Source organism: Oryctolagus cuniculus, chromosome 4 (assembly GCF_964237555.1).
Source record: "Oryctolagus cuniculus chromosome 4, mOryCun1.1, whole genome shotgun sequence".
Lineage (NCBI taxonomy): Eukaryota > Metazoa > Chordata > Mammalia > Lagomorpha > Leporidae > Oryctolagus > Oryctolagus cuniculus.
This window is the reverse complement of record NC_091435.1, coordinates 122,184,642-122,256,730: the sequence shown is the minus strand read 5'-3', so window position 1 is coordinate 122,256,730 and position 72,089 is coordinate 122,184,642. Positions and strand designations below refer to the sequence as shown.

General features: G+C 40.4%; 1 protein-coding gene and 1 non-coding gene across 11 annotated transcripts; both read left to right on the top strand.

Annotated features, from left to right (window-relative positions):
• The first annotated feature begins 16,097 nt into the window (after nucleotides 1-16,097).
• On the top strand, nucleotides 16,098-71,179 carry MLF1 (myeloid leukemia factor 1). 10 transcript variants are annotated; one of them, XR_007924586.2, is made up of 9 exons: nucleotides 16,098-16,331; nucleotides 38,779-38,926; nucleotides 57,547-57,591; nucleotides 61,738-61,821; nucleotides 64,931-65,059; nucleotides 67,147-67,306; nucleotides 69,253-69,394; nucleotides 70,148-70,209; nucleotides 70,869-71,179. XR_007924586.2 is itself a non-coding variant. In XM_008266393.4 (8 exons), exons 1-8 carry the CDS (start codon nucleotides 16,285-16,287, stop codon nucleotides 70,972-70,974), a joined length of 861 nt encoding a protein of 286 aa, XP_008264615.1. In that variant the 5' UTR covers nucleotides 16,098-16,284; the 3' UTR covers nucleotides 70,975-71,179. The 10 variants fall into 10 exon arrangements, 7 of the variants coding, with proteins under 7 accessions (XP_008264615.1, XP_008264616.1, XP_069928705.1 ...); XR_011388083.1 differs by having other exon boundaries at nucleotides 16,127-16,331; nucleotides 61,762-61,821; XM_008266393.4 differs by lacking the exon at nucleotides 70,148-70,209.
• On the top strand, nucleotides 31,428-31,534 carry LOC127483044 (U6 spliceosomal RNA). Its single transcript, XR_007909018.1, has one exon. It is a non-coding gene; the product is annotated as a U6 spliceosomal RNA (small nuclear RNA).
• Nucleotides 71,180-72,089: the final 910 nt, after the last annotated feature.

The window sequence follows — 72,089 nt, the reverse complement described above, 5'->3', positions numbered from 1 at the left end:
CTAGCTTTGGATTGGCCCTCCTCCAGCCATTGCAGCTATTTAGGGAGTGAACCAACAGATGGAAGATATTGCTCTCTCCCCCACCTCTCTGTCTCTCTCTGTGTAACTCTGCCTTTCAAATAAATAAGTAAATCTTCAAAAAAAAGAAGAATGCCCTGTTTATGCCAAGGGAACATTTTTAGCACAGTAGACATCTTAATGAAATATGGAACAAATAGTTGCATTGTTTGAAAAGCTATACTCCAGCTTCAGCGTACTTAGTGTGTTCCTGATGTGTCTCCATGTCAAGGCTATAGAAACCCTACCAACTCAACAGGTAGGGATGCACTATCTACTAACTTGAGGAAACAGAGGTGTACTTATCCATTTATTCATTAACAGTATCTTGAGTGCCTGGATTATGCTGACCACAGAAAGGGGGGCTTGGATACACTGGTAAATCCAGTGGGAATCCTGCCCTCAAGATGCTTAGTTACAAAGCCCAGACCTGTAGATGATGTAAGAGGTATAGCATCTAGCAGCAGAGGAGAGGACTTCATTGTGAAGAATAGAGAAATAACTCAGAAAGCTTCATGAAAGAAATCAAAGATTAAGAAGGCTTGCCTACGGCCATGCCACCATGAACACACCGATCTCGTCTGATCTCGGAAGCTAAGCAGGGTTGGGTCTGGTTAGTACTTGGATAGGAGAAAGCTTAAGCTTCAGGCATTCACAGTCACCCACTTGTATCTTCTACAGTAAAAGACTGGTGGCCGGCGCCGCGGCTCACTAGGCTAATCCTCCGCCTTGTGGCGCCGGCACACCGGGTTCTAGTCCTGGTCGGGGCACTGGATTCTGTCCTGGTTGCCCCTCTTCCAGGCCAGCTCTCTGCTGTGGCCAGGGAGTGCAGTGGAGGATGGCCCAAGTGCTTGGGCCCTGCACCCCATGGGAGACCAGGAGAAGTACCTGGCTCCTGCCATCGGATCAGTGCGGTGCGCCAGCCGCAGCACGCTGGCCACGGCAGCCATTGGAGGGTGAGCCAACGGCAAAGGAAGACCTTTCTGTCTCTCTCTCTCACTGTCCACTCTGCCTGTCAAAAAAAAAAAAAAAAAAAAAAAAAAAAAAAAAAGACTGGCAACTGCTATAGTTCCAACCTAAGGACAGAGTCCCTGCATAGAAGACCCAAATAACCCTGTCCTCCCAATCTTATAAAAGGTGGGGGCAAAATTTTAGGTTCCTGGTCCCCCTCTTGACCCCTCCATTTCTTTCAGTAGAGAATCAGCTGGATGAGACAAGTCTTCATTTAGCTATGAGAGTCAATAGTCTCGCATTACTGCCACTTCTCAGCCAAGACAGCATGATGTTCTGCAGTGGTAGCTAAAGGGACTGTCATTGCCCCTAAGAAAAAATTCTGCCTGTAACGGCCCACATAGCCATGTGTACCAGTGTGTGCTCCTTGATTTTCTGTGTTTTTCTATTCCATACTGTTACAGAAAATACCATTTTGGACCTAAGAGAGCCAATTCATCTGCCTATGGTTAGGTTCTTCCCCAAATATTCCTTAGGTTTGAGCATCAAGTAAAAATCTCAGCAAGTAAGATAATGACAAAAGCTAGAAATGAAACATGTACATTTTTAGTTCCTATAGTATGGATGATTTGATTCTGGAGTGCTTACACCCATGTTTCTTTCCTTTACCTACCCCAAAATTCCTTTTGAGTGTTGAAAAAAAGACTTTAAACCAGCTCTTGGCCATTGCCCAATTGATAGTGCTTGGATTATTTAAACATTGTTTAAATGCCGTCCTGCAAGCTTTACTTCTTGGAACTCCTTTATGGAATAATGGAAAAGTAAGAAAGCTGACAAAGTTGTTTGGATATCATGGAGAAGTACAGAGTATGTGCTGCCTCCTCTATTGCATTAGGGACTCACAGAAGGGCTAGAGTTTCAGTTCGGATCTTATTAATGCTACACCTGCCTGGGCTTTCTTTTGGTCTAATTTTCTTCTTGTGTAAGTATTCCAAATGATGTGGACATAGCCATGGAGAGTCCACCTGCTGGCACCTATGATTGCTCTCCTTCCAAAGCAATAGGTGAATTTTCAAGAAATAAAGGCTGACAATCTAATAAGACAACACTTTAAACTCAACAAGGTACTGTTTTATTTTTAGGTCTCAGGAGGAATGGCAAAATGATCTCGCTGTGGTTCTCTAAGAGTGATGAACTGAATTGACCCTCTCTTAGCATCTTGTAACTCAGTACTCGGGCTTCAATCCCGTAGTATAAGAGAAACCCACTGTCATGCAGGCTCCTTCATAATATTTTTTAAATGAGCTGCTAAACTCTTATGTCTTGAGTCTATGTATGTTCTGAGAAAAATGTTATAAACTTAAAATGGAATTGAACAAGGTAAATAATTTAAAAATATTTTCCGCCTATCTGCACAATATTGAAAGCATTGAAGAATGGATAGGTGTTTAAAACAAATTCTGAAACGGTGGTAGCTCCTCTCCTTCCTTTTTCTGCTATAGTAAGCCTAGCTGAGCTGGAGAAAACAAGGTATACAATAAGTAATATACTAACAGTTTGAAAAAAGAAATTTTCTCCAAAATACTGTATATTTGAATCAGCTGCAATCTAATTATGTAAAATGAAATTGAATTATCTTCCAGACTAATCTCTGATAAATATACATCTCTCCATGTTTGAATTGTTTCATAAGAAAAATTTGTATTTCCCCACCAAGGGCCATAAGCAACAGTCCAAGCCCTGTTGAACTTTCAAGTTGAAACTCTTTTTCACATTAATACTGGTTGTCCTACACCCTTGTGTTTCAAAAGTCACGAATCTTTTTCACAAAAATGGAACTTCCCTTTATAATTCACATTAACAGTAAACGACAGGTAAATGGAAATCAAATATGCTTTTCTTGCTCTAATAACTGTGTGATATAATTTCAATTAATTTCTAACTCTTGCACAGATTTTTACACAGACCTTGGAGATCTTTGAAAGTAAGAGTTATATGAGTTTTGCAGTTTTTCTCTTACTTTTTGAACAATCTGTTTTGGGGACTGGCTGATTGGTGGAGCGGGTTGAACTGGCCTACAAAGCCAGCATCCTATATGAGCCCTGGTTCAAGTTCTGGCTGCTCTACTTCTGATCCAGCTCCCTGCTAATGTGTCTGAGAAAGCAGCAGAAGACAGCCCAAGTACCTGGGCCCCTGCTACGCACATGGGAGGCCCAGGTCAAGTTCCAGACTCCTGGCTTCGGCCTGAGCCAGTATGGCTGTTGGAGCCATTTGAGGAGTAAACCTGCAGATGAACAAGCTCTCTTTCCCTCTCTCTTTGTAACTGTTTTTCAAATAAGTAAATAAAAATCTATTTTGGAATTACCACTGTCTGTGACAGAAATCTGAAAGACAGCTTTGAAATACATTTGAAACTTTGATAGAATAAAAGTTTTAAAAACTCAACATTTAAATGTCAGTGGGGATTTAAATACTGGATTCCAATTCAGATATGTAATTTGTGAATTAAATAGGATCAGTCACCATTTTACTAAACTACTCTTTCTGCTAGGTACCTCAGATTTTTCTCAAGATTCATTTATGCATTTTTTTCTATACCTTGATAGTTTAAATATTCTAACTGGCCCCTGTAGTTTATTAAATCTACTCATTTGCTAGTCCTGTGTAGATAGAGGACACAGCCTGATAAAAGGAATTAAGTAGAAGTTATATGCCAGATTAAGCTTTCTCTGGTATCTTCCACATTTTTATGGTTTTTTTTTTCCATTGAAAAATACAAAAAAATCACAGAAGGAAAGGCTCACCCGTGAGCAGCCAGATTTTAAATGTGAAGAGTCCATCTGCCTCGCCTACCCAGAGGTGACGTTAGGAGCATGGGTGCCTCAATGATTGTGTCTGTGCAGAGATGTTGACACGCAGGCGTGCTTCTCTGACCACAGAGACATCGGGGTCTGAGGAAAACGGACTGGTCTGCGGGTCACTTTTCCCTGGGTAACTCTCCCAAGCAGTACCTCTCTATGCCTCATGGCTTTTAGTGGCTACATGAATTCCTAAAGGGGAATATGCTGACCCACAGGGTATGCATCTTTCACATTTAAATGTGTAAACAGTAAATGAACAGCAACAAACAATAAGCTTTCAGTAGTTGATTTCATACAAATTAAGATTTCATCAGTATCTTCAAAGCGCATAAAAGCTAAAGTCGTTTTGTAACTAGGATAACTAAGAAAGCAAATGCCCTCCACTGCTGTTTCACAATCTTTCTTCCCTCTTGTTTCCCTGCAGCTTCCCAGGAGGCTGACCTTTATAGACTGCATTCCCCAGTTTCCCTTGCTGCCTGGCTCTGATTGCATTCAGCCAACAGGAGGCTCTGGCAGGAAATCACAGGGAAGGAGGGACAACTTCCCAGGCCAAGTTTCAAGTATGCCTGGTTTCCTAAGGCACAGGTTTTTGTTGTTGTTGTTGTTGTTGTTGTTGTTGTTGTTTTAAGATTATTTGTTTGAGGCAAAGTTACAGAGAGAGAGTGAGAGAGAGAGAGAGAGATCTTCCAATGGCCGGAGCTGGGCCGATCCTGAGCTAGGAGCTGCTTTCTGGTATCCTGGGCACTTAGGTCAACTCTGCTGCTTTCCCAGGCCATTAGCAGAGAGCTAGATCGGAAGTGGAGCAGCCAGGATTCAAATTGGCGCCCATGTGGATGCTGGCACCACAGGTAGAGCCTCAACCCACTATACCGCACTGCCGGCTACAAAGCCACAGCTCTTGGAGGGTAGCCCTCTCCCTCCCCGTGTTATATCAACAGCACCCTCTTGACCTTCAGACCTAGGGACTCAACAGTTTCCTGTAGCAACTACTCCCTGATGCAGCTCCTAGCTAATGCACCTGGAAGGCAACAGATGATGGCCTACGTGCCTGGGTTGCCTGGTACCCATTTGGGAGACTAGCTGGATTTACTGGCTTTTGGCTTCAGCCTGACCCAGCCCTAGATGTTGTAGACATTTGGAGAGAATCAGTAGAAAAAGGTTCTCTCTCTCTCTCTCTCTCTCACTCTCTCTCTCCCTTTCAAATAAATAAGTGAATCTTTTTAAAAATAAGTTAATCTATTTTTTGAAAACCATGTCTGAAAATTCTTTGTGGCTTCTGACAATAGGGGTGGATGTCTGTGTCCTCTTAGTTGAATGTGGGTCAGTCTCTGACTTGCTTATAACCAACAGAAATGCAGTGAAACAGGTACAGTGGAACTTCTAAAGCTAGTTCTGGAAGGCTGGTGCCTGAATCTCTTGGCATGCTCGCCCACTGCACCTCTGCATGATCACGTGCTTTGGAGTTGCCACATTGTGAGAAAACCTGGGCACTACGTAGAGTCCCCACACTGGTGTTCTAGTTAAAAGCCCAACCACCAGCATGAACCACAGGCATGTGAGTGAAGCTTCCTCCAGCGGTAGAGTCTTCTAGGGATAAGTCGCTCTGCAAATATGTCGTCTTTATTGTCCTGCACAGATCCCTACCCACAGAATCCATGAAGATACTAGAATTGCTCTTTCACATCACATTTTGGTGTGGTTTAAACAAGGCAATAATAATCAAAACACCAACTGTACTGAGTCACAGAAAACCTGGCTGAACCACATACTGCTGAATCCTGATATGTAGATGAAGACCCGCTTGGAGCTGGGTGATTGCTCAGAGAGGCTGCCTAGCATGGCACTGTGGTCAGACCATGGAGTGGAGATTCCGTGCTGGCAAGCTGCCTCCTGAGCCTGTTTCATTTTCTAATAAACAGGAAGTGTCAGGTTTTCTCATCCGGAATTCCAGTGTGGATTAAAATTGACATGCAAAACTGCACAATTTGGGCCAGCATCATGGCACAGTGGGCTAAGCCACCACCTGCTATGCCAACATCCCATATGGGTTCTGGTTCAAGTCCTGGCTGTTCCATTTCCAAGCCAGCTCCTTGCTAATGCAAATGGGAAAGCAGTAGAAAATGGCCCATGTGCATGGGCCCCAGCACCTTCGTGGGAAACCCAGATGGAGTCTCTCCTGCAGTCATTTGGGAGTGAACCAGCAGATGGAAGATCTTCCTCTCTGTTTCTCCCTCTCTCTACCCTTCAGATAAGTGAAGCTTTATTCAAAATCGCAGTACTATAATTTTGTGAATCGATGTTCCCCGTCGTTTCACTTTCCAAATGAAGCTATATTGTCTTGTGAGTGACTTTCTTCCTTCCACAAAGCGGACTCACCGTATACAGCTATGGACAGACACACCTGTACGAGTAGGTTAAATTATTAAATATAATTATAAAATAGAATGCCATGTAAAAACAAATAAAGGATTATTTAGTAGTGCCTTTAGCTGGAAAGTGGCATGGCCTACACAGCTAACTGGCATGAGTAAGATTGAATGAGCCATAATCATCAAAATGACTGAGAATTAAGAAAGAAAATTAATTCCCAGAGGAAATCACTGTAGGTCTCATTATTTCAGGAATGCAATACCTTAGGACTTTAATTAAAACTAATATTTATTCAAAATAAATGAGTGCTGGCAGGTTTCTGCCGAATCCATAATCTTGGTTATGCTAAATCTTCTTATATTAAGGCAGACATCATTAATCTCATTTGAGATGCCCTCCAGTCTGACAGCCCGCACAGCACTGGGGCAGTTTCTTGCAGAATCCTTTTTATCTTCACAAAAGAGTTATAACTCATGCAGATACCTAATGTATAAAGGTCTGGGCAATTAGAGACATCACTGTGAGATCGACACTGGCACTTTATCATGTTAGCAAGCCTCTCATAATGAGCTTGTTCTCAAAAGGAGGCCAAGATCTCAACATTACCATCCAATTAACGGTGGGTTATTTTATTATTTTATTTACTTATTTCTAGCAGTCTTTGTTCCAGAAAAGCATCAAGTGTTTTATCAAAATTCATAGGCTATGGCCAGATAAAGCAAATTTCAGTAAGTCAGTGAGAAAATGGAACAAAGGCAAGAAAGAGGGTAGAAGAGGTAAGAAGTTAGATGAAATAAGGTTAATATTCAAAATGCGTACTACAAAGGTCGGTAAAGATACACACACATCAAGTTTGCCAACTGATTGTTGGGTCCCACTGCAAGCTCTAAATAGTGACTAACCCTGAGAGCTTTGTTCTGTGCCTGTCCGGATCATTGTTGTGTTAGTTATTAATAGATACATATGCTAAGTTAAATAGTAGTCCCCCCAAAAAAATGCATGTCTACCTGTAACTCATAAATGTGACCTCATTTGGAAATAGGTCACAGATGCCCTCAAATTAAGAGGAAGTCATACCGGGTCAGGGTGGGCACCAAATCCAGTGACCGAGGCTCTTATCAGGAGAGGGAGCTCTGGCTTGTGAGTGAGGCTGGGAGGAGGCCGTGTGATGACAGAGGCGGAGACTGGCGTGACAGAGGGGCGCGCCCGGGAACACCGAGATTATCAGCAACCTCAAGAAGCTGCAAGCTGCAAGGACGGATTCTTCCCTGGAGGCCAGAGCCCTGCCACATCTTGACTGCAGACCTAGCTCAGGACTGTGTAGACGAGCATTTTGTTGTTCTAAGATACCCAGGCTGTGACACTGTTGTGGCACTCCTAAGAAATTAATAAAGTGCTTACACATTTTTTTTTCTGAAGAACTAGGGTACAATATCCATGTAAATATAAAAGTATAAAGGGAAAATAAATCCTAAAAATATTATCTAGTAAGCTTTATGGCTAACACCTGTGACCGTGTAGCACTTTCTAACTGGTGACAAGTATCAAAACAAATGACTAATCTTACCAACTGTTTAGTTGAACAGATTCTTTTATGTGGACATACGGGTCTTCGATGTGTTATGTCAGGGATTACTATTATTAGAGGCTAGTTTTGCCCACACTGGACAGGGAGGTCAGCGCCGGTAAACAACTTGAACGGCAAGCTCTTAGAGCAGACGCCACGATGATTGCAATCCACCTTGAGGCTGCCTACCGAGAAAGAACCGTCATACCCGGAACCTGGAAGACTTGTGCCAGCTTCCCGCAACCCAGACACAATATTCACTCCTTATGAAAATATTCTGCAGAAATCAAAGTACAACCTCACGGCCCTGACATTTTCAAATATGCACCCCCCCACCCCGCCCCCGTGATGTGGTCCGTGGCTGGCGTCCACTCACAAAGCCTCACTGCTAGGAGTCGGCCCGTTTCTCGGGTCTCACGAGGCAGGGCTTGCTGTTACCAGAGTTCGGAGTTACATTCAGAAACCAATGTGTGGCTGCCACGGTGCTCCTGCGTCCCTTTCATGCCATGAGAACTCACACTCCCAGGAACCAGATCACAGGCTGGCAGCCTGCGGGCCACATTCAGCCCACAGGCTTGTTTTGTTTGGCCTGCTCAGGTATTTTGTTGTTAATTAATTGTTAATTTTTAAAAATTAGGAGATTTCATGTAAAATTGTGCATTACCAGTGGGCATGAATTTCTGCAGGGCAATCATCTGGAGCCCAGGGGTGACACTCCCTTTGCTGGAGGCAAGCTCCCTGTGGGGCCCCATGGCTGTGAGACACACTGCCGCCAGTGAGGGCGCTCTGGCTGGCTGCGTGACCTTGACCGCGGGCTTTCTCCTCTCCTCTTCCTTCTGGGCAAAAAGGGGCATAATAATAGTGCTTTTCTCATTAGGTTGTTTGGAGGATTAGGGGATTAAAACTTGTAAGGCTCTTAGAGCAGTGCCTGATGCACAGTAGAAACTAAATGTTATTTTTTTTTTTTTTTTTTGACAGGCAGAGTGGACAGTGAGAGAGAGAGAGAGAGAGACAGAGAGAAAGGTCTTCCTTTGCCGTTGGTTCACCCTCCAATGGCCGCCGCGGCCGGTGCGCTGCGGCCGGCGCACCGCGCTGATCCGATGGCAGGAGCCAAGAGCCAGGTGCTTTTCCTGGTCTCCCATGGGGTGCAGGGCCCAAGCACCTGGGCCATCCTCCACTGCACTCCCTGGCCACAGCAGAGGGCTGGCCTGGAAGAGGGGCAACCGGGACAGAATCCGGCGCCCCGACCGGGACTAGAACCTGGTGTGCCGGCGCCGCTAGGCGGAGGATTAGCCTAGTGAGCCGCGGCGCCGGCCACTAAATGTTATTTTGATCGTTATTCATTCTTTTTCTAATCACGTTACCTGGCCTCCTTCCCTCACTTTTGTATCTGCTGGATTCCTACAGGTGTCTGTGTCTGGCTCCACCTCCACTTAAAGCCCCACCCTCAAATGGAGCCTAAAGGAGACAATTGGGCTCCCGTGTGTAAGGCCGTGGGGCCAGCAGGTATTACACCCACGGTGTTGAACAGCCTGGATTCTGGGCCAGACAGCCTAGGCTCCAAACTTGACTCTGCAACTTCCCAGAAATGCAGCATTAAGCAAGTCCCTTCCCTCTAACACCTGTACTTAATCCTATGAAACGACGGTGGAGCCGTTGTAAATGTGTGCCTACACCACAGTAGGTTTTGGCTTTTGTTGAAGAACACATAGCAGACCACACATTCTCTCGCCCACCAACAACATCAGACCTTGGTCTCCCATCATGTGGTTAGCGCCATCCAAGTGTGTCTTGGTGTCCCAAGGTGGAGGGTTAGATCTGAGAGAGATGAATATGAGAAAATCAGGTACAGCTTTTTTTCTTATTTTCATTTTCTATTTTTTAAGATTTTAATTATTTTATTTTAAAGGTGAAGCTACGGAGAGGGAGAAACAGAGACTGAGAGATCATCCATCCACTGGTTCACTCCCCAAATGGTTGCAATGGCTGAAGCTGGGCCGATCTGAAGCCAGGAACCAGAAGCTTCTTCTGGGTCTCCCATGCAGGTGCAGGGGCCCAAGCACTTTAGCCATCCTCCACTGCCTTCCCAGGCCATTAGCAGGGAACTGGGTGGGAAGTGGATGCCGGCACCACAGGCAGAGGCTTAACTTACTACACCATAGCGCCAGCTCCTGTTTTCATTTTATTTGAAAAGCAGGGAGGTAGAGAGACAGAACACAAAGAGATATGTTGGTTAATTCTCCAAATGCCTGCAATATCCAAGGCTGAGTCAGGCCTAAGACAGAAACCAGAACTCAGTCAAGGTCTCCCAGGTGATGGCAGAAACTCAGGTATTTGAGCTATCACTGCTGCCTCCCAGGGTGGGCCTTACAAGGAAGCAGAGACCCAGGGACTCAGGTCAGGCACCCCATCTGGGACATCGGCATCCAAAGTGGTGACTTAACTACTGCACCACATGGCCGCCACCCCCCTTTGTCTTGTTACCCCAAAATATATGGCACGAATAGCTGTAAAACTTGCATGGCCTTCCACTGACTGTTACAGTCTTTCTGGCTTCTTGGAGTTAAAAACAATTATTGGTGGTGGGAGCAGATGTTCCTACCATTTCAAACAGGACTGGCGTCTGAGCATGTGACCAAGGGGTGGAGGCATTCCCGCTCCCTAATGCTCTCCAGATACTCCCTTGTGCCTACACAGACAGCTTGAACTCTTTCCAAATCTTATCAAGGACTAAAAATAACTTGAAGCAGCACTTTAGACAGCCACAGTAAGCCGCTTCTAAGAACAGGTGACCTCAACAGCATTTCCTAACAATGCTTTCTACGATTCAGCCTCTTTTCTGTTCTACAATTTCAAAACTTTCATTTTTTGAAAAGAACACATGTTGGAACCAGGCGTTTCTTCCATACCATATATCAAAGACACTGGCAATCAAAGGGTTGACAATATGAAATCTTCCTCATGAAACCATTGTCTGCTCAAAAAAGATGCCCCTGTCCCAGTGTGCCTGGGTTCAATACCTGGCTGCAGCTCCCGACTCCAGGTTCCTGCCAATGCAGACTGGGAGGCAGTGGCAATGACTCAGATAATCAAGGTGTCTGTCACCCACATTTGGATCATATTCTTGCCTCCCTGATCTGACCCCAGCTCAGCCTGGCTCTTGTAGGCATTTGGGAAGTGAACCAGTGGATGAGAGTATTCATTTCTCTATCTCTTTCTCTCTCTGTCTTCTCTCTGTATTTATATTTATTAACAACCTTTGGCTCAACCTGGTGTCTACAGCAAGTCCTGACTTCCTCTACTGTTTCCTAGTAGCCTCACCCTCTTCCATCACTGGAACAGAACATTCCTCTACTTCTCTCCTATAAATTTCAACTGCCACATGAATGCTAGGGCCTTCACTCCAAGTACTGCAGCCTGTACTTTTGGCTCCAAGAGCCTGCCTACAACATCTTCCCACAAAGGTCTCTTGGCAACTCCCCCAGCAAGGGGTATTTACTTGACATTTTCCTAAATAAAATGAGTCCATTATAATTTGTACAAAATTAACTCCCAGCTGTGAGTCCATGTGTCCACAGGAAAACAAGGCTTAAAGCAACTATGACTGCAGCAAGTCTGCTGCTTGGTCGTGGTTTTGTCCTCTCCTGGCCCTCACCTGCAATAATAGGCACCATAAAAGAGATTTTGACATAGGAAAAGTCTCTTTATGAACCTAAATTTCCTTTGCATTTTTACACCACTGGAGGAAAAAAAATTGCTCTAGAGATTGTGGTGCTCAAAGTGGGAGGGATGCTATTGACATTGAAGGCCAAGACAAGTCTTCATTGTGCCACACACAGCGAGATGTTCAATAACCTTGGCCTGACCCAGTAAGGGAATAAAGATGCCTTGAGAGAGGCAGAGTGGGTAGCAACCATCTACACCTTGGCATTGTCTCTGTGAGAAAGGAAACAGGGGGTCACTCCCTATGGAACTGGTGTCCAGAAGGTACATTAAATTCAGGTACAGGATAATAAAATTATATTTCTTGCACATGAGTTCGTGGGTGGAGCTTGGCACTCAGTAACTCATGTCTAGTGGAAAGAATCTAGGCTTGGGCATGGGAATGCCATGGACAGGTACATGCACACCTGCTAAGGTGGTACCCATCATGTCATACACATTGTAAACTTGTGGTTTTTTTTTTTAAGATTGATTTATTTATTTGAAAACAGAGTTACAGAGAAAGAGAGAGAGGGGGAGAGAGAGAAAGAGAGAGAGAGAATTTCCATCTGCTGGATCACTCCCCAGGTGGCTCGCCCGGGGATTCTTCCAGGTCTCCCATGTGGGTGGCAGGGCCCAAGTACTCAGGCCATCTTCCACTACTTTTCCAGGAACACTAGCAGGGAGCTGGATCAGAAGTGGAACAGCCAGGACATGAACCAGAGTCCTTATGGGATGTCACCATCACAGGTGGTGGCTTAACCCACTATGCCATGACACTGGCACCAACTTTGTGTGTATGTGTTTAAGATTTATTTACATATTTGAAAGTCAGAGCTACAGAGAGAGAGAGAGAGAGAGAGATCTTCCATCTGTTGGTTCACTCCCCAAATGGCCTTAATGGCCAGGCTGAGCCAGGCTAAAGCCAGGAGCCAGGAGCTTCCTCGGGGTCTCCTACATGGGTGACAGGGCCCCAAATACTCGGGCCATCTTCCGCTGCTTTTCTCAGGCGCATTAGCAGGGATCTGGATGGTAAGTGGAACAGCCAAGACATGAACCGGCACCCATATGGGATGCCAGCATGCAGGCAGTGGCTTAACGCACTATGTCACAGCACCGGCCCCATCTCTCATGTGGTTTGTGAGATCACTTTTCCCACTACTGGAAGTATCCTTAAGAGACATGTTTTTCTGATTTGGGAAAAGAAGCCATGGGACTATTGGCCGGGGAGGTTGTTTGAAGACCTTTGAACCCCTGTTGTCCCGAGGTAAGCCCTGTCACTCTGCAGCTTCTCCCATCTTCCACAGCAGCGTGGAGCAAAGCTGCTGGAGGACTGAGAATACGGCTGACAGCAAGGACAATAGGCCTAAAAAGAAATGAATTGCATATGTCAGAGAAAATGGATGCATTGTGCAAACGCTTTTCTTCTTTTACTTTGAAAAAAGGAAGAAAGGCTGGCTGTGGGGTCCCGTCAGAGTCCCCAGCCTGCCTTACTTCAGGAGCCCCCCTTGTCTCAGTGACTTTTCTGCTGTGTCCCCTGGGTCTAAAGAAATACTGACTCGGTCTCTTGTTTCACACAGTAAGGTCCAAACAACTTAAGGTTATCTGTCCTAGAAACTCAGTAAGGAAAAAAAAAAAACTAAAAAACAATTGAAAGAAAAAATATTTAGGGCCCACAGTGTGGCCTCCCAGGTTAAGCCGCGGCCTGGAGTGCCAGCGCACCCTCTCAGGTGCCAGCTGGAGTCCCAGCTGTGCTGCTTCCCTTCCTGCTTCCTGTCGATGCACTTGGGAATCAGCAGAGGATAGCCTGAAGAGTTAGACTGGGCAGTGGACAGCAGATGGAAGATCTGTCTCTGTCCACCTCTCCACCTGTCTCTGTAATTCTGACTTTCAAATAAATAAATACATACATCTGGGGCCGGCGCTGTGGTACAGTGGGTTAACACCCTGGCCTGAAGCACCAGCATCCCATATGGGTGCTGGTTTGAGTCCTGGCTGCTCCATTTCTGATCCAGCTCTCTGCTATGGCCTGGGAAAGCAGTAGAAGATGGCCCAAGTCCTTGGGTCCCTGAACCCCTGTGGGAGACCTGAAACTCCTGGCTTCTGGCTTCGGATCGGTGCAGCTCCAGCTGTTGCGGCCAATTTGGGAATGAACCAGCAGATGGAAGACCTCTCTCTCTATGCCTCTCCTGCTCTCTCTGTGTAACTCTGACTTTCAAATAAATAATCTTAGAGAAAAAAAAAAAGAAACATAAGCTGTAGTGTGGTGAGAGGCAGCCCACGACACAGGGGGTTTCACAAGTGGTTCATTCAGTATTTTTTATGGGGCAGGAAAGTAATAAAGTGGTGAGAACATAGGCTTTGGACTAAAAGAGATTGGGGTTTGAATTGAGAAGACAACCATCACATTTGGGTGTGTCCATGAGGGTGTCTCCAAATGAGATTAACATGGGAGTCTGAGCAGATTAAGAGAGAAGACCCAGTCTCAGTGTGGGGAGGAACCACCAGTTGGCCAGGGGTATGGAAAGAACTACTACAGAAGGAAAACTCGTCTCTTGCTTTGAGAGCTGGGCCTCCTGCCGTGGCTGTCAGCTGCTGATCCTTGCACTCTAGGACTTACACCTGTGGCCCCCTTGCTGGCACTCAGGCTTTCAGCCTTGAACAGAGTTCTACCCTCAGTTTCCCTGGTTCTGAGTCCCTTGGATTTGACTGAGCCAAGCTACTGGCATCACAGGGTGTCTAGCCTGCAAGATGACCTGTTGTTGTGGGATTTCTCAGCTGCTGTAATGGGACGGCCAGTTTCCCTAATAATTCCCCCTTTGTGTGTCCCTGCACATATCCTAGAACCACAACACTCCTATCTAATCTGAAATTCACATCAAAGTCTCTCTGGCCTCAAATCTTTTTCCTCCATCAACATTAAAAAAAAAAAAAAACACTTGTTATTAGATCCATTCTGCTTTCAGAACCTCCAGGTAGCTCTCTGGCTGACCTGTGTTTGGACCAAAGCTTTTGTGTTTTAACAACATGAGTCCAGGAAGAATTCCCATAGAAACAAGAGAGGGACATTTCTCACAAGGTTATTTGCCCTTAGTTCAACTCTATTTTATTACTATCATTTATGATATAACTTATCTTAATTTAAGCCTTTTTAAGAAGTGTGCCTTGAAATTTATAAATTTTTTGGCCTTGAAATTTATAAATTCTCTAGTATGTATATTCTCTCTGAGTTTTATTCTGAGGCCAGAAAGAAAGAAAATATCCTACTCCCTGGAAGAGCTGTGCCATCTTATCTGAGGCTGCGAAGTCTGCCCTAACTCCTGCCACCCATTTCAGGGAAAGGAGCCTGCCAGAGAACTTGGATAGAGGTGGAGGGTAAAAGGTCCAAGGATTAAATTTCCAGCTCCCAAAATAACCTGTGAGTACTCCTGCCACCTCCAAATCAGGCCTTGCACGCTTCTGCACTCTGGCAGACTGCCACCTCTGTGGCCTGATCCCAGGGGCCCTGATGAGCCATGGGTGTGGTTGGCACTCCATCGACACAGGACAGCCGCCTAGAGAGGCCGGCAGGGCCGCTGAATTCAGAAAGGATGTGCAGACTACGCCTTCTCTCTGCTTATGCCATCACTGTTCTTCAGGCTCCCTTCTTCGGCCTCCTTCTCCACCCGACTCCAGGCTCCTGAAAGGCCCCAAGACAGTGTTTTCCAAAAGTCAGCAATTTGAGTGGCACGGTAGTGATATTCCATGCACACCGCTGTATCCAAACCTCACCTGTGCTGTTAGCTCACTTTTCCACTGAAATCATTGCAGACTAGTTAGTAATGTATAGCACTGCTTGAAGTTTAAAACTAGTTTCCTTGCCATAAATGTAGATTACTTTTTAAATATAATGAAAACAAAAATATATAGCAGTGGAATTTTAGATGGATGTGGCTCCTCCTGCAGACCTTTGTCTGAATCTTGCTGTTAGATTACGGAACGCTGGAAAGATGTTGAAGACATTTCAGCTCGAAAGTCAGACTTGATCCTTGAATCAGAGACATAGAAAGAGGGCCAAAAAGAGGGCGACATTCTCATTTATTTCTGAAGCCATGCCTGCCTATTACACGCTGGGAAGCACTGCTTAAAATTTCAAACTCACAAAAGGCAAATAAACATGTGAAATCCTATAGGCTTCATCCTAATATCCTTCAAGAATGGAGTACACTATTTGTGAACTGTTCTCAAAAAGTTTTTGCACATCTTGGTCATTATTCGTGCACAGCTTTTGAACAACTACTGGGGAATGTTTCAGATACAGAACTAGTTCCTGCGTATCACAGAATATGGCAGGCCAAGGGGACTTTGGCTGTCCTCTAGGTGACCCTTCTGCATTTTTGTAGACTTGGGGGTCAGGGCCGAAGGCCATCTGCCCAAGGTCACAAAGAGGGTGGTCTTATGTTTTGCTTCCTGCAGCCCAGACAAGCTAGCCCGTCCCTCTGTAGGCTTGATGAAAAGTTGCCTTGCGAACCCAAAGCCAAACTCACCTCCACTGTGTTGATTGCGGTTGCCATGACAGCGGCGCATTGTTTCCCCCGCCTCGCTTTAGTGACGTCGGGGACCGCCGTCCAATAGGAAAGCAGCTCGGTGTCCACGCCCCGCCTTTCCCAGCGGGCACCGCCTTCGTGGCCGGGAGAGGAGCGTCGACGGTTCCTAGGAGGCAGGCTCCGGCCGCGGCCGCGGCGAGTTACACCGTTTTCCAACCAGTCCGCGCCCGCCGCAGCCGAGACAGCCAGAATGTTCAGGATGCTGAGCAGCGGCTTCGAGGATGATCCTTTCTTCTCGTGAGTGTCGGGGGTCAGGAGTCTGCGGCCGCACGGGAGTTCAGGGATCCTGAGGGGGCGGTATTTTGAAGGAATAGAGCGAGTTGTAGAGGGCGACAGGGACTTCGGGTGACTGGGGAGGCAGTTAGAGGGGGAGGAGGATTTGGGGGCGAGGAGGGCGGAGGTCCGAGCTCATACACACACCCGCGGTGCCGGCAGCCCTCGGCTGACTCTGGAGCGCCGCTGGCTTCCCGCGTTCCGAGGCCGCCGTCGCAGCCGCCGGGCGCTGCCACAGGTGGCTGGAGCTGCCCGGGAGGGCCCTGTCCACTGCCGATTTAATCCCAAATCGGGCCGGGGGATATCGTATCGGCTGACAGTCCCGTGGAATGGAAAACGTGTTTCAGACCCCTTTTTAATGTGAAGAGGGGTGTGTCCATGACAGCACCGCAGAGTCGGAGAGTTGGGCTGGGGGTTGCCCCGTGCGCTGTTAACTTACTGGGCTTGCTTGGTTGACAAAGCTAGCCTTGTTTGCAACGCGACAGCACAAGGCCGGGAAACAGAGACGGGGTGCCTGTAGCACCCCAGGGAGACAAGTGCCACTGCCCCATGAACAGATCCCAGTGAAGTCTTGCGATGCCCTAGTAAGACGGCGAACAGACACCGGTTTCAGCGATCTAGTTTCCTGTTGTTTTTTTTCTTTATTAAAAAAGTATTTCTCTTTTGGCCATTATATAAAGGTAATAGAATAATCCAGTTGGATCCCCCAAGACAGGACTCTTTGGAATACTTTTTTGCCTAAGAGTTTTGCCAGTTTGAATTTTGACTTGGGTATTCCAATTTATTTTGAGCCCTTAGAATTCTCTGTGCAATTTGGGGACCTTTTTTTTTTTAATTTATTTTTTATTTATATAAAGGGAACAAATTTCATGTGTTTCAAATATACCGTTTTAAGAGCTTCATACTTCCTACCCTACCCGCACTCCCGTCCACTCTCTTCATTTTTCTTTTAATTTTTACAATGACATACTCTCAATTTACTATATAGTCACAAGCTTACCCCGCCACTAAACAAACAAGTAGTAAGTAGAAAAACCACTGTTCCTCAAGCGTATAGACCAGTGCTATAAGCAATAGCAGATCTCAAAATGTCAATTTCACTTATATACATTACATTTTTTGTACCCTGAATATCAGTTACTACAAGTCAGGGAAAACGTGTTTATCTTTTTGAGACTGGCTTATTTAACTAAGCATAATGAGGAATAAATGTTTATTCTGCAGTTTACGGCACAGATTTTTTGTTTGTTTTTAAAGAAAAATGTTACCTTGGTTTAACGATATAAATATGAATTCAAAACCGAAATTCAGTGTTATGATTTTCCTCTTTTAAAAGCCTTTGAGAGTGGGGACTAAATATATCCGTAGACAAGTTGAGCTCTTGAAGTTGTTCTTATGTAGATGTGACATGAGTACAGTGGATAACAATTAAGACCATTATGACATACAATTTTTGAGTTGTGTTATATCCTTGATTATATCAAAAGGAGCAGTGGCCTGAAGTAAACTGTGAATATGCAATTAGTATCTTCTTTAAAATGTCTAGCAGAAGTGTAATTTAAACTCTTGGGTGACTCTTTCTGAGTAAAGGTAATGAACCTAAGAGTCAGGGTCAGAAATAGTAACAGACCACAAATAGTAGTCATACATCAAAGAGCACTCTGCTTGGGAGGGAAAAGCTCAGCAGTTTCATCAGTCTCTCAGTCATCACTGCTTGTAACCTTCTGCAGACAGCAGCCAAGCCATAGAAATGTAAGATCATTTTATCTTAATTCACTTTAATAAACTGATTCATGTTTACTAATTTCTTTCTTCACAATTAATTGTAAATAAACACTTGGGGGTAAGGGAGAGGAAGAGTGTGAGTTTGTAGTTATTTCGGGTTTCTGTCATCTGACCCACACCTTTCACCCCAACTCCAAACAAAATGTCCATATTTAATAGAAGTGAAATGTAAGGAATTCATAAAGATGACAACAAACTGGTTAAATTATCCACACACTTTAGGGGCCTAGAAGGGGAGTGGGACAGTTAGTCCATGCCTGCCATCTTTTATATAAACATTGTCCCTGTTGCTAATACTGTATCTGATCATTGGGTTCCACATGGGTAGTTTAACATAGAAAGAATTCAATAAATATTGTTTAATGATGATCTGGTGTCCTTTACTTCCTCTCTTATAGTTAGTTTGCCATTTGGTTGATAGCCGAAAGTATCATCTGCATTCACAAAATGCCATTGTTGACATTGACATTTTCCAATTAGAACATTACCATTTTCTTTCTTTTTAAGATTTATTTATTTGAAAGGCAGAGTTACAGAGAGGTAGAGGCGCAGAGAGAGGTCTTCCATCCGCTGGTTCACTCCGCAAATGATGGCAATGGCTGGAGCTGAGCCAGTTTGAAGCTGGAAGCCAGAGGCTTCTTCTGGGTCTCCCACGTGGGTTCAGGAGCCCAAGAACTTGGGCCATCTTGTGCTGCTTTCCCACGCCATAGCAGAGAGCTGGATCAGAACTGGAGCAGCCAGAGCACGAACTGACACTCATATGGGATGCTGGCACTACAGGCAGCAGCTTTACCCACTACGCCATAGTACCAGCCCTTGAACATTACAATTTTCTAAATAACCCATGAGATCACAATCAAGCATAATCAATATAAACACACTGTACTAATTTACCAGTTATTAGAAAGTAGACAGACAAAAGTATATACTTCTTGGATATAAAATTAGAATTATTAATTTGACACTGATAAACCATAGTCAAATTGTTAAATGCTTAAAAATTTTAACTTAAGTCTGGCGCTGTGGCTCACTAGGCTAATCCTCCGCCTGCGGCGCCGGCACACCGGGTTCTAGTCCCAGTCGGGGCGCCGGATTCTGTCCCGGTTGCTCCTCTTCCAGTCCAGCTCTCTGCTGTGGCCAGGGAAGGGGTGGAGGATGGCCCAGGTCCTTGGGCCCTGCACCCGCATGGGAGACCAGGAAGAAGCACCTGGCTCCTGGCTTCACATCGGCACAATGTGCCGGCCACAACGTGCCGGCAGCCGCAGCGGCCACTTGGGGGGTGAACCAAAGGAAAAAGGAAGACCTTTCTCTCTCTCTCTCTCTCTGTGTCTCTCTCACTGTCTAACTCTGCCTGTCAAAAAATTTTAAAAAATAAAAAAATTTTCAACTTAAAAAATGATTAAAATTTGTAGAATTCAAATATACTCTTGTTTCAGAGTTTACCTTCTAAGTGCATGTTAAATATTTCATTGGAAAACTAAATGAAACTAAAAGTTGTATTTTAAAATTTCATTTGATAAAAAATGTGTGTAATATTTAAAAAAATTTTGGTATCTTATGTCTCTGAGCTGAAGTTATTTCAATGAAAATTTGTAATACAGTATATTTAGGCATACCTTCCTAAGTAATACTTGTAACTTGATTAAAAACAAAGCTTAAAAGTTGACACTTTTTGGCATGAGTTTTCTCAAGAATACTACTTCCTCACATTTGTATTTGCTGAAGAGTATATGAAAGGGATGGGCATGTAGCACAGCAGTTAAGATGACACCTGGGACACCCAAATACTATATCACAGTGGCTGAGTTCCAGTCCTGACTCCGATCCCAATTCCCGCTTCCTGCTCATCTGTACCGTGGGAGGCAGTGGTGATGGCTTATGTAGTTGAATCTCTGCCAGCCTACATGATTGAGTTCCTGGCTACTGCCTTGGTCCAGCTGCAGCTGTTTCTGGTATTTGGGGAGTAAACCAGCAGATGGAAGATCTGCTTGTGTATGTTTGTGTCTGCATATGTGTGCGTGTGTACCCATGCTCCTCTCTGCCTTAAATACATAAAATAAAAATTGAAAAGTATATTTATAGTTAAGTAGGTGTGTTTAGACAGGACAATTAACTTGAGGTTAAAATGATTTTGGTAACTATACCAAACATTGAATTTTTAGTATAAAAGATAAATCTAATAAGATCCAGAATTTTCTACTTGGCACTAAAACTCTGAGTCTTCTGAGCTATAGGAAAGAAATTCTGATCAGGCAAATCTACAAAGAATACCTATGTTACTACTTATCAGCTGTGAGTAATTAAAGACTTAGAACAGGCTGAAAAATCTTTGCCTTATTTTTAATCACCAATTATGTTTTCCTTAAACCACTTACCACCTCATGTGTATGTCATATGTGTGATGATTAGTCGTCGGTCAAAGTAACTACATATAAAGGCACTTCAAAGTTTGTGGAAAATGGAATTGAGAGATAAGATAAATTTTGAAATTCATGCATAGTTTTTTCATAATCGTGTTTTCCATGACCTTTTGACGACTGCTTTTATATTCACAGTATGTTACCACTTCCATCTCCTTGCTGTCAGTTGGAGCTAAAACTTACTACATTTCCATAGTCTCTATTTTAACACTTTTTAACAAATATTTATTCTGTACTTAGGAATTAGTTGGCTATTAAAGGATATTGCCTTGACCTGGTCACTGAGTTGAGTGAATAAATTCCATGTACAAGGCATGCTTCAATTGTTTTCTTGATTGAGAACGTTCTGACAGCAGGAAATAAGAGAGTGGAATCTTAATCAAGGTATCATAGTTTATTTCTAATTAGTGTTCCACATATACCTCTCATCCTAAGCACTTAATAAAGGTAAGTTGAGAATATTCAGCTAAAATTTAAGGTAATTGATTTTTTAAGGTCCTACTCTGTTAAGACCTCCCCCATAGCTATTTTTAGCTCCTATTGTACTTTTCTCAAATATTTTACTATACAAATTTCTTGTCAATGAATTTTGTAAATTTTAAGATGTCTGATAGAATGAAGCTCTAAAATCCTTGAATTGAAAATTTTTCTAAGGTAGACTATTCATTTGGGGTATTCTTCAGTTTGTTGGGTAAAAACTGCTAAGTTAGGAGCCAAGAAGCACAACCTGACTATGGCAACTATAGTTAGTTACTGGCTAAAAGAATACTATTTGGTGGTCTCCACTTGCATAATAATGCCTAATTCTATCAATGCACAGTGTAGATATACACAGAAAAGGAGAGAAATAATTACAGGATGGCAAGAGGGCATAGCCATTCCTACAACCCTCTTCAAGGGCTTCTAAAACACCAACATTCTAAACTATGCTTCTAGACCTCAGAAAAACAGAATTGCCTTATTGAAATTTGGTTCATTCCTTAAGTACTTTATAGATTTCTATTATATATACAGGCCCAACTATGTGGAGCCTATTATAAATTTGTAGAAGTCATGACCCAAGACCTCAAGAGTCTTTTTTGAATGTTACATACTTTATTTATAATATCAAAATGTAGATCACCTAATTTTCTTTTCTGTATGGACTAGTCAACTTCATTGAAACTAGGAGTCATTTCTTTATGATCAAGAGAGCCATAACAATCTGCTGGCTAAGCTTTTGCCGCCATCACGTATAATGGCATGTAAATGATATAAGAACCTTATATAACAAAGCAATGCTTGATACTTAGAAGCACATCTATATTTTCACATAGGCCAAAGAAAATTATAAGGGGTAAAATGTGTGGGTGTATTTCAGAGAGTTTTTTAAGATATATTTAATTGCAAGTAACAACTACAAGAGAGAGGGGGAAAGAGAGAGAGATCTTCCGTCTGCTAGTTCAATCCCCAAATGGCCGCAGCTGTCCAAAGCTGGGGGCCAAAGGCTTCATCTAGGTCTCTCACATGTATTCAGGAGCCCAAGCACTTGGACCATCTCCCGCTGCTTTTCCCAGGTCATTATCAGGCAGCTGGATCGGAAGTGGAACAATCAAGAGTAAACTGGCACCCAAATGGGGTGTCGGCCTCGTAGGCATTGACTTTATCCACTGTGCCACATGCCACTCAGAGAGAGTCTTAAAAACAAGAATTTACTCTGAAAGGAAAAATTACCGGCTCTTTAAAAAAAAAAAAAAACAGTTTGTGTTGAAATAATTCCCAGGAGCCGCAGCATCCATTTAAGGGTTGACATAAATTTTTGTGAAAGGAGCGGGGAACAGTGTATTTTCTGCTAACTTGTGATAAACTCTGAAGGTAAAGAATATGGAGTAGAAAGTACATTGGGGGGCCAGCGCCGTGGCTCAATAGGCTAATCCTCCACCTAGCGGCGCCGGCACACCGGGTTCTCGTCCTGGTCGGGGCGCTGGATTCTGTCCTGGTTGCCCCTCTTCCAGTCCAGCTCTCTGCTGTGGCCCAGGAGTGCAGTGGAGGATGGCCCAAGTGCTTGGGCCCTGCACCCCATGGGAGACCAGGAGAAGCACCTGGCTCCTGCCTTTGGATCAGCGCAGTGCGCAGGCCACAGTGCGCCGGCCATGGCGGCCATTGGAGGGTGAACCAACAGCAAAGGAAGACCTTTCTCTCTGTCTCTCTCTCTAACTATCCACTCTGACTGTCAAAAAAAAAAAAAAAAGTACATTGGGACTAATTTCATTGAGTTTGGTTGTGGCTTGTGTTAGCAATCCTGAAAGGGGCAGTATTGCCATCATAACAGTAAATATAAGGAAATTTACCTGACAAATGAAAATGCATGATCATAAAAAAACCTAAAAACTATGGAAAATTTGGTAACAGAAATAATGTAACTCATTATTTTTGTGTATTTTATTACATTTTCCATATCTGTTTTTTTATTTTACAAAATTGGTACCAAGCTTTATGGTTAAATAATCTTTTTTTCCCTAATGTACTCCATGAGCATTTTCTGATCAATATATATTCTTCAAAGCATGACTTTAAAGTCTACAAAATATTGTAGATGTACAAAGAAATTTTTCCATATTTACAATTTAAATTATCACATTAGTTCATGTACATGAAACGACTAGTTTGTAGCCTGTGAATTTTTAAAAGCCTCATGATACCTCTATAGTTTTTATTCCTATGAATGAAACATTTGTTTTCCAATGAGAACAATATATTTTTAGGATACATTCATATGCAAGTGTAAACTTTTCTCAGTTGAGAAAAGAAACTCTAGATAACAATTTTAAAAATATAAAAACTCCTTGCTACCCCAAGAGATTGTTGGCTTTGATGGAAGTGAATTCAAGCATGAATTAAAAATCCAAACATTTGCCATTCTGGGTAGACAGGAATTGAACTCAGCAGAAGGCCCAACCATATTTCTCCTGAGTTTTGCATACAGGTGCAAAAGTCAAGTTGTGGGCCCACTTTTATCTCAATGCTTTTTTACAAAAGGCAACCTTTGTTCACATCACTCAAGAAATGAAAATTTTTTATAGCATTTGCTGTACATATGTATATAACTATGCCTTTTTAAACGGGAAACCCTGAGCAACACTTTAAGTGAACCACATTAGTTGATGAATTTTAAGCCCGATTACAATGCAGTGAGAATAAACCCCATCAGTTTTATATTTCTATAGAAAAATAGTTTAATGTTCATTTGTTCACAGAACAAAATCTAATACTGAAGTATTTTTCTTCATTGTAGTTAAATCTCATCCATTCATCTAAAGGAAAGTTGACTGACTTTCTTAAGTAAATGCAAGAACCAACATTTTGTTCTCTAAGCTTGTAACCACAAGCTAAGCTCTAAATGTCCAATGAGTATGAAGCACTAACCCAAAGGACCCCCTTTGGCATCACCCATTTTATTTATTTTTAAAGATTACTTATTTGAGAGGCAGAGAGAAATACCCTTCATCCCCTGGTTCACTCCCCCATTGGCCTTAATGGCTGGAGGTAGGCCGATCTGGAGTCAGGAGCTGCCTCCAGGTCTCCCATGTGAGTGCTTGGGCCATCTTTCACTGCTGTCCCAAGCCATAAGCAGAGAGCTGGTCTGGAAGAGGAGCAGCCAGGACTTGAACCAGTGCCCATATGGGATAGTGGGGCCACAGGTGGAGACCCAGCCTACTATGCCGCAACACTGGCCTTGCATCGCCTATTTTAAAACATCAGATACTAAATCTTTTAACTCCACATAGTTCTATTTCTTTATTTTCATTATGAAACTCTTCAAACATACTAAAAAGATATAACAAATACTTTGGAGTAATCTAGCTTTTGAGGTGAGAATTAGAAATTATTACTTTGGCAGCACATTTATGCATCTTAGGATTCCTTAGAGCAATCTTCAAACTATTCCTTCAGATAAAAAGCAGGGAGCTTTGGGTCCGGCGCTGTGGCGCAGTGGGTTGGTTAATGCCCTGGCCTGAAGCGCCAGCATCCCGTATGGGCGCCGGTTCTAGTCCTGGCTGCTCCACTTCCAATCTAGTTCTCTGCTATGGCCTGGGAGAGCAGTAGAAGAGGGCCCAAGGGCTTGAGTCCCTGCCACCCCTGTGGGGAGACCCGAAGAAGCTCCTGGCTCCTGGCTTCGGATCGGCACAGCTCCGGCCGTTGTGGCCCATTGGGGAGTGAACCATCGGATGGAAGACCTCTCTCCCTCTCTCTCTGCAACTCTTTCAAATGACTAAATAAATAAATCTTAAAAAAAAAACAAAAAAGTAGGGAGCTACAAATGCCAAATTTTGATTCCTTAATTTTAAAGTAACTTGATCTTCGGGTCATGATTTGGGAAGCATTAAAAAAAACACTTTTCTGCCCTCTAGAATATCAAAACAAGAGGCACTCATTGTGTGCTCTTTCTTTTTAATTTGTAAATTAAAACAATTATCTCATAGTGCTAGCTGCCTGTATTTTTCCTAGAACATGGATTCTCAAACCTTCAGCAGATGAAAAATAAAGGAATGATTGTCTTAAACTTTCTGTGCCCTCCCTATTCATAAGACAAAACTTAAGGCTAAAATCCTGCAAGATACGGCAGCAAGTAAGGAGCTTAAAGGTCACCACTCTGTGCTAACATCGTATTAAAAACTAAACAAACTTAAAAACCAATGTCTCTTCACTTCTGCCAGAGAAGTGAGATTGCAGGGCAAACCAGTGCCCCAACAGTAGGACACAGATGATCACAACTTAGCTGAGCAGCAACACATAGACCCTCCTCAGAGCCAGAGCCAGGGGAACAAAATGCAAACTGTAACTGATGAATTGCTAGAGGCTAGCATAGACAAGTGTGAGAGTTAAACTCCCGCAGGACTCAGTCATAGTCTTCCCCAGCCCACTTGTGTGAGTTTTACGTACAAGAACTCTAGTGGGGCCTCACAGTAAGTATCTGAGAAAATCTCCTGGGGCCTGGTGCTGTGGGAGGTGAGGCCGCCACTGCAGTGCCAGCCTCCCATATGGGTACTATTTAAGAGTCCTGGCTGCTCCACTTCCTATCCAGCTCTCTGCTATGGCCTGGGAAAGCAGTGGAGGATGGCCCAAGTGCTTGGGTGCCTGTACCCACATGGGCCACCCAGAAGGAAGTTCTGGGCTCCTGGCTTCGGATCGGCATAGCTCTGGCTATTGCAGTCATTTGGGGAGTGAACCAGTGGATGGAAGGCCTCCCTCTCTCTGCCTCTCTGGAACTTTGCCTTTCAAATAAATAAATAAATCTTTTAAAAAAAATCTCCTCTTTCTGCAGAGGGAGGAGAAAAGTAACCATTTTAAAATATGCTGAGCACTGTTTTTCTTAACTAGGGCTGTGGTCAGGAAAAACTTAAAAAAATTTTTTTTTATTATATTTACCCAAGCCTAACCTGCTGAGGTTTTATCAGAACCTAACCTACCTGGGGAAAGGGAGATACTCAACTCCAGCTTCCAGTCACCCTGTCCCAGTGGGAGGATTAGGAAGCAGTAATGAAACTCTTAATCCCAGGACACAGGCTGACAAAAAGACTGTGAATTTTATGGCCATAGAACACTATCTTCTCTCCCCACATCTTACCACTGTATTACTAACAGCCTACTTAGTGGCGGGTGTTTGGGCTAGCAGTTGAGATGTTCACATTCCTCATCAGAAAGCCTGGGTGTCTTTCCTGCCTTCAACTCCTGACTCCAACTTCCTGTTAATGCAAACCCTGGGAAGCAGCAGTGATGGCTAACGTGATTGGGCTCTTGCCACCCACATGGGAGACCTGGATTGAATTGCCGGCCCCAGTTGTGGGCATTTGGGGAGTGAATCTGCAGATGAAATTGCATATTCATTTTCCCTCCCTCTCTCATAATTAAAAGGCCTATTTTAACACAACTCCTTTTCCTCTATATATCATGTATGCCTTTCAACAACAAAACATTACATGACATACTGAAAAGCAAAACACAATTTGAAGAAACTCAACAACTTGGGGCCGTCGCTGTGGCTCAGTAGAACAAGCCTCCGCCTGCAGCAATGGCATTGCATATGGGCACCAGTTCTAGTCCTGGCTGCTCCTCTTCTGATCCAGCTCTCTGCTATGGCCAGGGAAAGCAGTAGAAGATGACACAGGTGCTTGGGCCCCTGCACCCATATGGGAGACTTACCTCGAAGAAGCTCCTGGATCCTTGCTTCAGATCTGCCCAGCTCTGGCTATTGTAACCATTTGGAGAGTGAACCAGCGGAAGGAAGGCCTTTCTCTCTGTCTCTCCCTCTCCTTTAACTCTAACTCAAACAAATGAATAAAATCTTAAAAACAAAAACAAAAACTGAACAAGTATCCAAGCCAGAGTTAAATAGGGCATGAATGTTGGAATCACAAGTATCAGACTAGGAGTTCTTAAAAGTATGGGTAATATGCTAAAGGCTGTATTGGAAAATGTAGACAATATGCAGGAACAGATGTAAGTCAATACATAGAAATTTTAAGGAAGCAAACAATGCTGATGATCAAAAACAGGAAGAATGCCTTTGACAGACTACTTAGTAGATGGCATGGCTGAGGAAAGAGTTTCTGAGGATATAACCATCAAAATTTCCAAAACTGAAAAGCAGAGAGACAAAAGACTAAAAAAAATCCAGAATATACACAACCTGGGGGGCGAAAACTATTGAAGGTATAACATATATGTAATGGGAATAGCAGAAACCAAAGGGAAAAAAATGGAACAGAAGCAGTATTTGAAGCAATAATGACCAAATTGTCCCCTAATTTTTTTCTAAGATTTATTTATTTGAAAGGTGGAGTTACAGAGAGGCAGAGGCAGAGAGAGAGAGATCTTCCATCCACTGGTTCACTCCCCAAATGGCCACAACCGCTGGAGCTGGGCTGATCCACAGGCAGCAGCTTTACCTGCTATACCACTGCACCAGCCTCCTCCTAAATAATCTTAGAAAACAAACTACAAATACAGGAACCTCAGAGCAGCAAGCAGGATAAATATAAAAAAAAATAAACCTTAGCATATCCTATTACAATTTGAGAAAAATAAAATATTTTTTAAAAGATGATATTTATTTGGCAGGTAGAGTTACAGAGAGAGAGGGAGAGTCAGAGAGAAGGATCTTCCATCCACTTGTTCACTCCCTCAAATTGCTGCAGTGGCCCAGGAGCTGGGCCAGGCTGAAACCAGGAGCCAGGAGTTTCTTCCTGTCTCCCACACAGGTGCAGAGGCCCAAGCTCCTGCCCCATCTTCTACTTTCCCAGGCTATAGCAGAGAGCTAGATCTAAAGAGGAGCAAGCCAGGACATGAACTGGCACCCATATGGGATACCGGTACCACAGGCAGAGGCTTAGCCTATTATGCCACAGTGCTGGCCCAAAATAAAGTCTTGAAGGAGGCCAGAGGTGAAAAAATATATAGAGAAGCAAATGTAAGAATTACATCTAGGGTCAGCGTTCTGGCACAGTGGGTTAAGCTGCCACTTATGACACCGGCATCCCATATAGGAGTGCCAGTTCAAGTCCCAGCTGCTCTACTCCTGAACCATCTCCCTGCTATCTAAGAGGAGGCAGCGCTAGACCGGGTGGCTGGGGTCCTGATACCCACGCTGGAGACCTAGATTGAGTTTCCAACTTCCTACTTTGACCTGGCCCAGCCCTAGCTGTTGCTGGCCTTTGGGAAGTGAACCAACAGATGGGAGTGCAATCTCTCCCTCTTACATGCTCACACACAATCTCTCAGTCTCTCTGACTCTCAAAAACAAAACAGTGTTAAGAGAAAAAAAAATAATGTAGAATTCTGCACACTGTGATATTATCCTTCAAAACTGAAGGAGAAATACTTTCTCAGACAACAACTCAGGGAGTTTGTTGCCAGAAAACTTCCCTTGCAAGAAATTCCTCAAGAAGAAGGAAAATGATCTGTCTACTGAAAGAAATGAAGAGCATCAGAGAATGAGTGAAAGTAAAATAAAGGCATTTTTCTCTTAATTGATCTCACAGATAACAGTTTGTTCAAAATAGAATGTTGTATTTGATTATGTACAGGTCTGCACCTACAGTCATACCCACATGTGAGAGAGGAATTAGGACTATTTTGTTGATGTAAGGTGTTTGTACTACCTGTGATACAGTATAATGTTATTTGGAAGTGGGCTTGAGTTAATTATAAATGTGTATTACAGAATCTAGTGCGATCATCAAAAAATAAAATCCTAACAGCAATTAATTGAAAATACCTTATGATTCTTTACTGCATTCTATATATGAAGATATATCTTTACTTCTTTGCTCCTTAATATATTAAAGTCTGATATTATAAATAAATTTATTTTCTAAATTTATTTAGGAAATTTTATTTTATTAACTTTATTTTCTAAATAAATCTAATAGCCTATGTTTCTGAACTCTTTGGTTCTGCACTTTTATTCTTGGACAGTATCAATTGTTTTTATTTTTAAGATTTATTTATTTATTTGAGAGGCAGAGAGAGGGAGAGACAGAGAAAGAGGTCTTCCAACCACTGGTTTACTCCCCAAATGGCTGCAACAACCAGGGCTGGGCCAGGCCAAAACTAGGAGCCTGGAACTTTATCTGGGTCTCCCACATAGGTATTGAGAACCCAAGTACTTGGGCCATCTTCCTCATTAGCAGGGAGCTGGATCATTAAGTGGAGCAGCTGAGACTCAAACCAACACTCATAAGAGATGCTGTCTTCACAGGTGGCAACTTAACCCACTGAGCTATAGTGCTGGCCCCCAAAACTAATGCCTGATTACCAACTGGAAGATATAATTTATTAAACAGAAAACATATTAGCATCTTGCCATGAAAATCAAAGTTTGACATGCTAAAAATATATTTTAACAATTTTTAACAATCTAATAATACACTTTTAGGATTTTCAAAGTAAGATAAATTGGAATCTTTCATTTTACAATGTTTTAATGGGAATTACCAAGAGATTGTTTTGTTATAAAAGGAAAATAGATTAATACAATCTAGACTGAAAATATGCATTTGATTTAGAACTGCAAAAGTTTTTTCAGGAAAAAAATACAAAAACAACTCCCTGGAGAAGGTACTGGAGAATTGCCTAAAGCAGACATAACACCTGAGAAAACTCTACAGTTTAAAAAGGAAAAAAAATGGCAGGGGCAGGCATTTTTTGCTACCACTACTTTGGGAGCCTACATTCCATTTCAGAGTGCTGGCTCAAATCCTGGCTGCTCCATTTCCCATTCAGCTTCCTGCTAATGTTCGGTGGAAGATGTCCCAAGTACTTGGACCTCTGCTACACAACCCGCATGGTCAGGATGGACTTCCTGGCTCCTGGATTGGGCCTGGCCCAGAGTTGTCTTTTGTAGCCATTTGGGGAGTGAACCAGAGGAAGAAAAATCTCTTGCTCGCTCACTTGCTCGCTCTCCCTCCTACCCTTCCTTTTTGTCACTCTGCCTTTCAAATAAATGAATCTTTAAAAAAAGAAAAAAAAGACAATTATAGCTTAAGGGCAAGACTTCTCTTTTCTGTGTAGCATGGCTGAGACTCCACTACAAGATGCAAGTCTTTCTTACCTAAGAACCAAGCATAGAGTTCATTACAACCAGCCACTGGAAGGTAAGGAAGTCTCAAAAACAGAACCACCGGCGTCGCGGCTCACTAGGCTAATCCTCCGCCTTGTGGCGCCGGCACACCGGGTTCTAGTCCTGGTCGGGGCGCCAGATTCTGTCCCGGTTGCCCCTCTTCCAGGCCAGCTCTCTGCTGTGGCCAGGAAGTGCAGTGGAGGATGGCCCAAGTCCTTGGGTCCTGCACCCCATGGGAGACCAGGAGAAGCACCTGGCTCCTACCATCGGATCAGCACGGTGCGCCGGCCACGGCAGCCATTGGAGAGTGAACCAACGGCAAAGGAAGACCTTTCTCTCTGTCTCTCTCTCTCACTGTCCACTCTGCCTGTCAAAAAAACAAAAACAAAACAAACAAACAAACAAAAAAAAAAAAAACAAAAACAAAAAACAGGACCAGAGAGGGTAAGCACCAAAACATAAAAATAAATTCTATACAAATTTCCATCTGAGGTTTAACCACAGATAAATGATATCAGAATCAAAGCAGCTCACCTAAGGATAACGGAACTAAACAGATTCAAACTGTCACTCAAGACAGAATTAGAATTTTAATGCCATCTAGATTAATTGAATGCTTAAAAAAATCAGGGGCAAGCATGTAGTCTAGTTGTTAAAACACCTGCATCCCCTTGGAGTACCCAGTTTTGATTCATAGCTGCAGCTCCTCACTCCAGCTTCCTGATGATGCAGACCCTGGGAGGAAGTGATGATAGTTCAATTAATGGGGTAGCTGCCACCCAAATAGGAGACCTGGATTGTTCCCAGCTTCAGCCCTGGCCATTGCAGGCATTTGGGGGAGTGAACAAGTAGATGGGAGTATGCATGTATGTGCTCTGTCTCTCTCCTCGGCCCCGCTCAATTTTTTTTTTTTTAAATCCGGTACTTCTGGGGCTGGCGCTGTGGCACAGCAGGTTAAAACCCCAGCCTGCAGTGCTGACATCCCATGTGGGTTCCAGTTAGAATTCCAGCTGCTCCACTTCCAATCCATCTTCCTGTTAATGTGCCTGGGAAAGCAGCAGAGGATAACCCAAGTCATCCTGCACCTGTGTGGGAGTCCTGGAAGAAGCTCCTGGCTTCAGATCGGCTCAGTTTCAACCCTTGTGGCCATTTGCAGAATAAACCAGCAGATGGAAGACCTGTCTCTCTCCGTCTCTACTTCTCTCTGTATCTCTGTCTTTCAAATAAATAAAATAAATCTTTAAAAAAAATCCAGTGCTCACTTCAGCAGCACAAATACTAAAATTAGAATGATACAGAAAAGAATAGCATGGTCCCTGCACAAGGATGACATGCAAATTCATCAAGCGTTTCATATTTAAAAAAATAATAATCCAATACTCCTAAAGAACATAACAAAATCCTGGGCCTCAGCATAACAATCACAGTATCATACAGCTACAACCTAAATTAACAGGAAAATGTAATCCACTCTACAGATAAGAGACTTATCTAAAAATGAAAAATATATGAGATTAATGAATCATCATTTTAAACAGTTATAGCCTGTATTTTTGCTCAGTAATATAAAGGAAAATATACTTGTACTGGATGAAAAAATAGGAAATCCGATTAAAGAAATATATATGTATAATTATATAATTCTAGAACTGAAAGATCAATATTTTAATTAAGAAACTCACTACATGGGCTTTAAGCAATGAGAAGCTTGAAGAGTCAGTAAACTCGAAGATAGATGATTGAAAGTCAATCAGTTTGAAAACCAGAAAAAAAGAACTGCATTTATTTGAAGGGATCAAAATGTCTAACATTGAGTGTAACTGGAGAAGAAGAGAGAGTGAGCCATAAAAATTGGTTGAAATAATAATAGAAATTACTGGATTACAGAATAAAGAAGTTCTAAGTGAGGCCGGCGCCGCGGCTCACTTGGCTAATCCTCCACATGCGGCGCTGGCGCACCGGGTTCTAGTCCTGGTCGGGGCGCCGGATTCTGTCCCGGTTGCCCCTCTTCCAGTCCAGCTCTCTGCTGTGGCCAGGGAGTGCAGTGGAGGATGGCCCAAGTGCTTGGGCCCTGCACCCACGTGGGAGACCAGGAGGAAGCACCTGGCTCCTGGCTTCGGATCGACGCAGTACGGGCCGTAGTGGCCATTTGGGGAGTGAACCAATGGAAAAGGAAGACCTTTCTCTCACTCTCATTGTCTAACTCTGCCTGTCCAAAAATAAATAAATAAATAAATAAATAAAAATAAATTTGTAAGTGAATTCAAGCAGGAAAAATAGGAAGAAAATCATGCATCAGTCCATTTTAGTCAAACTTCTACAAGAAGTACTACAGAGAAAATTCCTGAAAACAGAGGAAACAATGCATTGATTGGATATAGGAGAAAACAGTTGCCATTGCATTTGACTTTTCACCAGAAATAGTAGTAAAAGGTCAGTAAAAGGTGAGATAATACATTCAGTGTGGAGAAAGAAAGAAACCCTGTCAAACTATATTTATCTTGTGAAAATATCTTTTAAGAGTAAAGAGTAAAAATAGTTTCAGATAAAAGAATTTATTAAAAGCATACCTATAGAACATATATGTTAAATGTAGTTTGGTAAAGGGGAATGATACCAGATGGCAACTTGCATATTAAGGAAAGAACATAAAAAATGTTTAATATATGAATAAATGTGAAATATCTTCAGAAGTTTCAAATAATGCTGAAGCCATTTTAAAATATGCCAGAAATTAAAAATTGATCGCTGGCGCCACGGCTCACTAGGCTAATCCTCCGCCCTGCGGTGCCGGCACACCGGGTTCTAGTCCTGGTCGGGGCACTGGATTCTGTCCCGGTTGCCCCTCTTCCAGGCCAGCTCTCTGCTGTGGCCAGGAAGTGCAGAGGAGGATGACCCAAGTGCTTGGGCCCTGTACCCCATGGGAGACCAGGAGAAGCACCTGGCTCCTGCCATCGGATCAGCGCGGTGCACCGGCCGCGGCGGCCATTGGAGGGTGAACCAACGGCAGAGGAAAACCTTTCTCTCTGTCTCTCTCTCTCACTGTCCACTCTGCCTGTCCAAAAAAAAAAAAAAAAAAAAAATTGATCATAAATTTTAAAATAAACTAATAAAATTGAGTTAAGAATTGAGAATGGGGGTAGATATTTGACACAGTGGTTAAGATGCCACTTGGAATGCTTGCATCCCATATCAGAGAACCTGGGTTTGAGTTCTGGCCTTACTTTCAATTCCAGCTTCCTGCTAATATACCCCCTAGGAGGCAGCAAGTGATGGCTGTAATGCTTGGATTCTTGCCCCCCATGTGGGAGACTGACTGGGCTCCTGACTTTGGCCTGCTCTAGCCTGGGCTATTGCAGCCATGTGGGGAGTAGAGGATCTCTTTCTGTCTCTCTGCCTTTCAAATAAATTTAAAAATAATTACAATTTTTAGAAAATGTTCACAACTGGGGTTGGTGTTGTGGTGCAGTAGGTTAAACTGCTGTCTGTAATGCCCACATCCTACATGGGCACCAGCTGCTCCATTTGATCCGGCTCCCTGCTAATGTGCCTGGGAAAGCAGCAGAGGATGGCTCAAATATTTGGCCTCTGCACCCATGTAGGAGACCTGGATGGAATTTCTGCCATTTGGAGAGCTAACCAGTGGATGGAAGATACCTCCCTATATCTCCCTTTCTCTGTAACTCTGCCTTTCAAATAAAATAAATCTTTTTTTTAAAAGAGACAAAAAAGGAAATGCTTACAACCAAAAAGTGAGTTAGTAAGCTAGGAAAATGATCCAAGGAATTTCTTCTTAACATGCTGCACAAAATTATAGAGAAAAATAAGCTTTTTAATCGATTAATTTTTAATTCATTTGAAACGCAGAGAGAGACAGTCAGAGGTCCACCATCCACTAGTTCAACTCCACAAATGCCCACAACAGTATGTCTGGGCCAGGCCAAAGTCGGAAACCTGGAATTCAATTTGAGTTTCTTATGTGAGTTGCAGGGATCTGAGTATTTGAGTCATCGCCTGCTGCCTGCCAGGGTGCACTTGACCAGGAAGGTGGAATAGACAGCAAAGCCAGGTCTGAAACCCAGGCACTCCACCATAGGATACAGGTATCTCAAGTGGCAGCCTAACTATCTGCCCCAAGAAATGCCTTTTCAGAGTTTGATAAGAAAACAGGAGGAATAAAGCTTTTAAAAAAATTAGCTCATTAATTTACCAAAGATTTAAAAATCAAGATTGTACTATTTCTAACTGAAATTAAGTTCAATGATATCAGACATTTTGCAACAAGTCACAAACAAATCTCCCATATTAGATGATATAAAATTAAAAAAAAAAAAGAAACCTTTTAGTTGTAGACAGGAAATCCAGGATATACATTTGAATAATGAATATAATTTTTTTTAACTATACTCCACTGAAATTGTTGACTTCTAATTTCCAGTTTTTTTCTTTTTTTCTTTTTCTTTTTTTTTTTAATATATTTTGTTTATTTGAGAGGTAGAGTTACAGACAGAGAGAGAGAGACAGAGAGAAGGGTCCTTCATCCGCTGGTTCACTTCCCAAATAGCCGCTACGGCCAGTGCTGCGCCAATCCAAAGCCAGAAGCCAGGTGCTTCCTCCTGGTCTCCCATGCGGGTGCAGGGGCCCAAACACGTGGGCCATCCTCCACTGCCCTCCTGGGCCACAGCAGAGAGCTGGACTGGAAGAGGAGCAACTGGGACTAGAACCTGGTGCCCATATAGGATGCTGGCACTGCAGGTGGAGGATTAACCTACTGTGCAACCATGCTGGCCCCTAGTTCTTTTCATTTTAAAATTTCTATTTATTCTTCATCTTCTAAAAATAATCTAGAGCGCTTTATAAAGATGTAAAATGTTAGAATTAAGGTTATCTTTGAAAAGAAAGGCAAAGATAAAAAATTAAGTCATAAAACAGGGTTTTTTGAAAGTTAATGGAAAATGGAATTTAGTGTGAGTTATTTTTGGTACAGAAATGTTTGAAATTATATATAAAAGTGGTCTTCAAGAAGTTCATGGAAAATTTCCATTGTGAAAAAACTGCATGATTTCAAAATCTCTTTATAGAAACATAAACTTATTTACTCTATTTCTCCACAAAGTTTTTAAAGGTCTATCTTATGCAAGGCCATAGTCTGTGGTGAAAACTGAAGACCTAACAAAGATTTTCGGCTGTGTGGCTGAATAAGTAGGTGTTAAGAAAATAAAGAGGCAGTTCCCACACTGGGGGAGAAAACTATAAGATCTATATCTAATAAAAGGCTTGTGTCCAGAATATTTAAGGGACTCTTATAACTCAATAAAAACAGGACAACAACTTGATTTGTTTTAAAATGGGGGAAAATGTTTGAACACTTTATCAAAGAAGATATATCAATGACAAATGATACAAAATAAAACCACAATGAGATATTATTATACCACCACTGGAATGGCTAAAATTAGACTCATGGTACCAAGTTTTAGCAAGATTGTAGTGTAGCTGGAGCTCTTAGTTCACAGTTTTTGTAGAGTTTGTAAACTCTTATTACACAACCCAGAAGTTGGACTCCTACTACCATATTTACATGTTTATTCAAAAGAAACTATGTGCCGACTATCACATGAATCTTCATAGCAGCTTTATTCGTAATAGCCAAAACTAGAAAGTTTATGATTATGTTGTAATGTAACCATATGCATGTAATTGGCTTAGTAATAAAACTGAGTAAACTACTGATAAATGGAGCAACATGGATGAACTAGAAAAATAATGCTCAGTGAAAGAGACTAGAAATAAAAGGCTATGTATTGTATGATTCTATTATATGAAGTTCTGGAAAGGACAAAACTGTAGTGACAGAAAGCCTATTTATTGGTAATTAGGATTAGGGAAAGCAATTGTCTGCAAAAAGGCAGGAAAAATTTGGGAGCCAAGGAAATGTCTAATGTTTTCATTGTAGTGGTGGGTATGACACTACATTTTTCAAAGCATCAAACTGTACAGTTAAAATGCATAAATTTCAGCAGCAGTAAATCATTATCTAAGCAAAGCTGAATTAAAACAAGAAGCTTCTCTACAAACATGAATACAAATCCAGTTGAACAGTTGGTAATCTTAAAACAGTTGCACTTACAGCTATTATACGTTCTTTTTTTATCTATATACCTACAAGGTAATACATGAATACATCTGAGCTCTCTTGAAGTAGGTGTATATATACAAGTACTACATAATTCAAAAGAAAAACTGTCTTCCTGGGATTTCTGGCAGATGACAATTTTTGAGCTTTGTAATGGTGATATCATAGGGTTAAAATTGTATTCAAGGGGAGAAGGTGACCTAACCAGGGTCCAACTAAGGGGGAAGTCTGAAAGGAGGTCAGACTATTGGGGGCTCAATAGAACAGCAGGGAAGTCTAAGATTACATTGGTAAAGGGAACTCCAATAATGTGTCTTACACTTCTAGAATGTGGAATAAGGAATTGACTAGTGATTCAATGGCTTTTCAACTGTAACAAAATTGGGAATCATTGTTATATAAAGCATTAAAAGTTTCAGTTTCTTGAATGAGATTCTCCGTGAAGGGTTAACATCCAATTATGAGCATTGATATTTATAGAGCATGTATGAGGATACTTCAAAAAGGTGGTAGAAAGGGGAATTAAAGATGTTTACTGGTGGGTCCAGTGCTGTGGCATGACAGGTTGGGCCATGGCTTTGGCCCTGGCATCTTATATGGGTACTTGTTCTAGTCCTGGGTGCTCCACTTCCAATTCAGCTCCCTGCTGATACAGCTGGGAAAGCAGTGGTAGATGGCCCAAGTCCTTGGGCCCCTACATCCATGTGGGAGCTCTTGGCTCCAGCCACGATGTCCAGGTTGTTGCAGCCATTTGAGGGATGAACCAGTAGATGGAAGATCTGTATCTCTCTGTCTTTCCTTTTCTCTCTTTGTAACTTTGCCTTTCAAATAAATAAGTAAATCTTTAATAAAAAGATGTTTTTTGGTACAACAATTTTAGGAATCCATTCATACAAGGGTTCTTCAGAAAGTTCATGGAAAATGTGGATATGATAAAACTGCATGTATATCAAAATTTTTTGCATAAAGGTGAGCTGAGCTTGTCATTCCATTTTTCCACGAACTTTTTTGAGGTACTCTCAAAGAATAGGGCCTAACTGCTTGTTGTTGTATATGTTTTCTGAATAAAATATATTTTTTTCATGAGAGGGACTTAATTATAGAATAATGGGATGTGGTATCCACAAGTGAGTTAGGAAGAGAAAGTAGTAGCAATTAACATTTACTCAGTACATTGTATGGATCATATACTGTATGTTTTCAGGTTACCTGATTTAATCTTGACAATAGGGACATGTGATACCCTGATTTTTGCAACTATGAAAACAAGTTCAAGAAGAGAGGCTTGGGTTCTAATTAATTCAGTTACTACAAATGCAGGAGAGGTAATATTCCTCAAAGGTTAGTGAGGGTCTCCTTGAACTGAAATCACAAGGGATGCATGTCCACAAATCATACCTAAAGGGGGAATGGAGAACAAGATCTCCATTAGTACCCAGCCTACTAGTTACTTGGTAACCTCAAAAATGTTTGAGAAACACTATCTTAAGACTTAGCAGATATTTTTGCTGTTTAGTGATTTCTAGTGTTTAGAGTTCTTAGAAGCAAAGGTTAGCCTCATAGAGGTTATCCTTAATTTTGTCTATTAAATATGTTTGTGTTAATCAGCTTTTTGTCCTATAATGAAATACTGGAAGCAAGTAAGACTTATAAAGAAGTTTATTTTGGCTCATGGTTTAGAGATTCACTCGAAGATCAGGTGACCCCACTCGTTCAGCCTTTGGTGATGATGGTCTTGCCAGGGAGTCTCAAGGTGGCACCAGGCACCACATAGCCAGAGACGGAGTAATCATGTCTGTCTGTCAATCCGTGGTCTCTGCCTCCATCAAAGCCACCAGGAGCCAAGATTGGCTCTCTGCACTAGTGACCTAATCTAATCTTTTGCTTCCCAAAGCCCTCCCCCCAAACACCATAACTGGATTAAATATCTACCCTAGGGATAGCATTAATTTATAACTTAGGGATTTAAACTCCTGCATGAATTTGGGAACCAAATTATAATCAAAACACAGCAATGTTTTATCATAATGTAGCTATAGTTCTCAGTATTTACATTTCAGAAGTAAGATTTAAAAAAAATAAGCACATATTATTTATTAGCTCTCACTAGAATTTATATTATTGACTGCCCAGAATGGCATCTATCTAGTAGCAGTATTTGTCAGATTACTTAATTTTTTTGCCATTTTCCTTACTTTAACCTATCTGACATGTGTTTAAGCTATCATGACCTTGTGTTTACCATGTTTGTAACAGTAAGGATAAGTAAAGATTGATTTTGTTTTTATACATAAGTGAACTGTGGTGAATAACAAAGAGAGCAAGTTTTCCTAAATTGTTTTTACAAGTAGTAGATCTTTCTTAATGAAATTATTCTAATCTCTGAAACACTTTTCTCTAACAGATTTAGCTGCCTACTTTTTAAATTTTAACACTTAATCTTACATGATAATATGTATTTTTCAACAGCGACTCTTTCCTTGCACACCGAGAAAGTATGCGTCAGATGATGAGAAGCTTTTCTGAACCTTTTGGCAGAGACTTGCTCAGTATCTCTGATGGTAGAGGACGAGCTCATCAACATATAGGACATGATGATGGAGAAGACTCCTTGACTGTAAGTTTTTTTTATTTTAAAGACCATGACAAGGTCTTACAGGAACTAAAAGAGTAGTGTTACAGAAGTGTAGATCTATGATGATAAATAGTTATGTTACAGAAATAACTATTATATAAAAAGGAAAGTGTGGGGAGCAACTCGGACTAGACTGTTACTGGAATTAAGACTTATTCTATGCATCTGCTCTCCCACAATATGGCGCTGAGAAGGGAGTAACAACTTCTACGCAGCTGCCTCTTGCCAACTTGAGTGATGACCTGCAGGAGCTGATCCTGCTCCTGATTGGAGGAGAGCAGTGTACTCGGCGTGTGGGTAGCAGAGTTGGGATTGGTGGAAGAGGACTATAAAGGAGGAGAGAGACAACATGCACCAGGAATATCTAAGAGGAACACCTGTGCAGCCCCCGAGAGAGCCGGCTGGCGGTGTGCCGCTCCCCCGCGGAAGTGGGGAAAGTGGCAGGGGGAACCGCCCTTCCACGGAGGTGGAAGGGATGGTAGCCAACCCAGGAAGGACCAGCAGCAAACCCGGGGAGGGCCGAGCAGACAAAAGAACAGCGCAGGGTTTAGTGTCGTTCCTCCGCAAAGAGGGGGAGCGACAGAAAGTCTGTTGGAAAGCTGAATTCTGGAACAGTGAAAATCTGTTGGAAAGCTGAATTCTGGAACAATGAATTGATAGCTCTAGAGAATTCCACTGTGCTATCAAAACTTTTAGGATCATAGTGATATATATTATAAGCCAAACTTAAACCATTACTTTTTAAATACATATATGCTTATTTTATAACTTTCTCTTATGACTTAAATTAGAGTAGGCAAAGAAATGCCTTCTTGACACATGCACTTTTTATGATACTTCACAATAATAGTGTGATGCTTTATCTTTATTGGATCAGGAAACACTAATCTTCTACATGGCTGCCATCAAAGCAGTGATTAACCTTGAACTGTATTTCAAAAGTCTTGCACAACTTCATTATATTTTTGTGTCTTCTCTGAGATCAAAGCCAGGAGACTACAAACATACTTAACTCAAAAAAAGATGAAATCTGGATATTTATGTATTTTTAACTATTTTATTTTTTACATCTGTTGTTTCTGTTTTGTACACTTGGGAATGATAGTTGAATAACAAATTGACAGGGTTTCTGTAAAAATGAATCTTGGTTTTTCAAGATGGTGGCACAGGGAGGGAGCTTACTGCTCTAGTCTAGGGGAGGATAGTTACAAAAAAAAGTGAATAGAGTGCAGTCAGGAAAGGGTTAGGGAGAAAACAGAACAGGAAACTCCATGCAAATTGGGGAGACACTGTGGACCCATGTGAGGGTGTGGTTACATCCAGCCCAGGACCCCAACAGCCAAGAGCCTAAGCACCAGCTTTGGAGCAAGGTGAGACCAGACTGCAGCAGCCCAAGCCACTGGAAATAAAGCTGTGGGAAGAACCTGGCATGGGCCCAGCTTGGAGTCCTGTGGGGTCAGTGTACCTGCCAACCTAGAGGGGAAAAAAAGGAGCCTATTTATTTTTCCCTGACCACCCAGCACCAGCATCCTCTAGCCAAGAAATGTCAGGTGCCATATTGTACAAATGTAACAGCTACACCAGCTCGTGTCCATGTGCCCAGCAGCCAGCTGACAGGAGATGCCTGAGTCTGGCTGGAAGAATTGACAGGGATCTGGGGGCTCAAGACTGTGGGAGCCTTGTGTGATGGTACTGTGAAAACACTGTGCCTGCATGGGAGGGCACAGGATGTGGCTGGGACTTTGAGCAGTCACTGTTGATCTCTCCACCTGCTCGTGGCTCCCTGATTCCCTGGTGAGGGACATTGCTGTAGAATTCATGTTCACACCAAGGACTGCATAGATCTTTGTTTTGTTTTGTTTTGTTTTGTTTTTGTTTTTGACAGGCAGAGTGGACAGTGAGAGAGAGAGACAGAGAGAAAGGTCTTCCTTTGCCATTGGTTCACCCTCCCATGGCCGCTGCGGCCGGCATGCTGTAGTCGGCGCTCCGTGCTGATCTGATGGCAGGAGCCAGGTGCTTCTCCTGATCTCCCATGGGGTGCAGGGCCCAAGCACTTGGGCCATCCTCCACTGCACTCCTGGGCCATAGCAGAGAGCTGGCCTGGAAGAGGAGCAACCGGGACAGAATCCGGCGCCCCGACCAGGACTAGAACCTGGTGTGCCGGTGCTGCTAGGTGGAGGATTAGCCTTTTGAACCGCGGCACCAGCCTGCATAGATCTTTTGTGTGTTTCTTGTGACAGTGCAGATGAAATTGTACCCACTGGGGCTAGCACCCAGGCATTGGTCTCCTTTGAGGAAAGTAGGTGAGTGTGAGAATATGTGAACAGAGCAGAACAAGCCTATCCTCTGGGGAAAAAAAGAAAGAGATTTACTGCACCCAAGTTGGGTGATCACTTTAGAAAAACTCCCTTCACCCTGGAGCAGTGAACAGAGCTCCGTGACCACATCCAGTACACACCTCTGAGTATTCACTGAAAGACAGGACACTCTATTAAGCCACAGATGTGTAGTCCAAAGATAAAAGCCATCACAGAGGAAAAATAAAAAACAAAAACCAGCAAGTATCACCACAAATTCCTAATAATAAACACAGCAATTCAAGAAACAAGAATAAGGAAGATAACATGATGGCCCCAAAAGAACACTTCAATACTAAAATGTGAAGATGAAAAAATTGATGAAATGCCAGAAACAGAATTCAAAAAATTGATTGTAGGATTACTTAGGAGTAATCAGAAGCAAATTCTTGAATTAAAGAAATTCATACATGACATGAATGAAATTTTTTCCCAAGAAATTGAGATTTTAAGGAGAAATCGAACTGAAATATTGGAAATGAAGAATTAAACAGAACAAATAAAGAATATGTGGAAAGCCTTAAGAACAGACTCAGTGAGGCAGAAGAAAGAATATCTGAGTTAGAAGACAAATCTCTGGAAATTTTATAGTCAGACCAAGAAAAAAAGAAATTAGAAAACTAATAAACAGTGTCATATTTATGGAATACTATCAAGCAACCCAACGTATGGGTCTTAGGAATTCTTGAAGGCATGGAAAGAGAGAATGGACTAGAAGGCCTTTTTAGTGAAATAATTACAGAAAACTTCCCTAATTTGGAGAGAGAAAGGGATCTCCAAGTACAGGAAGCAAATAGAACTCCTAATAGAAATGACCAGAAACGATCTTCATCATGACACATTGTAGTCAAATTCTCCACAGTAAAATGTAAAGAAAATGTTCTACAATGTGCACAAGAGAAATACCATATTACTTTCAGAGGATCTCCAATAAGACTCACAGCTGACTTTCCATCAGAAACCCTACAGGCTAGGAGAGAATGGTGAGAAATATTCCAAGTCTTAAGAGAAAAAACACTGTCAACCCAGAATATTGTACTCTGCAAAGCTCTCATTTGTGAATCAAGGTGAAATAAACACCTTGCATAACAGACAAAAACTGAAAGAATTTGTCAACACTCATCCATCCTTACAAAAGATGGATGTGCTGCACACAGAAACATGATCATCACTATGAAAAAAAGGTGAAGGCAGAAAATCTCCCATTAAAAGTACAATGAAATCCAAAGTAAACAATAGGAATATTTATGGAAAAATGGCAGGGCCAACTTATCAATACTTACCTTGAATATAAATGGCCTCAACTCTCTAGTTAAAAGATACAGACTGCCTGAATGGATTAAAAAACAAAACCCATCTATTTGCTGCCTACAAGAAACACATCTCACCTACAAAGATACTTGCAGACTGAAAGTGAAAGGATAGAAAAAGATATTCCATGCTAACAGAAATCAAAAAAGAGCAGGGGTAGCCATCCTAATATCAGACAAAATAGACTTTCACATAAAAACAAGAGGCAAAGGAAGATACTATATAACTATATAATTTAACAGGAAGATCTAATTATAGGTCACCTGGCTATTTAAAATAAATATTAATGATCTAAAGGGAGATTCAATACAATAGTAATGGGGGACATCATTACTGCACTTTCAGCAGTGGATACATCCACCAGACAGAAAATTAGCAAGGAAACAACGGAGTTAATCAACACTTTAGACCAAATGGACCTAACCGTTATCTATAGAACATTTCATCCTACAGATGTAGAATACATATTCTTCTTACCACATACTAGGCCATAAAGCAAGTCTCAGCAAATTCCAAAAAATCAAAATCATATCATAAATCTTCTCTGACAAAGGAATGAAGCTGGAAATCAACAACTCAAGAATATCTAGATCATGGGCAAACACATGGAGACTGAACAACATGCTCTTGAATGAACAATGGGTCATTGAATAAATAAAAATAGAAATCAGAAAATTTCTGGAAATGAATGAATACAAAAATACAACATATCAAAATTTATGGGATACAGCAAAAACAGTGTTAAGAGGAAAGTTTATAGTAATTGGTGCCTGCATCAAGAAATTGGAAAGGCACCAAATAAATGAGCTATCAATGGATCTCAAGGGCCTAGAAATAACAACAAACCAAACTTAAAACTAGTAGGAGAAAGAAATAATTAAAATTACAGAAGAAACAAACAAAATTGAAACAAAAAATACAAAAGATCAGCAAAATGAAAATATGTTTTTTTAGAAAAAATAAATAAAATTGACACACCACTGATCAACTTACCAAAAAAAGAGGGAGAAGACCCAAATCAAGAAAATTAGAGATGAAAAAGGAACTATAACGACAGATAGAACAGAAATAAAAAGAATCATCAGAAATTGCTAGAGAGAGCTGTATGCCAATAAATTGGGAAAACTAGAAGAAAATGGATAGATTCCTGGACACATACAACCTACCTGAATTGAGCCATGAAGACATAGAATGTCTTCTATGAAGACATAGAAAACCTAAACAGACCAATGACCAAGACAGAAATTGAATCAGTAGTCAAGACCATTCCAACAAAGAAAAGCTCAGGACTGGATGGCTTCACTGCTGAATGCTACTAAACATTTAAAGAAGAACTAACTCCAATTGGTCTAAAGCTATTCAGAACAATTTAAAGAGAGAACATCCTCCCAAACTCATCTATGAAGCCAGCATCACCTTAATTTCTAAACCTGAAAAAGATAACAACAGAGAAAGAGAACTACAGACCAATTTCCCTGATGAACGTAGATGCAAAAATCCTCAACAAAATACTAGCCAATTGAAATACAGTAACACATAAGAAAGATCACTCACCCAGACCAACTGGGATTTATCCCTGGTATGCAGGGATGTTTCAACATGAGCAAATCAATGTAATATATCACATTAACAAATTGAAGAACAAAACCATATGATTATCTCAATAGATACAGAGAAAACATTTGATGATCAAAACTTTAAGCAAATTGGGTTTAGAAAGAACATTCCTCCACAAAAATCAAGACAATTTATGACAAACCCACTACCAGCATCCTATTGAATGGGGAAAGTTAGAAGCATTTCCACTGAGATCCAGAACCAGACAAGGATGCCCACTGTCACCATGGCTATTCAATATAGTCCTGGAAGTTTTAGCCAGAGCCATTAGGCAAGCAAAAGAAATCAAAAGGGATACAAATTGGGAAGGAGGAAGTCAGACCATCCTTGTTTGCAGATGACGTGATTCCATATATAGAGGATCCAAAAGGATCTACTAAGAGACTATTGGAACTCATGGAAGAGTTTAGTAAAGTAGCAGGATGTAAAATCAACACAGAAAGATCAACAGCCTTTGTATGCCACAGCTGAGAAAGAACTTCTAAGATCAATCCCATTCACAATAGTTACAAAAAAATCAAATACCTTGGAATGAATTTAGCCAAAAATGTCAAAGATCTCTATGATGTATATTACAAAACATTAAATAAAGAAATAGAAGATGACACCAAAAAATGGAAAAACTTCCATGTTCATAGATTGGAAGAATCAATATCATCAAAATGTCCATTCTACCAAAAGGAATTTATAGATTCAGTGCAATACCAATCAAAATACAAAGGACATTCTTCTCAGATATAGAAAAAATGATGCTGAAATTCATATGGAAACACAGGAGACCCCTAATAGCTAAAGCAATCTTATATGATGAAAACAAAGCCAGATATATCACCATTACCAGATTTCAAGACATACCAGAGGGCAGTTATAATCAAAACAGCCTAGTACTGGCACAAAAACAGATGGATAGACCAATGGAACAGAAATAGAAATGCCAGAAATCAATCCATGCATCTATAGCCAACTTATCTTGGATTAAAGAGCTAAAATCAATCACTATAGTCAGGACAGTCTCTTCAACAAATGGTACTGGGAAAACTGGATGTCTGCATGCAGAAGTATGAAGCAAGACCCCCTACCTTACACCTTACACAAAAATCCACTCAAAATGCATTAAAGACTTAATCTATGACCTGATACCATCAAATTATTAGAGAACCTTGGGGAAACCCTGCAAGACATTGGCATAGGCAAAGAGTTATTAGAAAAGACCCCAGAGGCACAGGCAATCAAAACCAAAACTGACAAATGTGATTACAGCAAATTGAGAAGCTTCTGAACTGCAAAAGAAACACTCAGCAAAGTGAAGAGGCAACTGGCAGAATGGGAGAAATTATTTGCAAACTATGCAACTGATAAGGGATTTATAACCAGAATATATAAAGAGATCGAAAAACTCAACAACAAAACAAAAAACCCAGTTAAAAAAAATGGACAAAGGACTTAAACAGGCATTTTTCAAAAGAGGAAATCCAAATATCCAACAAACACATGAAAAAATACTCAGGATCACTAGCCATTAGTGAAATGCACATCAAAACCACAACAAGGTTTCACCTCACCCTGGTTAGAATGGCTTTCAAATCAACAAATGACAAGTGGCTGGCTAGGATGTGGGGAAAAGAGTACCCTAATCCACTGTTGATGGGAATGTAAACTGGTAAAGCCACTATGGAAGTCAGTATAGCAATTCATCAGAAATCTCAGTATAGACCTACCATATGACCCAGCCATCCCACTCCTCAGAATTTACCCAAGGGAAATGAAATCAACAAATAAAAGAGTTATTTGTACCCCCATGTTTATTGCAGTTCAATTCACAATAGCTAAGATATGTAATCAACACAAATGCCCATCAACTGAAGATTGGATAAAGAAGTTCTGGGATACTACACAGCAGTTAAAAAAATGAATTCCTGGCTGGCGCCGTGGCTCACTAGACTAATCTTCTACCTGCAGCGCCAGCACCCTGGTTTTAATCCTGGTTGGGGTGCCAGATTCTGTCCTAGTTGCTCCTCTTCCAGTCCAGCTCTCTGCTGTGGCCTGGGAAGGCAGTGGAGGATGGCCCAAGTGTTTGGGCCCTGCACCCGGATGGGAGACCAGGAGGAAGCACCTGGCTCCCGGCTCAGATCAGCTCATTGCGCTGGCCGTAGCGGCCATTTGGGAGGTGAACCAATGGAAGGAAGACCTTTCTCTCTGTCTCTCTCACTGTCTAACTCTGTTGGTCAAAAAAAAAAAAAAAATGAATTCCTGTCATTTGCAGCAAAATGGATGAAACTGGACAACATCATACTTATTGAAATAAGCCCAGTCCCAAAAGGACAAATACCAAATGTTCTCCTTGATCTGTGATAACTAATAGAACACCTAAAAGGTTATTTATAGAGGTGAAATTAATGATTTGAAATGCTATGGCTTTGAACAGCCCTTGTCTTGACAGTTGAAGAACAGTTTTTTTTTTTTTCCATAAAATTTGTTGAACTCTTTACTTAGTATAGAGTTAATTGTATGTATATAATCATATGTGTTAATCATATGGAAAAATGGATCTTTCAAAAAAATAAGATTGGGACTAGAAGAGGGAAGAGGAAGAAGTATGGGAGGGCAAGTACAGTGGGAAGAATCATTATATTCCTGAAGTTGTATTTATGAAATAATAAATAAATAGTTACACATTCAGATACACATATTTGAATGTATATATACATATATAATATAACTATGTTCATTATTTTTAATATTATTTATATATTATATATATTTATATACATAAATTGGGGGAAGGCACTTGGCATGCCTGTATCACATATGTAGTGCCCAGGATACAACCATGCCTCTTCCAATACAGCTTCCTACTACTGTGCCTGGGAGGCAGCAAATAATGGCTCAAGTTCTTGGGTTTCTGCCATCCATGTGAGAGACATGGATGGAGCTCTTGGCTCCTGGCTTCTGAGTGGTCCTGCCCTGGCTATTGTGAGCACTGAGGAGTGAACCATTAGGCAGAAAGTCTCTGTCTTTCCCTCTTTCTCTGTCATTCTGACTTTCAAATAAATAAATAAAACTTAAAGGAAAATGTAACCTCAAGTAACCTGATGTTGATCAATCAGGTTTTTTCTTTTGTTCTGTTGCCTTATTCCCACATCACAAAACTCACTGTTTTGTTACCTCCCAGTGGGAACTCTCGCTCTATTTTATAGAATGGAAACTGCCTTGATTCATGACTTAGAAATAAAAATCAATCAGATCTATAACTAAAAAAATGTACAATTAAAATGTAGATATTTGGAACTCAGTACACACTGAATTGTTCAATTATGAAACTTCTAGAATCTTTGAAAAAAACTTCAGATTTTCTGTTTGCAATAAATTTAAACAGAGCAAAATATTCAGATCTGCCTTGAAAGTTTGATGAATAGAATTACATTTACCATTTACAAGGAAAATAATCTTCATGTTCTTTTTTAAAAAATATTTATTTTATTTATTTGAAAGATAGAGTTCCAGAGAGAGGTAGAGACAAAGAGAGAGGTCTTCCACTGGTTCACTCCCCCAGATGGCCGCAATGGCCAGAGCTGCGCTGATCCCAAGCCAGGAGCCAGGAGCTTCTTCTGCATCTCCCACGTGGGTGCAGAGGCCCAAGGACTTGGGCCGTCTTCTGCTGATTTCCCAGGCCATAGCAGAGAGCTGGATCAGAAGAGGACCAGCTGGGACTAGAACCTGTGCCCATATGTGATACTGGCGCTTAAGGCCAGGGCTTTAACCCGCTGTGCCACAGTGCAGGCCCTTCATGTTCTTTCTATACATGTGTGTACTTGAACAAATTAGTGGAAAACTGGAATTAAAAGTAGCACCAAAAATTTGAAATATATGCATTTTTTGGAATATGCATTTTCCATGAACTCTTTGAAGTACCCTCATATATTTACAAGCACCATGTTCAAATTCCAATTTGTTTTCTTTGAAGTAGTGAATAGTTGGTAACATATATATTATTTCTATTTTCATGGCTTATCAGTTTACATTAAAGATTAAAATTAGTATTAAGGAACAATTATCACAGAGGGCAAGAAAATAAGTTTGATGTCCTGAAATTTTATTTCATGTGAATATTAAAAATTTTGAGTATCTGCTATAACTACAGCAAGGAAAGAATAGGTCTAAATATAGCTTTTTGTACTTATACACATAAATGGGGTGTTCTTACCTTTTATGAAAGAAGCAAGAAGTGGAGGTTTTGTTCCTTTACTGGTAAGCATAGAAAAGAGATATTACAATTCAACTGAAAATTTCTTACTGAAGGTGCCAATATGCACATCACCTATAACTATACTGGCCTACCTTTGGAAGCAGAAGTAAATGTTTCTTTTCTAAGCACTTGTGTTTAAAGCATTGAATGTTTTAACAAGAGCTGGAATAAATATTAATCAAAGAAATAGATAAATTTCTATGAAACTGTACTTTGTAAGATTCACAATTTGTAACTGTTTTCATTTTAGTATACTTTGCATTATATTTGTCTTGCCAAAGTGACTTTTAAACAGGTGTTGGGGGTGGGGAAGAAGACACACAGTTGAAATAATATTGTTGCATAAATACAATGATTAAATAAGAAAAGTCAAGTAGGGAAACAATTATAAATATAAAGGAATGCCCATAGCAACATTTGAATGAAAAACTAAAGTAATTCTTGTTGTAGATGAACTGCTATGAAAAATTACCTTAGACTGAGTAGCTTCTGGGGACTGGGAAGTCCAAGGTTGTCATGCTGGCGAATTCACTCCGTGGTGAGGGTTTGCTCTCTCATTTGTAGATGGTGCCATTTTGCTGTGTCCTCACACAGAAAGACAGAGCAAACAGGCTCCCTCAGGCCTCTTTTGTAAATCACTAATCCCATTTATGAGGACTCTGTCTCATGATTAAGCACCTTTGAAGCTCCTATCTCTTGTTACTATTGGGCTGAGAATTAGGTTTTAACTTAGGAGAACAAAAATGTTCCAGATACATGCTGTTCAGCATGGTGGCCACTGGCCACATAGTTTATGGAAGACTTGTAATATGCCTCATACTCATCAAAAACAAAAGTAAACAAATGGAAAAGCTTCTGCATGCACAGTCAAGGAAACAGTTAACAAAGTAGAGAAGCAATCCACAGAATGTGAAAAAAAAACCATTATCAAGTAAGGGGTTAATGTCCAAAATCTATAAGGAACTCAATTCAATGACAAGATATTATATAACCCAATTAAAAACCAGACCAATTCCTGAGCAGACATTTCTCTAAAGAAGATATACAAATGGCCAACAGGTACATGAAAAAGTACTCAGCATCACTAATCATTAGGGAAATGCAAATTAAAACTATGAGATATCACCTCACATCTGTTAGAATATTTTTTAAAAGATGCTATTTATTTGAGAGGTAGAATTACAGAGGGAGGGAAAGACAGAAAGAAAGGTGTTCAATCTGCAAGTTCACTCTCCAAATGGCCACAATAGCCAGAGCTGGGCTAATCTGAAGCCAGGAGTCAGGAGCTTCTTCCAGATTTCCCACGCAGGTACAGGGTCTCGAGCACTTGGGCCATATTCTACTGCTTTCCCAGGCCATAGCAGAGAGACGTATTGGAAGAGGAGCAGCTGGGATATGAACCGGCACCTATATGGGATACCAATGCTGCTGTCAGAGGCTTGGCCTACTGCACCACAGGGCCGGCCCCAGAATTTTTTTTTTTTTTTTAAGATTGTTTATTTGAAAGGAAGAGTTACAGAGAGAGGGAAAGATAGAGATATCTTCTATCCACTGGGTCACTCCCCAGATGGCTGCAACGTCCAAAACTGGGCCAGGCTGAAGTCAGGAGCCTGGAACTCCATCTGTGTCTTCCACATGGGTGGCAGATACCCAAGCACTTGAGCCATCTTCTGCTGTTTTCCTAGATTTATTAGCAGGAGCTGTATGGGTGGAGCAACTGGCTCTCATATAGGATGGCAGCATCACAGGTGGCGGCTTTACCTGCTGTACCACAACTCCTGGCCTCTAGATTGGTGTTTTTTAATATAAAATGTTACAGACCCACACACATATGCATACACCATAGAGAACAGGTCATGCCAGGCAAAAGCTGAGTGCTTGGAACTCAATCCAGGTTTGCCAAATGGGTGGCAGTAGCCAAATCACTTGAGCCATCACTGCGACCTTCTGGGGTTTATATTAGAAGGAAAATGGAAATAGGAGCCAGAGCCAGGCACTCCAATGTAAAATGCTGATGGTCTAACTGATGTCAACCTTTAGGCCAAATGCCAGCCCATAAAATTAATTTTAAATACTTCCATATGGCTAGTGGCTACCTTAATGGACAGTGTTATGACAGGCATTTAAATAGACTCCCAAGCATTTAGCTTTTTTTAAGCAATAGGAAGTAAAGAGCATTTATCACCTGTATATGTACCTGTCATCTTATTTCTTATTTAATAATCATCTCTTTAAACATTTCCCAAAGAAGCACTCCAGTATGCATACACCTATTATATGGAAATAAATGGTAGGGCAGGCGTTTGGTCTAGCAGTTGAGGTGATCATGTTCCATATCAGAGTGCCTGGGTTCAATTGGCTCTGCTTCTGACAACAGCTTCTGTTGCATTTCTGTTCCTTTCTGCATTCAGCAATGCAGACCCTGGGATGCAGTGGTCATGGCTGAAGTGATTGGGTTCCTGATACCCAAGAGGGAGACCTGGATTGAGTTCCTGGCTCCTGGCTTTGGCCCCTGTGGGAGGTTATTGAGGGCATTTTGGGAGTGAACCAGCAAATGAGAGCTCTCTGTCTCTCAAATAAATAAAAATAAATTCTAAAAAAGTAAATGGTAACTTTTACTATATCAGATCTAGATTAATTCTCTTCATGAAACCTTAAACATAAGTCTCATAGTTTTTAAAATAATAATATGGTGGCCGGTGCTGTGGCTCACTTGGTTAATCCTCCGCCTGCGGCACCAACATCCCATATGGGCGCTGGGTTCTAGTCCCGGCTGCTCCTCTTCCAGACCAGCTCTCTGCTGTGGTCCAGGAGGGCAGTGGAGGATGGCCCGAGTCCTTGGGCCCCTGCACCCGCACGGGAGACCAGGAGGAAGCACCAGGCTCCTGGCTTCGTATTGGCGCAGCGCTGGCCGTGGCGGCCATTTGGGGGGTGAACCAACAGAAGGAAAACCTGTCTCTCTCACTGTCTAACTCTACCTGTCAAATAAATAAATAAACAAATAAATAAAGTAGTAATATTGCCTCTCATATTTAAAATCAAGTTTTAGTATACATTTCTTTATTACGTTGTTATCAACTGTCTTAGAATGCTAACACCAATGAATTTTTTTTTCTCTTGTTGAAACTATTTTTTATAGAAAGCTTTTATTTAATAAACATAAATTTAATAAGTACAACTTTTAGATTATAGCGGTTCTTCCCCCCAAACCTGCCCTCCCACTCCCAAGTCATCTCACCTCCTACTCCCTCTCCCATCCCATTCTTAAGATTCATTTTTAATTACCTTTATATACAGAAAATCAACTCTATACTAAGTAAAGGTTTCAACAGTTTGCACCCACACAGACATGCAAAGTATAAAGTACTGTTTGAAGACTAGTTTTACTGTTAATTCTCATAGTACAGCACATTAAGGACAGAGGTCCTACATGGGGAGCAAGTGCACAGTGACTCCTGTTGTTGATTTACTCTTGTTGAAACTTTTAAAGCCTTTTGCTAACCAAGAGCAGAGCATTGCTCTAGGGCAATACTAATTTTTAAAATGCAGAATTTCATCTTACAGCAGATTTTAAAGCAAAAATTAAAAAATTAAAATTAATAAATGCATTTTTCTGTACATTTATAATTTATACTGGGAAATATGGCTTTCCTTTTTTCCCTGGGATATGATATGTTTGACCAGCTTATATCCAAACATAAAGAACATAAATCATACCAAACCTAGTTAATTGAAAGGAAGCAAAACAAGCAACAACAGAAAACCATGTCCCAACCTGACTTTTCTAATAGTGTTTTTTGACTAGATGGGACAAAAAGAAACTGACTGCAGAAAATGGAAAAGGCTATTGCTGCTAAGTTTAAAACTAGAGTCAAGAACACAGTAGTCTTTTTGAGCATAACTCTCTTCAAGTCTACTTGAACTTCTAATAAAAATTTAAAATGAAGTTTTTTCCTGTTCTTGTAATGTTTTAAAATGAGTGTTTTGCTTAAGGAGTGAGCCAGTGTGCTGAGGCTTTTAAGCATAGTGGATGAAAAATCCTAATTTCACATTAGATGCCTTGATACTTTTTTCTTTATTTTTGGCCAATTTTTGTACACTTGTCATCTTTATCAGCCATATTATGAAGGAAAACAGAGACTTGTGCTAGAAGTAGAGCATTAACTGTGCCATATCTGTGTGTGTATTAATTAGCATTTTCTTCTGTATGTGATTTCTTATATTGCTAAGTCAGTTCATTTTGTAAGGCTTAGTTTTGTTTGACGCTGGATAGTTTAATCTGTGTATTTGTTTCAGGAGGCACCTTACAACTCAAGATATGGTATTTAGACTGAGTCATGATGGCAGAGTCAACCTCAAATCTGTTCTAAATGAGAATTCTGTTGGTCCATCCAACACACTTTGTAGACTACTGTTCTAGATACACAGTATAAGTATGTATTATCTGATATAAAATTTAATATAAACAATGTTTTCTCAACTTACACAGGAAAAAAATTATTGCTGAATGAGAAGACTATATTGATTAATAAATAATTAATACTTAATCTATAATATTTATAATTATAGATGATAGTATCATCTATAATAAATAAGACTATTTTGAGTGGTATACTTTATTTAAAAATCTCATGGAAGGACCAGCATGTGGCATGGTTGGTTAAGCCACTGCCTGCAACACTGACATCTCATGAGTGCCACTAGTTCAAACCCCAGCTGCACAACTTCAGAACCAGCCCCCTGCTAAAGCCACCTGGGAAAGTAGATGGCCCAAGTACCTAGGCCCCTGCCCACCCCTGTGGGAGACCTGGATGGAGTTCCAGGCTCCTGGCTTCAACTTGGCCCAGCCCTGGTCGTTACAACTATTTGAGGTGTAGAACAGCAGATAGAAGTTTGATGTCTCTGTCTGTCCTTCTCTCTCTCCCTGTAACTCCACTTTTCAAATAAATAAATTAAATCTTTAGCAAAAAATTTGTGGAAAATAAATGTAAAAATAAGGTTTTATTGGTGTTCAAAACTTTTGAGGTTCTATAAATAGGTTTTTGCATTTACGTGAGCTTTCGAAAGATCCTACATCTTCATGGATTGCAAAATTTCTTGCACCAAGATAAACTTACCTTTTAATAATTTTTTCTTTAGTTTTTAAAGTCTACATTTTATTCAGATTTCCCTAATTTCTACCAAATGCCCCTTTTTTCTGGTACAGAATCCCATCCAGAATACCACATTATCTTTGGTTGTCACATCTCCTTAATGTTCCTCTTTGCTGTGACAGCTGCTCAGACTTTCCTTCTTCTTTGTGATGTTTATAGTTTGGAAGAGTACTGGGCAGGTGTTTTGTAGAATTTTCATCCATTGGGTTGTGTGATACTTTTCCATGAACTCACTGGGGTTATGGGTTTGGGGGTGGGGTGCCTCACAGAGATAAAGTGCCATTTTCATTACCAGGGGACATGCTATCAGTATGACCTTTCACTGATGATATCCTCCATCAGCTGGTTGAACTGACAGTTGTCAAGTTTCTCCCTGCCCCCTTCAATATATTCTTTGGAAGGAAGTCCCTGTGCACAATAAGATGAGGTATCTTCATAAACATTTGGAGTTCTTCTGCCTGGGAGATTTGCCTATTCTCTCCCATTTGTTTATTTGATAATCTATTTCTATCACTAGGGGCGCATGGATATTTATTATCTACTTTGGGTTGTAATCCAATACTACTTTATTTTGTTGCTCAAATTTTTCCAGCACCGATAAACAATTAACTTAAATTCATGATTATGCCACATCTCATAGATAGCTTTGGAGACTAGTGGCTTCTTCAATGGCTCCTCTCTCTAACATACCACCCATTACTGTCATTTTTTTTAGCACTTTTTTTTTGTGGCACAATATACTCCAAGCCCATCTTTTTTATTTCCTGCTCAAGTCCTAGAATCAGTCTGTCATTCTCAGGAGTTCTGATTCCTTTTATTGCCTAAGATCTAGGCACTGAGTATGTTCCCATTCTAATTATTCTTTGGCCACATAACTGCTGACAAGGATGTTTCATGTTGACTGCCCTGATGAGAACGGGTGTGGGGAGCAACTCGGACTAGACTGTTACTGGAATTAAGACTTATTCTATGCATCTGCTCTCCCACGATATAGCGCTGGGAGAGGAGTAAAAACAGCTTGTACACAGCTGCCTCTCACTAACTTGACAAGCTGCAGGAGCTGCTCCTGACTGGAGGAGAGCAGTGTACTCGGCGTGTGGGTAGCAGAGTTGGGATTGGTGGAAGAGGACTATAAAGGAGGAGAGAGACAACATGCACCAGGAACATCTGTCTGAAGGAACACCTGTGCAGCCCCCGAGAGAGCCGGCCGGCGGTGTGCCGCTCCCCCGCGGAAGTGGGGAAAGTGGCAGGGGGAACCGCCCTTCCACGGAGGTGGAAGGGACGGTAGCCAACCCGGGAAGGACCAGCAGCAAACCCGGGGAGGGCCGAGCAGACAAAAGAACAGCTCAGGGTTTAGTGTCCTTCCTCCGTGAAGAGGGGGAGCGACAAACGGGCATTTCAGCAGAAGTGCTCAGCTGTAGAAAATAGGAATCCCTTAAATTACTTTGTCTTGCAAAAACAGGTGAGTCTAAGCATTAAAAAACCCCACAAATTATTTTCATTATAAACTAACTAAGACAAACCAGTATGTTTGCAGTATTATATACCAATCCCACATAGTTACAGAACTGCAGAAGGATCCTTGGAATAACAAAGTCATTTGTTTGGCATTGTCAGAGAGAATATTGATAGTTTCTTCACCTTTGCCACGTAACAGGTACTGCATGGTACGCTCCTGAAATTCATCCATGGTACTGAAGATATCCTCATGCCTGGCTATTACATGATGACAATTCTTACACAGATGATCATAGATATTCTCCATCTTCCACTTTCAAGCATAACATCCCACTTCCTACACACTATTCAGCAAGAAAGATCCATCCTCCAGACAAGTGTTACCCGAATGCAATATTTCTTCTGTACACATCAGGACACCAGTAACAGGGAATGTCCTCCACTGCTTCCTACCTTTAGTAATTGTCTACAAATGTATTCTTCTTCTTAGTCTTTGTCTTATTATAATTATCATTTAAACAAGAGGCAAGGCAATAAGGAGACAAACACACACACAGAAAGAGAGGGATGGGGGAGGGAGAGAGAGAACCATTATCTGCTGGTTCACTCCCCAGGTACACTCAAGGGACAGGGTGGAGGCTGAAGCTAGGAGCTGGGAATTCAATCCAGGTCTCCCATGTGAGTGACAGAAACCCAGTTACTTGGGTCATTACTACTGCCTCTCAGAATCTGCATTGTCAGGAAGCTGTAGTTATGAGGTGTAGCTAAGAATTGAACCCACGTATTCTAATGTGAGACATAGGCATTCAAACTAGCATCTTTTTTTTTTTTTTTTAAGATTGTTTAGTTATTTGAAAGGCAGTGTTCTAGAAAGTGAGAGAGAGAGAGAGAAGTCTTCCATCTTCTGGTTCACTCTCCAGATGGTTATCCGAATAGCCAGAGCTGGGCCAATCCAAAGCCAGAAGCCAGGAGCTTCTTCCAGATATAGGGGCTCAAGCACTTGGGCCATCCTCCATTACTTTCCCAGGTACATTAACAGGGAACCAGATTGGAAGTGGAGCAGCTGAGACTCAAACTGGCACCCATATGGGATGGTGGTGACAAAGGTAGTGGCTTTACCCGCTATGCCTAGTGCCAGCCCCCCAAATTAGCATCTTAACTACTAAACTGAAAACCCACTTTGTCACTCCCCCATTCGCGGAGGAACGACACCGGACCCTGCGCTGTTCTTTTTGCCCGGCCCTTTCCCAGGTTTGCTGCCGTTCCTCCACTCGCGGAGGAACAACGCTGTCCCGGGTTAGCTGCCAGCACCCCCCCCCCCGCCCCGCCCCTGCGGAGGAGTGGCACACCGCCGGCCGGCTCTCTCAGGGGCTGCTCAGATGTTCCTAGTGCATGCTGGCTCTCTCCTCCTTTATAGTCCTCTTCCACCAATCCGTGCTCTGCTGCCCACACGCTGAGCACGCTGTCCTCCTCCAATCAGGAGCAGGATCAGCTCCTGCAGCTTATCAGTCAAATTGGCAAGGCAGCTGTGTAGAAGCTGTTTGCTCTCTCAGCGCCATATTGTGGGAGATCAGATGCATAGAATTAGTCCTAGTTCCAGTAATTCAGTCTAGTCTCAGTTGCTCCCCATACCACTTCTCTATGAACTTTTTGAAGTACCCTTGTGTGTGTGTATATATATATATATATACCTTTGACTCAGAAATTCAAATTGTATTTTCAATGTTTCAAACTTCTAAGTAGTGAAAGTTAAATTTGTATACATCTAAATATTTATTCATCTGTACTTGTTGAGGAATATAATATATTACACATTAATTTTGATTATTTCATCTATTATACTTAGCATTATTTTTCCTTAGGAAGACTCTAAATGTGTTGAAATCTCTGTATATGACCCTTTCTGAAGCCTGTATTAATTTCTTATTCCATGAACTGGTCGTTAGGAGCTATTAAAATTTTGTCTGGTATCTCTACTAATCTTTGGGAATTTTATTAATGTAGATTAAAAATGTTTAATTGTTTACAGGCAAGAGTAACCAATCTTTTAAAAATATGGATAGTTGAGCAAAGGAAAGATGATTTATTCATTGTGCCTTATGTTTTAATTGATTTGGGGATGAATTTGCATTTCCTTTGATAAATGTTTATCTTAATCCATGGCAAATACTTTTCCTTTCAACTGCTTTTAATAAATATTAGAGTAGTCATATTTTCAAGTGATATAAGGCCTCCCTATTTGCCTGCCAGGCTCCTGTCAGGCTCTACGTTGAATAATAAGCAGATAATTTTAAAAATATATATTGAGTCAGTTTTGACTAAAAGATTCTTGAATTTTGGTTGCCCTGAGCTGTGTGGTTATGCAGTACATTCCTTTGTTCTTTTTCTGTGGAGTGTTTCTTTTTCAGGATTATTATATAATAAATATATTACAAAATTAATTGGATATTATTTTTCTAGGCAATGAGTTGTTCTCTTCTGCCATTCAGCAGGTTTTGTGGTATGGTTCGTATCATGAGACAAAACCATTTTCTGAAAAATATTTATTTGTCATTAACTCAAGCAGACTGAATTGGCATGCAGCTCACTAACTTTCATAATGGCTTTTTGGTATTTGTACTGAACACATTTTTCATGTATTAAATTTATCTTAGAGTTTTAAAATGTGTTTTCTGAAGTAAATCACATCAACATAAATAAATCTGTCTTCAAAAATAGAAAATATATTTTAATAAATTAATATTTGCTTGATTTACAAAAGGGATCCCCATAGTTGTATTTGAATATTTGGGACTTCCTCATGCTTATGATGACTTTCCAAAAGCAGAAAGAGCTCCAAACTGTAGATGGACAGGCTCAACAGCTGGTGGTCAGATTGACTGCCCTTCTCTGTTTTTTGCCAGTGTGCCTGTGCTTCATTTCCATGACCATATACAAGTATGGCTACTGCAATCTGCATTTCTCCCACTCCTGGTTTTTTGGACTTTGATTTTGTGTCTGTGATACCAGTTTTCAAAACACCAACAGCATCCTGGGTAGCAGAGAATAACATGAACTATTTGTTATCTACACTATAACTTTGTTATACTATAGCACAACATTTGTTATCTGCACTGTCATGAATTTTCTTTGTGTGATAGATTTGAACCATTTGTCCCTCTAAGTTTGACATATTAAGATACTTCAAAAATTTATGGAAGGAGGCCGGCGCCACGGCTCAACAGGCTAATCCTCCACCTTGTGGCGCCGGCACACCGGGTTCTAGTCCCAGTTGGGGCACCAGATTCTGTCCCGGTTGCCCCTCTTCCAGGCCAGCTCTCTGCTGTGGCCAGGGAGTGCAGTGGAGGATGGCCCAAGTGCTTGGGCCCTGCACCCCATGGGAGACCAGGATAAGTACCTGGCTCCTGCCTTCGGATCAGTGCGGTGCGCCGGCTGCAGCGCGCCAGCCACGGCAGCCATTGGAGGGTGAACCAACGGCAAAGGAAGACCTTTCTCTCTGTCTCTCTTTGTCTCTGTCCACTCTGCCTGTCAAAACAAAAATTTTTATGGAAGGAAGGAATTAAAAGATAATGCACATTTTCCATGAACTTTCTGAAGATCCTCTTGAGTAACATTTATTCTTCCTGACCAATTTTTAGTGGAACAAATCATGAAAACAGTTATATCAAACATTTATCAATAAAATGGTCAGGAAGTTCAGTATGCTGTCAAAGCACAGTTAGGAAAAAAGCATTTAATCTAGACCTTGGAGGTGGGGTTGGATGGGGGTCAATCAGAGAAGACTTCCTGAACCTTAAGGATTAGTAGGACTCAGCCAAGAAAAACAGGTGAAACTAAGTGTGAACAACACGGAGGAAACAGCTTGTAGAAAGCCCTGCAGGCTACGTGCTAAAAGATGTTTAGGATCACTTGGCCCTAGAGTTTGAGTTGAACAATATAAATAAGGATGAAGAGGTAACCAGATTTCCTCCGGCCTTCCCAAGGAGTGTGGACATTGTCTTAAGAGCAGGAAAGGCTCTTTGGAATTTAATCAAAGGGTTCAGATTCTCATATTAAAAAGATCATTGTGGCTGCAGGGGAGAGAAAGATTATGGGGGCTCAGTGGAGGTAGGGAGGCCAGGAGGCTGTTGAAACGTTCTGCATAAATTATTAGTAATGACTTTTGCTTGATAAGGCCATGGTGATAAGGAAAATTAGCTCATTTGAGAGTTAAAGAGGTAAGTGGACAGAACTTGGAGGCAGGTCAGGTTGAAGGAGCAGTCATTAGGGGGATGATAAGTACATTGCCTGCTTTCCTAGCATGAGGAAACAGATAGAAGGGAATGCTGCTAAACTAAGGAACAGAGCATTGATTCCCTGCAGATTTGAGAGCTGAGTTGTTCAGAAGGATCATTTCAGTTTTGGATGTTGTATATTGTGAGTGTCTGTGGATTGTCCAGGTAGAATTATCTGGTAAACAGTTGAATATATAGACTTGATCAGAGTAAGAAATAATTTGTTCATTCTTTTAGCAAATATTTCCTGAGCTCTTCTGTGTGCTGGAATTATTTTTTAAGTATTAAAGGTATAGCAGTAAACAAACAAACAAACAAAACACAACAACCCAAGAAGATAGCCCTGTCCTCACAGATGAATTTTACAAAGTGGACAGACAATAAACATGAAAATAATATCAGATAGCCATAGTACACAGAATGTGATGAAACAGGATGATAATCTAGAGGCAGGTAGGAAGTAAGATCAGATAGGTGGCTAGGGATGCTTTCTAAGGAAGTGATCAGTGATAAAAAGGAAATAACTGCTAAAAGTCAAGAGAAAACATTCAAGGAGAGAGGAGCATGTGTTCTGAAGTCCCAGTGGCCTTAAGGACCCACTGAAATCTTAATTCCAGTTTGTACCCCATGTTTTTGTCACCCAAGGCTATTGGGCCACCCTAGAGTGAGTATAACACAACATCTTTTGTTAACTATTTTGAGAGTGAATGGAAAAAACAAAAGACACTCAAACTCATCTCTTCCTCCTTTTCTCCTTTGGGCTGTTTCATCTCTTGTGAATTATATATCTTATGCAGTCTGTGATTCTCAACCTGGTACTGAAACAAAGTATTCAGAATATTTCCTCAATTGTGTTGAATTAATGCAGATTAACTTTATTTCAGCCCTTTGTGTTTCCAAATGTGTATTAGTACCTCCTTAAATGTGCCTCTTGTTTCCCACCATGTTAAGTTCAGATCCTAAAGTGTTCTGATCTATTTCCCCGTACTATTAGCAGTAAAAACCCAATGGAAGACAGAGATACAAACAGACCTTTGATAATTCTTTATTTAAGGCCCAGCTCGGCACTTGGCAAGAATCTCCAGTAGGAATGAAGCACTAGCGTTAAACCTCACAGCACTTTATAGGATTCAAAAGATTCCTCCTGCTTGAGGAGCTCCTTGAAAAAGCAATTCCTGTGTCATAGTAGTAAACCCTGCATTAGGCAACACACTAGAATGTGTGCTCCACTTTGGCTTTCTGGTGAATGTTCCAGTGATAAAACCTAAAATCAATAACTGGTAGATTTTTCTAAAATGGTTTCTTAGCCTCAGCACTACTAACATTTAGAGTCAGATAATTCTTTGCTCTGGGAGGCTGTCTGATGCAATTAACCATGTTTAGCAGCCTCCCTGGACTCCCTGCTCAGTGGTCCTAGTGCTCCACAACTGGGACAACTGAAAATGAGTATAATTATTACCCAACGTCTCATGGGGCCAGAGTCGATCTTGATAGAGAAAACACTGTTCTAGAGGAATTCTTAGGTGTCCTTGTGAAGGAGCAGACCTCATGTTTCAAAGGTATGGCCTTCTGCTCCTTCAGTAGGCAGCAGATTGAGGGCCTGTCAGTAGAATGAGTTGCCTCTGTCATAACCTGGACCCTGAAATGATGACAGGAGAACCAGTCACTAGAACAAAGGTGAGGAACCTGTTTTCTCTCAAGGACCATTTGGGTATTTAAAACATCATTCACAGGCCATACAAAATTTTCAACTTAAGAATTAGCCTGCTAAAATTATTGGATTTCCAGTCCTGCCTTGTGGTTGCCTTGGCAGGGCCGGAGCAAATGGTTTCCTAGGCCAGATGTTCCCCACCTCTCCATAGAAAGACAGCTACCATTAGCCATGTGATATTGGTGGAGGTAATACTAGCATCTTACACTCAAATTTTATTTGTTTGCATGATGGGGAATTGAGAGGGAAGAAGGAAATATTTGAAGACTATCCTATTCTAGAGTTGGTCCAGCCAAGAATACCACTCATCATTTAATATCAGCCAAAGTATGTTTTAAGAAAACTGACAAATGATATACAAATGTATATTTATATGTACATGCATGTATATGTATATATTTAAATAGAGCTATAAGTATGTATTTATAGTGTTACAACCCTAATAATTTTTATGTTTACTGTTGTGAGATTTTGCATTTGCTTCAAATTTTTTCTGTATCAGATTGCTCTCATTATATAGTCCTTAATTTATTTTTGCCTGGTTGATTTTTTGCATGAAATGCCAGTGAATGAATTGGGGCAAAATTTTCAGCTGTTTTGGAAAAACTGATTTGCTTCTTTTGTGTTGTACTTGTAGTTAATAATATACTTCCTAATATCCTGTAGCATACAGATGTCAACCCTTTTCAGGCAATGGACCGAATGATGTTAAATATGAGAAACAGTATGCAGGAATTACAAAGAAACTTTGTAAGTACTAAAAATAAAGTGGTGAGAACTTTGATTTCAGTTACTGGTACCCAGTGTTATAGTGGCTTTCAAACATTTTTAACCACAGTTGATAATGCTAAAAAAATACATCATACAAATTGACTCATGCACAATACTTGTATACTTAACACATATACCTGAAACAAAAGTTTCATGAGAAAATTATTATACTATTTATAGTATATGTTAATTTTTAAATTTTATTTCATGTTATAAAAATCCTGGTCATTGGGCAGGTTAAGCTGCTACATTTGGGATGCCAACATCCCATATCAGAGTGCAAGTTGGAGTCCTGGCTAGTCTGCTTCTGATCCAGCTTCCTGCTAATGTGCCTAGCAAGGCAACAGCTGATGGCCCAAGTACTTGAATCCCTTCCACCCACATGGGAGACCCAGGTGGAGTTCCTGGCTTCTGACTTCAGCCCGGCCCAAACCCAGCTGTTACAGGAATTTGAGGAGTGAACCAGCAGCTGGAAGATTCTCTCTCTCTCTTTCTTTCTGTGTGTGTGTGTGTCTTTGTTTCTCCTTCTCTCTCTGTCATTCTGCCTTTCAAATAAATAAATTGATAAGTCTTTTAAAAAATATCCTGGTCATATTCCACTAAATTGATTTCACAACCTAAAGTTTAAAAAAATGACAGTAGTTAATTTTCAAAATAAAATTTTAAAAAAATTCAACATCAAAAACCTTTTTTCTGCTGGAAGTCATTCTTGCAAATTAAGACTTTATATAAATAAATCTGCATATTTCCATGTTTATAACCATAAAAGGATTTATAGCATCTAATAAATTAAGTTTTAGTATTAAGAAAAACTGAGGGCTGGCACCACGGCTCAATAGGCTAATCCTCCGCCTGCAGCACCGACACACCTGATTCTAGTCCCGGTTGGGGCGCCGGATTCTGTCCCAATTGCTCCTCTTCCAGTTCAGCTCTCTGCTGTGGCCCGGGAGGGCAGTGGAGGATGGCCCAAGTGCTTGGGCCCTGCACCCACATGGGAGACCAGGAGGAAGCACCCGGCTCCTGGCTTCCAATTGGTGCAGCGCTGGCCGTAGCGGCCATTAGGGGAGTGAACCAACAGAAGGAAGACCTCTCTCTCTGTCGCTCTCTCACTGTCTATAATTCTACCTGTCAAATAAAAAGAAAAAGAAAAAAAGGAAAAAAGGAAAAACTGAAAATAAAAATCTCAGTACTGATGTTTAGATACCAGATTAGAGCTATATAGTCAAACTGCTGTAAACTAATACTAATATTTTTACTTTTCTACTTACAATAGTTACATCAAAAACAATAACTTGATTTGACCTGAAGAAGACCAATATAATTCTAATCATCCAGTTTATATTTTCTGTGTCATCTAAGAATGCCCAAATCTAGGACTTTATTATTAATAATTATTTTATTATTTTATTTTTTAACTTTTATTTAATGAATATAAATTTCCAAAGTACAGCTTATGGATTACAATGGCTTCCCCCCCCATAACTTCCCTCCCACCCGCAACCTTCCCCTTTCCCGCTCCCTCTCCCATTCCATTCACATCAAGATTCATTTTCAATTCTCTTTATATACAGAAGATCAGTTTAGCATATATTAAGTAAAGATTTCAACAGTTTGCACCCACATAAAAACACAAAGTGAACAATACTGTTTGAGTATTCGTTATAGCATTAAATCACAATGTACAGCACATTAAGGACAGAGATCCTACATGAGGAGTAAGTGCACAGTAACTCCTGGTGTTGACTTAACAAATTGACACTCTTGTTTATGGCATCAGTAATCACCCTAGGCTCTTGTCATGAGCTGCCAAGGCTATGGAAGCCTTTTGAGTTCACCGACTCTGATCATATTTAGACAAGGTCGTAGTCAGAGTGGAAGTTCTTTCCTCCCTTCAGAGAAAGGTACCTCCTTCTTTGATGACCTGTTCTTTCCACTGGGATCTCACTCGCGGAGATCTTTCATTTAGGTCATTTTTTTTTTTTTTGCCAGAGTGTCTTGGCTTTCCATGCCTGAAATACTCTCATGGGCTTTTCAGCCAGATCCGCATGCCTTAAGGGCTGATTCTGAGGCCAGAGTGCTGTTTAGGACATCTGCCATTCTATGAGTCTGCTGTGCATCCCACTTCCCATGTTGGATCGTTCTCTCCCTTTTTTATTCTATCAGTTAGTGTTTTCAGACACTAGTCTTGTTTATGTGATCCCTTTGGCTCTTAGTCCTATTATTATGATGAATTGTGAACAGAAATTGATCACTTGGACTAGTGAGATGGCATTGGTACATGCCACCTTGATGGGATTGAATTGGAATCCCCTGGTATGTTTCTAACTCTACCATCCCAAAGGGACAAATATTATATGTCCTCCCTGATCGGTGACAACTAACTGAGCACCAAAAAGGAAACCTGTTAAAGTGAAATGAACACTATGAGAAACGGTGACTTGATCAGCCCTTGTCCTGACTGTTGATGAACAACTTAATACGTTATCCCTCTTAGTATTTTTTTTTGTTTGTTCTACTTAATACTTTTGGTTGAATACTGTAATCAATACACAGTTATTCTTATGTGTTGCAACTTAACTGAAAAGTGATCGCTGTTAAATATAAGAGTGGGAATGAGAGAGGGAAGAGATATGCAATTTGGGACATGCTCAAGCTGACTTGCCCCAAACGATAGAGTTAGAAACATACCAAGGGATTCCAATTCAATATTAGTAATTTTAATAATAGAGCAATCCAATATTCACTGGAGATACGAAACTTGTTGGCATGTAGCCAGATGACTTACACTCAGGGGTCAACCACTGATTGTAGAAGTATCACAGGTTTCAGGGCATAGTATGTTTATTTAAATCTAAGCCACAAAGACTTACAGATCTCTGAGCGAAGCACTTATTATTCCTTACAAAGAGAATGGGAATTGGTACCTAAATGGAAGAAGATTAGAGCTATGTGCCATTTGGATACACCATATTGGTAGTGTGGTATCCATAGTAGAATTTATAGCTAGCTTTGTTACTTATTTGAACCATCTGGTATAACCCTTTATATTTGACTAGATTCCAAATTTACAATTTCTGTTTACCTCTAGGGTAATCTTTCATTGGATCCACATGGACATTCATTCTGTTCTTCTTCGGTGATGACTTATTCCAAAGTAGGGGATGAACCACCAAAAGTTTTCCAGGCCTCAACCCAAACCCGCAGGGCTCCAGGAGGAGTAAGTATTTTCTAAGTATTCTTTAAGGTTCATAAAGTTGTGTGATGATAAATTGTCTATGTGAAATTTTAATTATTAAAATTTGATCTGGTTCAAGCTGAGGGGGGAGAGAGGAAGAGGCAACTGTAAGGCAGTCATCACTGTGAAAGCCATTAAAACTTAATTTTTGTCCCCTCCACCATGAGGGTGCCGTTTTTCATGTAGACACCTCTTGATGTTAATTGCCTTTCTACGTTTACAGGGTAAATAGACACTAAAAGAATCCTTTGTTTTTTGAAATGTCTTTAGTTTATACTTGAAGGTTTTTTTAAATTCATGAAATACATACCTCAAGTGTATAAAAAGAATAGAGAAAATAATGAGATATAATGAATACCCACATTCCTACTACCCCATTTAATCAAATTATAATAATATCCTCTGTTTGCCTCAAGTTATCTCCTGTTGTTTCCTTTTAATCAAAAATATTCCAGATACTGTTAAAGTTTCTAGTGCACTCCTCCAAGTCCTTTTCCCTTTCTCACTCCCTATTTTCTGTGTCTGTAGTTCATCATCCTCACGTCATGTCTGCTTTACAATTTTATTTCTTTATATATACATCATAAAAATACAGTTGGTTATTTTGTATTTTTTTAGGATGTATTTATTTATTTGAAAGGCAGAGACTTATTTACAGAAAACAGGAGACACAGGGAGTGAGGGAGGGAGGGATGGGGGGGAGACAGAGAGAGAGAGAGAGAGAGAGAGAGAGAGAGAGAATCAATTTTCCACTATTGATTCACTCCTCAAATGGCTGCAGTGGCCAGAGCCAGGCCAGTCTAAAGCCAGGAGCCAGAAGCTTCTTCTGGGTCTCCCACATGGGTGGCAGGGCCCCACATACTTGGGCCATCTTCCACTGCTTTCCCAAGTCCATTAGCAGGGAGCTAGGTTGGAAGTGGAGCCGCCTGGACTCAAGCCAGTACTTGAACTAGCACTCATATGTGATGCTGGCATCACTGGCAGCAGCTTTACTCACTTCACCACAATGCCAACCACAGGTGTTTAGATATTATAAAAAGGTATCATATGGCATGTGTCTTCTGAAACTTGCCTTTGCTCCATAACATGCTTCAGAGATTATTCAAGTTGATACTTGAAACCCTGGTTTCTTTGTTTTAACTTCTGTACTGGTATCCAAAATATGAATATTTCACAAATTTTTTTGCCCATTTTTCTATTGATAGATATTTGAGTCTGATTTCTCACCAATTCATCCTTATGCAGATTAGTCTAGAAAAGAGTCTAGGAATGATACCACTGGTTAAAGGGTATGTGTACCTTCATCTTTACCTAGAAATTGCCCAATTATTATCCCACAGTGATTAAAACTGTTGGCTTCCACAGATCCTGTTGTATGAGAGTTCCCATTTCTCTACTTTGTTGTTAGTACTTATAATAAAATTTTAGGTTTATCAGATTGAGTGTGAAGTAGTTCATTTTTTAGTTCTTATATATAAACATGGACTTTTTAATGATGCTTTTACTGCAGATCAGCTAATTCAGCATGGATATTTTAAGTTGCTAAAAGTAACAAAGTCTTAAATATAAACAACATAACTATAGCTATCCTATAGCAAATAGTGTTAATAATATTTGGCTGTTATACATACTTTAATAACACTTTCATAGAGTTGATAGAAGTTGATGATGAGACTCAATCCTGTCAACATGACTGTTGGAATTAGCTGCTCTTACTCATAGGGATGCTAGCGCAAACTTGCACCTATTACATTTTCAAAGACAGTGTTAAACGCAGTGAGTTTACATAGTAAGTTCTTTGTCTTAATTATTTGATTACAATTTAGAGAAAAGTTAAAATTGTATTGGTTCTATCTGCCCTGGACATTCTCATTTTTAACAGTTCAGGAAACAGCAGACCTATTATCACAATTTTACTGCAAGTTGATAGTGGAACTATGCCCATTATCTTTATAGCAGTAGATTTATGGTCTTCTTTAAGAGGTGAACAGGTCCTGTGGAATTTAGAATTATATTTCTTCCATATATATTTAAATAATAACTAAATCATTTTTATTTTCTTTTTACAGATAAAGGAAACCAGAAGAGCAATGAGAGATTCTGACAGTGGACTAGAAAAAATGGCTGTTGGACACCATATCCATGACCGAGCTCATGTCATTAAAAAGTCAAAGAACAACAAGACTGGAGATGAAGAGGTCAACCAAGAATTCATAAATATGAACGAAAGTAAGTTAATAGTGTTCTTTCTTGTAAAGGTAAAAAAGCAACTACTTGTAAAGTTGATTCATATTTTTGCAGAAACATTTCATAAGATGTAGTTTATAAATAAATAAAAATGTGTTGGGAATACCTTTTAGAGTAATAAAATTGAGATTTCATCAATTCATTGCAAATCTGTTTTTCACAGTGACTTTTTATAGTGTAAGATATTTATTTTTCTTGTTTTATAATTGGGAAACAATCTTGAATTATTATTTAGTAATACTGTGAATAGACAAAATGAGTTTGTAAATATTTTTTCTGATTTTCAAGGAAGTACTTTTGAAAAGTATAAAGAAGAAAATAAAAATCATCCATAATCCCAACCCAAAGTGACAGCAGTAATGTGTTAGTGTTTTGTTTCTAATGGGTTCATGTATAGATAAACACACATACCTTTATCAAATTAACATGTTACTATCTATGTGGTTTGCATTGTGCTTATTTTAACTTACCTTTTTAATTATAAACAGCTGCCTATTATGATGTTATTTTTCAAAAACATTCTAGATGGCTATGTGAAAGTTTTATCATGAGGGGCAGGCATTTGAAACAGTAGTTAAAATGTCATTTGTGATGCCCTTAATTCTATATCAGAGTGCATGGGCTCCAGTCCTGGCTCCACTTTGGATTATACCTTTCTGTTAATACATACCCTGGGAGGTAGGTAGTAGGTACTACCAAGTACTTGATTACCTGCTCCCCATGTGGGAGACCCAAATTGAGTTCTCAGCTCCTAGCTTCTGCCTGGCCCAGCCCTAGATGTTATGGGCATTTGGGGAGTGAACCAGAGGATGGAAGATCGATCCCCCTCCCATCTTTCAAAAAATTAAGATTAATTTTTAAAAATAAAAATAAAAGTTTTACCATGTTTATGCCATAATTTATTTAAGCTATTCTGTATTTGGGGGCACTTAGGTTTCTATATATATAAGATTTTAATTTCTTGTATGTTATTTAGAGTATATAGATTTCATATTAATTTTTCAATACATTTAAGTCTTTCTGATATTCTAATCTCTTAGATTATACTGAAATATATTAACAGATTTAAGCAACAAATTAAATCAATTTGTATTAATTTTATGTTAATAAATATTAATAATTAAGTTTTTGTGTTTAAAATAAATTTAATTATTAGTGGAATTCTATTAAAATATTGTTATCAATTTCCTGTTTTCAGAAAGCATTTTCAATAATGTTTTATCATAGTAAAGGATTTATTATTTTAGAAAAATTCTATTAAGATTGAACTTTGATAAAATTATTCTTTAGCGATAAGGTAGAAGTCACAATATCATGACATTAATTATATAATCTTTGTAATTTTATCATATTTAAATATATACTTGAGTACTTCACAGTAATTAACATGGAAAAAATTTTAATGAAGAACTATATTATTATAAAGGCAATCTAAAAAACAAGCACCGTTATCTATTATTGCTGATTTGGAAGTTAGATTGCCTACTTTGTGACAATGTAAATTGACAGTTGAGTAACCGTTATTAGGAAAGCTTGTGAGGTCAAGTTATAAAGGGAGATGGTGAGGTGAGTATGAGTACTAGCCATAGGAGTGTCCAAGTATACAAGCACAGCTTTGTCTCTATGAGGTGACCTGAGGAAAGATTATCTGTCAGCGTAAACTAGGTCACCTGGTCCATTGGGTAGAATAATGTGATATCCAGGCAAGTGAATGGAAAAAAGGCAGACCATTAATAGAAATAGGAGTGGAATAAACAGGAAAACAGTTAGTACCCCAATCAAAGATTTTTGTATTTGAAGCAGCTTTCTGCATCTATGTTGAACTTAGGCTGATGAAAAACACAGGTTAGCATGAAGTGTATGGGAAGCAAGGCTTTCTGAAATCGATACCTTAATACTCATTCTTTGTATTTTAATATTTATTGTAGGTGATGCTCATGCTTTTGATGATGAGTGGCAAACTGAGATTTTGAAGTACAAACCCGGGGGACGATGGCGCAATGTTGAAAATGCTAAAATGCGCAGTGTTGGTCATGAGAAGAATCCAGGATCCCTAGAACTTAAAAGAAGGTATATATTATTTCTATACTAGTTTTTCTAAGAATTAGACTAAAATGTACAAAATATCTCTTATCAGGAATTTTTGATGAGCACACAAGTTGTAATGGTAATACATTTTTCTTAGATGTAAAGGTTTTACTTAAATTTGAGTATTCCACACAAATTTAAATTTTCATCTAAAAAGCTTTAGGTTTGTATGGTGAGTAATACACTTGAAAATTATGCTTCAAATGATAGTGACCAAAATCCTCCTAAGGAAAACTGATAGACTATAACCCAGTTATTCTTGTGAACCAGATTCTAATGTGGATATAGGTAGTCATACGTTTCACACCAGGAAAAGTTACTTATGTCTAGAGATAGGAAAAAGGGACAGGGGCTGTATTTAGAATACTTAACTGCCATATCAAGTCAAACTTCAGCATTTAGTGGTAAATGAATTTTTAGACACTTGTATAATATGAATAGGTAACAGTCCATACAACACTGCATTTCATGTATATTAGATATTTTGTAACAGTTTTGCAAAAGCTTTAGCGTCCTTTTGAACTAGCTGTGAAAATTAAATGTGCTGAAACCACATAGTAGAGATTGCAGGCATTTTTATACATACAGAACATAGTCTAGAGCTATAATTTAATTTGGTTCTCTAGTGAAAAATTGACAAAAAAGTTAATTCCTATTGAAATTACATTTGAGAGAGAGAGAAAGAGATGAAAGAGAGGCCTTCCCCCCAGGCCATAAAACAGAAATCTGTTCTAGGCGATAAGGAAGTGGAGGATTGCTGCAGGAGCTGGAGGCTTCACAGACCCAGCGGTGGACAAGTGGGTATCCGTTAAATCAGAAGCCTCGTCTAGAATTTCATGTGCTAGCATCTTTTCTTTTTAAAATACTTGTTAGGAACTTAGAAATCTAGTATTTCTTATTGAATGGCTGGAAAAGTTGTTCCCATATTAGTTTTAGTTAATATTTGGCTCACTTGGAAAAATATGTTGGTTAAAAACTAGAAAGTGCTAAATTTGAATATGAAATCCACTCTTAGTAAGAGAAAGCATACTCTTTAGGGATGACTTCCAAATTGATGGCCCTAACAGTGGTGTTTTTCCTCTTAACCAATCTGTGCAACAGCATTTTCTGAAATGGTTTTCTGCAGCGATGTATTATTCTGCCCAATACAGTAACCATCAGCCACAGGTGGCTATGGAATCACACTTCAAATGTGGCTGTTACAGCTGAGTACTGAATTAAATAATTTTGAACAAAATAAATAAAAATATGGCTCATGGCTACCATATATAACAGCATGGTTTAAACTCTACTTAAAACTGTCTCAGATAGCTATTGCTATCTTAAATGTTCAGCAGTAGTCTGCCTTCTGTTTTTAAAACTCTTCATCAATTACATGCTTTTTCATGTGTTTGTATTGACTTATAAATCATTAACCGTTTTTAAAATGATATTATTGTTCCTATATATTTCTCAGGGAGAAATCTAATCAAAGTCCAGCCATTGAAAGTGGAAGAAGATCAAACATTTTTGTGGACAAACTCAACATCAAAGGATCACCTCTGAAAACCCACAAAAAATAAATTACCATGCATTTGATTCATTTAGTTTTCATTGTTTTAACTGAGAAAGTAATGGTGCTGGGTAATATATGTAAGACCAATCTCTGTTGTTAGATCAGTTCTATACTTTGCAACTTTCTTCTGGTATCTGAATGTTCTTGGAAATTCTAGCTTTATGTTGTTCCTACTCTAGGAATAAAAGTTGATTTTGAACAAAGTGAATAAATTGTGAAACATTCTGTAAAACTCTACTTTAAAACACTAATTTTTAAAGCTAAAATGTTGGTTTTGCTTCCCCAATTTTATATTAGCTATGTATTCTTTTATATTTATCAAGATCAATTGTAGAGCTACTTGTATAATTTACAATTAGTTATAATAAAGCAAAATGTTAAAACAGTATCAGTTTTCACCCACCCTAGATGTTTTGAATAATTTATCTCAAATTTTATGATGTAATATATAGAACAGCTAGCTTAAAGCTCTAAAAATAATAAAGCAAAAACTACCCTACTACTATTTGGTGAGAAATTTTATTTTAAAGAATTTATTTATTTATTTGAAAGGCAAAGTTACAGAGAGGCAGAAGCAGAGAGAGAGAGAGAGAGAGAGATCCTCCATGCACTGGTTCACTCTCCAAATGGCTGCAACAGTTGGAGTTGGGCATTCTGAAGCCAGGAGCCTGTAGCTTCTTCTGGGTCTGTAGATGTCGGGGCCCAAAAACCTGGGCCATCTTCTGCTGCTTTCCAAGGCTCATTATCAGGGAGCTGGATCATCAGTGGAGCATCCAGGACTTGAATCAGTGCCCATATGGGATGCTGGCACTGTAGGCAGTGGCTTTACCAGCAACACCACATCACCGGACCTGAGAAATTATTTTGATAAAGGACAAGAATAATCAAATAGTTCATTTTTCAAAGAAAAATATTGTTAATATATATCTATAATTTCTTTATACAGCATATTATTTTTCTTCTGTATTAAATTCTTAATATTCATCAGACATTATATTGACCTCTTTAACATCTTTTTTTTTTCTTTAAAGATTTATTTATTTATTTGAAAAGTGGAGTTAGAGTGAGAGAGAGAGAAAGAGAGATCTTTCATTTGCTGGTTCACTCTCCAAATGGTCGCAA

What these genes read in the sequence shown, in the direction of transcription:
- MLF1 (XM_008266393.4), top strand. Translation starts at nt 16,285, where the DNA reads ATGTTCAGGATGCTGAGCAGCGGCTTCGAGGATGATCCTTTCTTCTC. An exon ending in ATGGAGAAGACTCCTTGACT is followed by an intron (nt 38,927 to 57,546) that starts GTAAGTTTTTTT and finishes TTATTTTTCTAG; the next exon opens with GCAATGAGTTGTTCTCTTCT. An exon ending in CCCGCAGGGCTCCAGGAGGA is followed by an intron (nt 65,060 to 67,146) that starts GTAAGTATTTTC and finishes TTCTTTTTACAG; the next exon opens with ATAAAGGAAACCAGAAGAGC.